Source organism: Crassostrea angulata, chromosome 2 (genome assembly GCF_025612915.1).
Source record: "Crassostrea angulata isolate pt1a10 chromosome 2, ASM2561291v2, whole genome shotgun sequence".
NCBI classification, from domain to species: Eukaryota; Metazoa; Mollusca; class Bivalvia; order Ostreida; family Ostreidae; genus Magallana; species Magallana angulata.
The window spans coordinates 32,464,640-32,536,728 of record NC_069112.1 but is presented as its reverse complement, the minus strand read 5'-3'; the positions used below and the strand labels follow the sequence as shown (position 1 = coordinate 32,536,728).

General features: G+C 32.4%; 2 protein-coding genes across 2 annotated transcripts; one reads left to right on the top strand and one right to left on the bottom strand.

Annotated features, from left to right (window-relative positions):
• Nucleotides 1-15,789: 15,789 nt before the first annotated feature.
• On the top strand, nt 15,790-24,832 carry LOC128170403 (uncharacterized). The gene is made up of 3 exons (XM_052836177.1): nt 15,790-16,432; nt 20,551-20,769; nt 24,056-24,832. The coding sequence occupies exons 1-3, from the start codon at nt 16,036-16,038 to the stop codon at nt 24,742-24,744; spliced, it is 1,305 nt and encodes a 434-aa protein (XP_052692137.1). The 5' UTR covers nt 15,790-16,035; the 3' UTR covers nt 24,745-24,832.
• A 13,704-nt stretch (nt 24,833-38,536) lies between these two features.
• On the bottom strand, nt 38,537-69,980 carry LOC128174206 (serine/threonine-protein phosphatase 6 regulatory ankyrin repeat subunit C-like; the record flags this gene model as incomplete). Its single annotated transcript, XM_052839817.1, has 4 exons — nt 38,537-38,838; nt 65,079-65,091; nt 66,522-66,598; nt 66,686-69,980. Coding segments are annotated over 4 exons (3,687 nt in total), but the record flags the coding sequence as incomplete, so codon positions are not given.
• Nucleotides 69,981-72,089: the final 2,109 nt, after the last annotated feature.

The following is a 72,089-nucleotide window of genomic DNA, read 5'->3' as shown; positions in this document are numbered from 1 at the left end:
CTCATCATTTGACTCCATCAATTCAACTGCAGATGATTTCTGTGCAATTTTGCAGTAACTTTTTGAATCTGTGACCTTGTCAGATGTTTCATTTTCAATCACCATGTTAGACTTTTCAATTTCTGTTACCAAGTTAGACTTCTCATTTTCTGTTACCCAGTTAGACTGTTTTGTTTTTGTTACCAAGTTAGACATTTGAGCATCTTTTTCCATAACCATACTATCTTGCATTGATAGAAATGGTTGCGTCTGATCTGCAAGGCATGGCGCTAAGCCACCACTGTGCCAAGGTACCCTCAGAGGAGTACAGACCGAATCAGAGACAGATACTTCCTCAGAAGTACTCAATGAAACGGAATCAGAGATCGGTGTCGTACACACGTAAACGGTACTCAGACTTCCCTGGGGAGATGCAACCCCCAGGGCATTTGAATGAATCTTTTTCTCTCTAAGAGAAGCCTGATTCTGGGCTAAGGATCTTTTATCCTTTCGTAATAATTCTGTAGTCAGACTCTCTACATCAGTAGTGCAGGATGCCTGATGAAGCCTAGACGTCAACCTCTTCTCTCGCTTTCTTTCTCTCTGTTTAAGCTTGATGGCTTTCAGGTTTGTTTTCTTTTTCTTCGGCATCTGGAAATACATTCATATCTAATAGAACAATGTATACAGCTTAAATTCAAAGTAGGAAAGGTTATACTTGTGGTACAGGTCTGACCCTCATTCTATTACATCAGCAAATGGATGCCACTTTTTATTCAATTAAATGAACCAATTGGATTATGTGTCCCATAAACCCCTACACGGTTACAATGGTACTGCTCTTTTGCAGGGCAAATTTATATATTTTGCCTTAGTTTTACTAGGTAGATAATTAAATGACAAATTTGACTATTGACTTTACTTAATATTTTGCCTAAGTCGTTTTGACCTGCAAAATAGCATTACCAGTCACCCTGAAGGTATCTATTTCATGTAACAGAATTAAAATTAAAGAACAAGAGGTCCACAGGCCACATCGCTCACCTGAGCAACAATAGGCATGATAAAATCAGCTTCGTGGAGTCATGAAACAAAACATCTGGACAATGTGGTATAATACATGTAGATCCTATACAAAAAAAATCTGTTTCCCCCTGGATATTCTTATATTTATAATGAAGTCCCTTTTCTAACAGGATGATTTTGTAGTCATATCACATTCAGCATTGCAGTTATCAGAAAGACCATTAACAATTGTCTATATACAGGATGTAAACCTACATCAAACTCTGAACCCCTTGTGAGGCCCAATGATCATCCAGGGGCCATAGTTTAAACAATTTAGGGTAATGTATACTTATAATTGTTATCCAATCCTTATCAAATTGAAACCTCAGAAATTACAGTGAAACCAGGGACATAAATATAAAAGTCTCCAGTAAAACAATCCATAAATGACAAATTCCCCAATAAATAGTTTACTGATTATCAGCTAATAATCTAATCGGAAACGAATTGTATTATATTTATAAGATAGGGTCACTTAATTTCATGCTATGGTTTAATTTAAAATGAAGAAATGCTATTTGCAATTACTTTGAAATTTATAAGAGGTATGCTGTATTGTTTCCATTAAGGAGGCACGATGGTAGACAAATTAACCATCAGATCTGTGTAAAATTTTATGGTATGATTTGTTTAGCTATTAGCTATTATTTTGTAACTTACCTTTTAATATTGGGTATTTTTCTAAATTTGTAAATAAACGACTGTCTAAAGATGTCTACAACCATCAAGTTGTCTTAGAGTGTTACATATCTTTTGAAATTAAAAAAAAACAACCACCAGTTTGCAACAGTTTTATTTCAGGTATTATCTAAAACAAACCACCCATCCCCCATCCCCAGGGGCAGACAGATACTCTCAGAGTTTCTGAAAACCAAAAAATTCTATCAGTCATGACTTAGCATGTTCTACCAGTTCGAAACAAATTTTATCAGTCCAAATAAAGCAGATATTAATGTTACAGTAGTTGTTCAGTGTTATGTAATTACTCTGTTTCTAAATAAATAGTGCCAATCTTTAACTTATTTCTGTTCTGTTTCTATTGATGACTCTTTACAATTTATTTTATTCTTTCCTTGTTTTTATTCTGCTCCATTTCAGATATTTGAGTAGTGTATGTGCCACAAAATCACGATTTTTAGCTACTGTACTGGACTGGTTAATTTTCATTAAATCTTAACAAACATATGATCTTATACAATCGAAAATTAATGGAATCAAAACTGAGAGTTGATTCATGAAACGCCAATGACTGACCCTTCTCTATAATATGAAACAAGTCATGCCATTAACCTCGCTACATTTCAACAATGTCGTGCCGTTGTGGATTAACCTATCTTCATACTTTTCTTTATTCTCAATCCTCACATAGCTTTTAGCCTCGTACAAACAGAAAAGTGATGGACAGCGACCACGACATGATTCTATATCAGTGTAAGATAAGCGCTCAGAAGAAACTTAAATTTAAACACTCCCTAAAGCGTTTTGAAGATTACGACTAAAAGACAAAAACGGAGCGTAGAAACATGCTTGTGAAAGTGGAACATACCGGTCACACGGACCAGTAATATATGAAATGCTATCGGACATTTTGATTTTCTATCAGTTTTGCCGGTAGGACCGGTAGTTTTCGGAAACTCTGAACTCTCCCTGTAGGCATTTAAGAAAAAAAAAACAACTATTGAAAGCTTCTCTTGTATTACACACTTCTCCTGTTCCATCTTTGAAGATGTTGTCAACATCTACATTTAAACCAAAATCATTTTACATGTACTGCTTATCAGTGATTTTGGTTGGCCAAATACTACATTAGGCCATTGCAAAGTTTTTTCTATGTTTAGCGTCCACCTAAAACTCAAAAACTTGTCTTTCTATCAGGAAAAAAAACCCCAAACATTAGAAAAAAAACCCACAACTTTAAAGGTTCAACAAAATAAAATTTGTTATACATTTAGAAGTATTTTCTTCATTTTGTAACAAAAATAACAAAGACCCACTATATGATTTTCATTTTGAATGTTGTTACGTTTGATTTCTGATCCGGATATGAAAATGCGATCCTGAGCCCGACATATGAAAAAGAGATCTAATTTTATGAACAACAGTCGTGTGTTTTTTGTTGTTTTTTTTACATTTCAAAACCAATCCGACCGCGGACGCTAAACATAGAAAAAACTTGGAATGGCCTTACTATTAACAAGCCTATTTGTTTATTTAGAAAGTTTAAAAACTTTTTTTGTTTCGAATGATAAATATAATTGCATAACTTTGATCATGCAACATCTTAATTTCATTATAATCAATGAATAATCACTAACTATGACAAACACAGATCACTCCATTAACTTTAATACTATATACTAAATATTTTTGAGAATGATCAAATTTATTATGTAAAAATTTGACCCCCCCCCCTATTTATAGTTTCATCCTTTTTTATTTGAATTTTAAAGATTTTTCTCTATATATATCACTATCTGAGAACGCTTTCACTCAAGTAACAGCTTTTCTGCTCAATTGATTTTCAAATCTAAGATATTTCTCTTTACATTCCTATGTAAAAACTTGACCCCCCAATTGTGGCCCCATTGTACACTACCTGAGGATGATTCCACGCAAGTTACAGCTTTTCTGGCCAATTGGTTCTAGAGAAGAAAATTTTTAAAGATATTTCTCTATACATTCCTTTGTAAAAATTCGACCCCAAATTGTGGCCCCACTGTACCCCCGGGTACCATGATTTGAACAAACTTGAATCTACACTACCTGAGGATGCTTCCACGCAAGTTACAGCTTTTCTGGCCAATTGGTTCTAGAGAAGAAGATTTTTAAAGATATTTATCTATTTATTCCTATGTAAAAATTCGACCCCCAATTGTGGCCCCACCGTACCTCCGGGGATCATGATTTGAACAAACTTGAATCTACACCACCTGAGGATGCTTCTAAGAAAGTTACAGCTTTTCTGGCCGATTGGTTCTAGAGAAGAAGATTTTTAAAATACACCATTACTTTTTCACTAATTCCTAATTATTTCCCCTTGAAAGAGGGCGTGGCTCTTCATTTGAACAAACCTGAATCCCCTTCACATAAGGATACTTTATGGCAAGTTTGGTTGAAATTGGCCCAAAGGTTTTTGAGAAGAAGATGAAAATGTGAAAAGTTTACAACAACGACAGCGACGACGACAGACAACGGACAAATTGTGATCAGAAAAGTTCACTTGAGCCTTTGGCTCAGGTGATCTAAAAAGTACCAAAGTACTGACGGGAGTTGATTTTATTGATTATTATTAATTCTAAAATCAACGATATGTTATTTTGCATGGCAGGTAGTTTCTAATATGTATTTGGATGACGCACATTTTCATAATATGAATTCTCGAACTTTTCTGACAAGAATTTAAAGAAAACCCAATATGATTAATTCCATCAAACTATGTATCATTAATCGAAATATTTCTAAAAATTGAACACATGTCTGGATCCGAGCAATATTGAACTCTAGTCTTGTTTAACCAGACGCTCGGCAGTTTCCGTTAATCTCCGACTACCAAGAAAGACTCTTTGTTTGTTGTAGATTTATGGATACAGCGAAGCGTCTGGTTGAACGAGACTAAATTGAACTCTGGCAAAGGAATTATACATACGACTGCAAAAATATCTAAATTGTTCGTAAAATCTGATTAATTTTAAGGTATATATAAATATGTTTCCCTGGAAATTAATGGTTCAACATACAATACAGCGAATTTATCTGTTATTTTCAAGATTTAAGTCTTGTCAGCGGTGATGATTGGTATGGGTCCAAACACTGTTTCACTTTGCCAGAGTAACTGCATAGGAGAGTTAATTAAAATAAACTCCTAAAAACCATTCAGGAATTAATCAGTATTAATGCTGCTTGGTGCAATTTTTTATCAAATTTTGTGTTAGCTCTTATACGATGGTTATGCTAAGTATGTGTATAATAATAGGCATTGCAGTATTTACTTCAGTCAATTTAGCTTTATTTCAATGAAAAAAATTATGTTCAAAATTATGTTTACAACAGAAACTACATAAAAGGGCATCGTGTTAATTCCCCCACATTAAATTTGCCCCTGACATCAAGGCAGATATGATTGTATTGTTGTTTTATGACTTTGACATTGCTATAAATAAAGATCATAAAGTTTAATTTTGGTCAATCAAAATTTTGTTAAAGACATGTATGTTTTGTTCACTAATATTTCTTCAGTTTGTTTTATTTACAATCTATGCATAACATGCAGATTGATTTCACCCAATTATTAGCGGGACAACACCCAACAGTTCACTTTTCTACACATTCCCATGCTACATTTTGGTTTCTTTTTGTGTAGCCATACAGAATTTTTTTTAATTTACTCTGAATATTTCTAACTTTGAAAGGAGAACAATTCTGCTAGTGTAAATGAATGAAAATCTACAACTTTCTAAGATAATTAGCTTGAAAAATTATTTGATACTGAAATGCAGCTTTAAAAATGTTGCTTTTTTAGGGCAAATGCAGTCAAAGTTCTAAATGTTTTGAGGCTATGTATAACTTTTTATGTGTTACCAAACAGCTACCTCTTAAATGGAATGTGCAAAGAAGAACAGATCTGGTCAACATGATGATTGATTGGTAATAATTCAGCACAATGTGAAGTAATCACAATTATACATGTCCCATTACACACAAGATGTCATACAGTTACTCAAACAATAGAAATGCATGTTCTCCTTAAAATTGCTAAAAAGCAGCAACTTGTTCTGCTCTGGTTGCTTCTATTAAAGCTGACATGAATTCATAAATGCCCATTATTTCCCTTTTATCTCAACTACCACCATATTATTTGTCAAACTCTTCTGTTCTGCTCATCACTACACAACCCCTATATAAGACCAAGTGCATTATTCATATTTACATGCTTTCAGGTATTTCATTGACCCGAACATGTTACAATGGAGGTAAAAATTTGAAGAAATGTTTTTTGAACATAAATAGACAACCAATGCACTGGTAAGGAATATCCAACAAAAGACGAAACAAAATAGAAAAAAAAACACAAGCATACATATTTCAAAAATCTTCGATCATCACTTTCCTGTGTCGTACCATTCATCGAACATGCGCAAACCACACACTGTAGAGGATCGTGCAGGGGCAGCATGGACTTTTGAAAATAAAGAGTTCATGTTGAAACTGATAAAATCAATGTTATGTTGTTACTCTCTTAAATTATATACTGTCTCTAGTGTACTGCAGCCAAGGTCTACGAAAAAAATGAAGACGTTATACTTATACATTCAGTAGGAACGACACACGCATTTGATGTGCATGAGAAGTTAAACAGCACTGCTCTATCTGTGCAAGATAATGTGAATACATTGGAAATTCTTTCACAGGAAAAAAACAATCATTTATGTTTTATTGATAGTAGTTAGTTCTTTTTTACAAACATATTAATATATAGTGTGTGTAGTCAATACATTAAGATGTCGGTGCAACATAAATGCCTTAATCGGAAAGCTATTGACTGTAACTTTCTTGGTCTGTATATTTACACCAGTAGCAGTTGAGGAGTAATTAAAACTTATATGGCAACCAAACTTTTTATAAATTCATGTCAGCTACAATACAGTACAAATATTATAAAGGTTGCCATGAAACTTTTTGTCTGTTTGACAAAAAAAGAAAAATTGCATAAAAGTACCTTAAAAAACCTACTTCAAGGCCATTACGCCAAAGGTTTTTAACCGGGTGGTTTACCTCAGGTAAGTTAATGTAAGGGTAGAGTCTATATCGATATAGATGTGAAGCCCCGAGGGAAACTCACTCGCTTGATTTTACATGTCTATATACACAGGGTGTTAAATGTTTTATGCAATGTTATCATCATACTGTACTCAAATACTAATGCAACATTAATACAATATACGTTTCTATTACCTCTCCGAACAGCTGCTAAAGTGCAGGATTCTACCTTCTGCGCATGTTCCAGAGTTGTCAGTACTTTTTCTTTTCCGGTTTCGGCTCGTGAAAATTCTCAAAGAAATATGATAACTAAAGTTATAACTCGTGGACCCAATATTTGATTTAATTTAAATCTGTATTCTCAATTATTCACAAACATCTTTATTAATAAAAGAAAGTTCTCATAAATGATCGGCACCATGTGATTTTGAAGACTGCAGGTGATCAGCGCGTTTTGTGTGGTACATAAACCAAGTACGAGTAATTTTTTAATTCATATCTTTCACAATTCTCAAGAGCAGAAAATTTAATTTAGTTTAATCGCTGTCCTCAGTAGTTTCTTTTGATTATAAAGACATTGCGATTTATGGTCACGGTATCCATCAAACGACAAAAGTTAATTGCACGATCGTCGCAAGCGCTAGACATGGTATACACAGGACAAGTAAACGAGTGTCAATCATTTTTTAACATCCAATCTGGGGCCCCTCAACTCATTTGATTGACAGGGGTACACTGACCAGGTAAATTTGAAGGCGTTGCTTATTTTCTCGGCTTTTAAGGTTGGAAACAAGAGCCATATAGGTAAATCAAGCTACTTAGCTAAATCTCGTGATTGCACAGGACCTGTTCACGTTTTCAAAAATGCATAGTTAGAATATATTCATTATATGTTATAAAATAACAGGATATATATATTAATCAATGTCAATAAACATCTTCAGTTTAAAAAAATGTATTGACACCCAGATTCAACCAGAACAAAATAAATTTTGCAGTATGTTATCCGAGTAATGGACGAGTTTATCGCTGAATAAAGGGTTACAACAGTTACAATGCCATTTTACAATTTTTCGGGGAAAACGGACAAAAAGTCAAAAGTTTAACTGCATCATTGTACAACGTGTAAACCTAATATTGTCGACCTAGTTTTCAAGATATGTGCCCGAGGAAAACACACAATCAACAATGCGTAACCGACAAAACAGAACGTGAAAACTCAAAACACTCAAAGCAACATTTTGTTCCAATATTTGCTACCCATTTACTCATAAAACACTTACAGCTGGTGATATTCAACTTCGCACAGATGATTCTCTCTATCTCCTTTCTTCGAATTAAGTATAGGCTACCACAGAGAAAGCATCAACATGTTCAAAGTAAATTACAAAACGAGTTCATAAGACTGGCAAAAGAAAGTCTGATCCTCTCAGTCTCACTAGATGGCGCTTTTTTAAAAACTGAGGTGTTGCTAGTAATGTGAATAACACGAAAACCTTATTTATATTAATTTCATTGATTACGAGGAGCGTTTTATTGAACGCTGTTCTAATTTACAGCATAGAACATATTAAATTATGTCAATACAATTTTAAGAATTATCTATAACATGTGGTTGGTTTACTGACCGATCATCGATCACTGCACTAAGTTCGGTGCAGTTCATAACATGGCATGTAAAGAAGTAACATACGGACTTATTATCATAAAAAAAACAACAACAAACAAACAAAAAATCGATTAAATGAATTTGTGATGACCACAAAATCTATTTCTTTAAAATTGCATAGCCATTGCCTGTCATTGCACACGTAAAAATGGTAGATAAAATGTAAAATATTTGTGTCATTAGCGGATCCACGCCCCTCCTCGACCACATGTAAGGGATGAGTTATGTAAACATACACACAAAGCTTACGGGAAGGATGGCTTTAGAATGCAATTGCATTTATGATATGACAATAGTTTTCATTTATACCATGTGCCCAAATATTAAAAGGGGTGGAGATGAAAAGATTAAATTAAATCCCACTTCATGCTTTTTAAAGTTTGTTTTCATATATGAACTTTTAAATTTGCAAATATCCATAAACGTGTTGGAAAAAAAAAACTTGGACACGTAAACGCATTCTTCTGATAATGTGTAGCATTCGCTAGTCAGAATCAACGTTTATACGTCTTGTTTTACTTTTTAAGCACAAGCAGGTGCCGTTTATTTGCCAGATTGCCATGAGTACTGGTCTACATGTATTACTTTTTACCCTCTTATTATGCAATACCTGGACACAAAAACAGTTTTATGAGATTAATAAGATCACAAACAACATTTTTCTTAGCGGTACCATTATTGAAAAATTTACCGTTTTAGAGTTATAAAGTAAAGAATTTTAAGGGATCTAGATACCTAATTTAAGGGGCCAGCCCCTTTTTCATAATACCGAATGAAAGCCCTTCGTATGTTGCACAACTTTTGTTCAATATGTATTTAGGAAATATTTAGGGCTAAAAAGTTATGGAGGAAAAACATGAGCAAAATTTAACATTTTTTAAAACATAAATTTCGATTTGATTTTGTAAGTAGTATACGTAGGTAATTAAAACAAAAAAAACTGAGAGAACAACGTTCAAGGTGTCTACTTTGAAGATTTGTAATTTAAAACTTCTTTCTACCGACCATCTCGGAGCCTTTGCAGGTACACGAGACCCATTAAAAACATATTTAAAGGGGAATAACTCAAAACCGGAAGTACCGATCACAAAATCTTTTTAGTCATAGTGAGTTATTGACATTTCCAATGTACCCTGAAAATTTGAATAAAATCGGATAATAAACAAGCGAGATATTAAGGTTTAAAGAAACGTCTAGAAGAAAAAGAAGAAGAAAAACTAGAGCAAAGCTCGTTGCAAAGCAACGATTGGGTCTTCCGGTAATGTCGAAAGTAAAGTTAGAAGTTCCTGTAAGAAGCAGGGTTCTTAAACCAACAAACGTAAGAAACTAAGACAAAAAAAAATCGAATTATTCTTGGTACGAATTAACAAAATCCGAATGATACCAAGTACGAATTAACAAACCTTACGGATTTCAAGAACGACTTAGCAAATACAAATCCGAATCTGTTAAAGTACGATTTAACAATTATTGAATAATTTTAGGTACGAGTTAATTTAACTCTGAACATAAAACTATTTTCTTAACCAAGAATGTGGAATCAAAATTTCCGGAAAAATCAAATTTTAAACCCCTTTATCTTTGTATTGCATCGGTCGATTTTAGAACGGATTTCAGTTTTAAATTATGAAAAGTAAGCTCTTATTTTCTGCTTTATGATTAATAACTAATTATCGCTAAAAAATAAGATATTATGAAAAGACTTTGTAGCACTTTTGACCCCTTATTTGAGGGACTGGCCCCTTTTTCTTGATATCAAATGAAAGGTCTTGTAAATATGAACATATTTTGTTACACAAGTATTCACGAATTGTTAACCGTTCTAGAGATATTCGAACAACTGTGTTTTAGGGGCCGACCCTTAAACTCCTTACCAGGGCCACCAAAAAAATATTTTAAGATCCCATATCGTTATTTTGAGCAACTTTTCTTCTGCAAGGCTTTTCAAAATATTTCTCCTTTTCTAGATATTAATGACCAAATTTTAAGACATCTAGCCCCTTGAAACCCCTAATTACGTATCATATGTCTTAGGTATGGTACCGTATTGATATACAGATGTACAATGAACATTTTTGGTTCTATAATTGATAACAAATTATTTTTCAGTAAAGAGCTATTATAAACAGACTTTAGAGCCCTTTTGGCCCCTTTTTTGAGGGGCCAGCCCTTATTCCTTGATATCAAATAAAAGGTCTTGTAAATATAAACACATTTTGCTCAACAAGTGTTCAGAAATTGTTGACCGTTCTAAAGATATCTGAACAATTGTGTTTCAGGGGCAGACCCTTAAAATCCTTACTGGGGCCACCAACAAAAATTATTAAGGTAGCATATTGTTAAGAACATTATTCTAAGCATTTTTTGTTCTATAATGCTTATCAAAATATTTCTCCTTTTCTAGATACTAAAGATCAAAGTTTTGAACTTCTGGCCCCTTGAAGCCCCTAATAACGTAACATATGACTTAGGCATGGTACTGTATAAATAAAAAGATATACAATGAACATTTTTGGTTCTATAATTGATAACAAATTATTTTTCAGTAATGAGTTATTGCAAAAAGACTTAAGAGCCATTTTGGCCCCTTATTTGAGGGGCCAGCCCCTTTTTCTTGAAATCAAACGCAAGTCCTAGTTAATCTGAACAACTTTTGCTTTACATGTCTTAACAAAATATTTACACATTAAAAGCTAGGGCCGAAAATGTGCGAAAATTTCGTGAAAAAATTGGTGCCTATTTTTGAGCTCGGGCGAGCTTCGCGGCCTTGCGCATTTTTCAAAATATCAAATAAATAGGATCATCTACAGACATTCATCTACTATCCCTGAAAGTTTCACGTTTCTATCGCAATTAGTTTTTGAGAAGTTACGTGGACAAAATGGTCCTTAAAAATTCACTAAATCCTCAAAATCTCGAACTGGAAGTGACGTCATCAACCAGACATTTTATAATATCAAGTATATTTGATGCTCAATGTGTCCTGTAAATTTCATGCAAATCGGTCATGTAGTTCACGAGAAATAGCGTTCGAAAAAAGTCAGAAAAAAAATAAAAAATAAAATAATAATATGGAAAAGAAACAATAGAATAACAAGAGGGTCTTCCGTCGGAAACGGAAGACCCTAATAATAATGAAGAATTTCCAACAGAATCAGTACAAGGTCTTCCGTTGGAAACGGAAGACCTTAAATATGAGCTTTGGTAGGATTGCTGGTCCTTGTGTTGTAATTCCTTTCCCCACGTTTAGAGTTTCACCTGTAAGTCTCATTCGTTTCGTACTGTGGTATTACTGCAACATAGGCAGCAATGAGGGGCATCCCCGATCAAATTATCAAACAATAGGGGCGCTGGAAGTCAGAGTCTATCACTTCAATTAAAAGGTTTTACTGTTACATATATGTTAGCTTGTTGCATTATTGTTACTGATTACTGATTACTTTTTTCTACTGTTCCAACATTAACAAATTCTAAGATTTACAGGAAGTAAGTGAGTTATATGGGTCATGTGATCGTCCATCGAGTACTGGGCCGCACACGAAGTGCCTGTATTCGGCCGGGAGGAAACTATACCACCCTAAAAGCGAGAACATCAACATTTTATAGTTTGGAGTTAGGGGAATAAGATGAAAGGAGCTTGACCCTCTTTTTGACAATTTGCTGAAGCCTACATGTAATTCACCACTAGATTACCTGAAAGTACACTACGTTTTAAATGACCTTGGCATTTTGCGTGGAGTTAAACTCATTCATACTATTACGGCATATCTTTTCTAAATGTTCTTGTATCAAGCATAGTTTAAAATACCAAGATATTGAGGGGTCAGTGTTTATCCCTCTAAACTATGGCCAATATAATTTGACCTTATTGCATCTCAAATGCAATTTCAGCCTAAAAAGGATTTGTTGTAAGTATCTTTCATTGATTAATAAGACTTCTTCAAATATTGTTTTTTATTATGCAAAATGGTCACACTAAACGGAGGACTTCCGAAATATGTTTGTACAAAACTGCATAAAATTTTGCGCAACCTTTAAGCACTTAAAACGACAATTTCTATGATAGTTACAATTTGATTTGGAATAAAAACTCTTTGAATATCAAAGTATTATAAGATTTATCCAGTTTGCCTAGATAAGTATTTAGTATCATTATGAAAAAATACAACAGTGAGTCAGTGATGTCAAATTTTTAATATGGACTCAAAGGTAAAATTCGCGCAAGATTTGGATTTCAAAATTCAGACATTTTCTATATCTTTGCATTATTTTATGCTATATGTCTATAACTCTCTCAAGATTTGATTTTGTACAAATCACACAAAATCTATAGAATATAATTCAAATTTATTAAATGTTAAAAGATATGAATAATAAATAAAGTTTGATAAAGGAAAAGTATGTTGAAAATTCATATTTTTCTTGTTTCTGTCATTTTTGTCTAAAAAAAAACAACTAATAATGCCTTTTAAACGCGTTACTCAATCTGTATGCAAACACCGCTGCAGTTATGAGTCATTAAAAAATAATGTTTTAAGGCTTAAAAAACACCTCTCATTTGATCTGGATATTTGTTGCAATAATACGGACCGAAAACTTCTGCAGTGCCTCCTTTGAAACATTGGGTCAATGTGGATAGGTAGCAGAAGGATTCATTTCATCTAAAAACAAAATGCAAACCGACGTTACTTACCGTTTACTTAATTACCATAGCCTATACAAAGACCTGTCGAGGAATTTCATATGTGCATTTAATTGAATTTCATTCTGGAGTAAAAACAAAATAACTGATGGCCATACCCTCCTTACCTTAAATCTTTCAAAAGGACTTTGAAACCCGTGGTTCTGGTTAAACAATATATGGTACAAGGCCTGATATTGAATAGGTGCCAAACGCTGATAAAAAATAATAATCCGGTAAATGTTTACTTTGAAGATACCTTTTAGTTGTGTGTGTATGTGTATACATTTATACGAGGCTAGTATTCATGTTTTATTTCAAACAGCTCCCATCCCCATACAAAATCTTCCTCCTGAGAATTCTAAAGGGACAAGAGGGAATTAGACCTTGTAGATCATTTTTGTACCAAAGCCCATACACAAACCTAGCTGTCAAGAGGAGTCTCATATATACATTTCATTTAGTTTCATTATAGAGTACAAACATTATCACTCCGCTCCCCATACACCCTTGGCAGATTTCATTACGAAAACTCGGTGGCAAGATTTGCTGCAGCTGCGAGTAGCTGATTCAATCGCAGCGTTAAAACAGGCGCTTGTAAAAAAAACATGTGTAACATATTTTTTTTTTTTTTTTGGTGAAACATTCGGTGCATTTAACAAGGCGAGACAGAAGTGCTCGAGCACAATGCCCCCTCAACGATAGTCTAACCAGATCACTTTAAATAAAATATATACTTCACAGCATGGGACGGAACATAAAGAATCTGGGCGCACAAGAAAGTGATTTTGCAGGAACCATCGACACGAACCAATTGGGGTTTAAATGTCTATACAGTATCCTCGAAATGCTATGAACAAAAATTGATACTCAAACTATATTATGTTGAGAGCTTAAGTACAAGTCTATTTTGGCTATTGAATAAAACTCACAAGCTTTCTGAAAAGGGAAATGAGGGGTAAACCGATAAAACTTTATTTTATTTTATTTAATACACATGCATATATATTTTAATTGAATTATACTGTATATCATAACAAACTAGTAATAAGAACAGAAAATAGTGTTCATATGGCAGAAATCAATAACGACTTATTAAAATATACCGGTATTATAGTATAATTCAACATAATGTTATACCAACATACATTTAAAAAGGAAAGGAAAAAAAAATAATTTGTGTCTCGAGCAGGACTTGAACCCAAAACACTGCGTGAATGTCTTCAAAATCCAGAACGAAACCAGTGAGCCATGCGAGACTTTGAAATTAGGTATAAAGTAAGTGTTCCAGACAATATTGTCATATCTCTGGACTTTGTTTTATTATCCTCCAAAAATATTTTTAAAAAGTATATAATTCTTCATCTCTGGGTCATCTCTCCATCTTTTTTTAAAAAGCGACGTCTTTATTGTTGAAATATGTCATCTTTACAAGTTTCAAATTTGTGGAGAGAAGACCCACAGACATCAGAATCATTTAAAAACAGCTGTAAATAAGTACGATTTTGCATCAATTCCGCCGTGTTGCTATATTTAGCCCCATATTATGACAAAACCTTTTGTATTTCAAACATTTTTCTACCCATTCTACGTCCAACAGAAACCAAATAACGGTAATAATTCGAAAAATGTGCAAAATTAATCAATGAAATTTTCACCCTTCTTGTGCGCCCAGATTCCTGCCGAATCTACATCTTAAGCGCCCACTTTCTTTATTTACTCGTCAAGGTTCGCGTTTACAATACTCTGGGATTCCCGGTATAGTAAACATGGCGAATGTAGAGGTTGTCTTTCCCGTTAATGTATACATATTTACTTATAGTTATTGCTTTTATATGTTCAATAAGCTGTATGTTTTTCAATTACTTTTGTCCGCAATATTCACGACGACTACCTGGCTGTATGGCATCATTGCCCTCATATATCGGCGTCATTCGGTGACTTTTTTACTCACAGTACAGGCCAACCTCCCTTTAAACAATATAAGGTAGCTATAAATAAAAACATTCCTAGCTTTCTTCATTCCTATTTAATAGCACCGTTAACTATGTTCCGATTTTCGCTTGTCAACATCTTTTCAAATTGCATTTAATGCCATGGCGTGTATATACTATCCGTTGTTTCATTCGATTAAAATGCAAATATTATTATATGCAAGGGGCATAACTCAATTTGCTGTCTAGATAATTTTCTCACTTCTCTTGTTACAGCTTTTATATATTCAACCTTCTCTGTCGTTTAAATACCATCTTGGATTTATACCGAAACCCTGCAAACAAAAGAAACCCAGACTATACACAAGGAAAACGTGACAGACTCTAAGGTCGGTGCACAAGATAACGAGGACACCATGAGGTCTGCCCCCGCTCCCCCTCCCTTCCCCCTTTAAAAAAGCGATGCTTCCTGCTTGGGATTAATTATCATTTAAATGATTATGATATGTAAGCATGCATATGAATTAGTTTCAAGCCTTGCTTAATATTTAAAATCAGAGTACTATATGAAACTGAAACAATAATGGATGTCATTTAAAAAAAAAAGAAGAAATTTTTATATAAAAATTCGAAAAAAAGAAAGATCGAAAAAAGAATCATGAAAAAGTTCGCAATAAAGCACTACGTGTATGCCGATACTGAACTGCTGAATGAAGTGACGCTTTGACCGGGTGTCGATTAACTTTATGTCGATTTGACATTCAATCGTGCAAGGAACGACAACTCGGAATCGAAATAACAAACTGTCTCTCAACTTCGTCTTTGTTTAAAACTGTTGTAATTTAATTTGCAAGGCCGACAATTGGATTTAAAGTGCATATAGATAATGATGTTTGCTGGAATTAATGATGCAAAGCCTTTCGATTCAGTATTGTAAGTAGTCAATCATGTTTTCGGTAAGAAGATTGTTGAGATCGGCCCAATGTTTACAACCAAACCATCCATCATTCAGACATGTGCACGTGGATTTAAAGAAAACTTTGCAGTCATCTTTAGAAAATTACACGGATTTAAAAGTATTTCCTCAGCGAATTTCGAATTGTGGTTTTGGAAGAAGTTTTACCAACACATTTGTAGATTATGAAGACTATGTGGGTCCAAATGAAAATGCTCTATTTCATGTGCAATTTTCTAGTGTTTTCAAAAGAGGATTTGACTGTTTGCAGCAATATCTGAAAAATGATGTTGGTCTCTTTGACAACTTTCACTTGGACGGTGTTTCTAATGATGATAGAGACCATTTCCATGCATTAACTGCTCTGAGAATTTTTCTGGAAAAGCTTGGTAAGTGAAAATTAATTGAACTCAGGATTACAACCTGTGTACTGTACTGGTAAACGACCAATTCTCGCCAAGGACCATTTCTTGCCAGCGCATTGTTATGTCAATTTATTGATACGTAAAATAATACACGAAAAATGATGTAATAATGCACTGGCCAGAAATGATACTTGGCAAGAAATGGTCGCATGCCAGTATACTGTTTTAATGTTATTGTGGGTTCAAACGCCGGCGCCAGACAGCCCAGTTGGTTGAGCACCAGACTAGAGATTATGGGGACCTTTGTTAAAATCCCAGTTTAGTTTGTTGTTGTTTCTCACATCCTGTTACTATTTGATGCCATGCCAAACTCTGTAGCTGATAGGTTACTAGTAACTCATGCCAGGTGTGTTGATCAGCGAGGGCGATGATCGTTTAAAGGGGGGGGGAGGAATGTGATGGTCAGACTGGTTTGAAAACCGGCTCCAGATACATGTAGCTCAAGGCATATTTTCAGTAACTTAATAATAAGAAGAGGGGAGGGATGGGGGTCCAGACCCAGAATTTAATAAAAAGTTCAAATTTACATTGTGGGAGGATTGGGGTCCAGAAATTCTAAATTCACATATTGCAATTTTTTTTTATAAGCATCTGTCACCAAGGGGGAAGGGCACCATAGGATAAGGGGGACTAACTTGTATAGGCCCAACCCAAAAGACAGGGGGTCAGCCTAAAGACCATAGTCTTAAATTGACTTCTAAGTCAGATATGCATAAAGCTATAACTCGAAGGCAGGTTTTACACAATTTATTGATTAAGTGATTTGAATTTAACTGAATTATCAAAAATAATCAAATAGAGCAAAGTAAAATAGAACAGGGTAAAAATAATTATTTCTTAAAATGCCAAATGAGTTAGATTTGAATTCGGTGCGATGTTGCTTAGTCTACTGACAGACTGGAGGACAGTCGACTAGATCGTTTTTCACTTGAAAGAATTCACAGAAACGAATACAGATTTTATACAGGGGAATGTTTACATCTTTTCTCTATTCAGAAGTATTTCGGAATACGTCGCACAATTTTTTAACATTATCATCTGGGTCCCTTCATAAAAAATCCTGTTGACTTTTAATTTTTAGATGTGTATTGAAACCTAACAAGCTAGAGGGGGTGTTTCAAAGGGGAAATCTTTGGATTTTTTATTCTCTTGAATGAACACCATTTGAACCCAGAGGTATTTATAAATATAGAACAATTAAAGAAAATGTTTGGCTTAAATATCTTGGGACAGACTACTGTATGGATTTTTTCAAAAACTGAGAATACTAATTGACATTATGAAAATTAGCCTAGCTAGTCTAGACACAAAGAATAGAAAAAGCAAATTTTTTAATATCACTGCATACAATTAAAATATGAAATATATGTGAAAACAATGTATAGTTATATGTACATTGTCAATTCATATTAGAAAACATAATGAAGTAGTGCATTTTTGTTCAGAACAGCACTTTGTTGTATCACATAAATTTTGTAACAAAAATTGCTTAAATCAGCAAGAGTTATCTTTCTTTGCCTAAAAATACTGATTCAAAGTTTTTCAATCAGCACATTATACTTTGTCATAGTTTCTAAATTTCCTAAGGATAAAAATGCTTTTTCTTTTAAATTAGGCTGGATGAGATCATTGTAAAATTGATCCATGTGTCTTAGAAATGCTATAATAAATGTAAACCAGAACCTGTTATCTGTTTTTTTCAGAAGTTTGAGAGGAGTAGTGTATCAGAACAGCAGATTTTAATCAGATTAAGGGAAGTCAAGCTAGTCTTGACCAGACTAAAATGATTTATGAGCGGGCCCTATGATATAGCGGAAGTTAAATCATTTTGTTGAAAAATCTATTAATACGGAAATATTTCCAGAACTAATGTCATTGTGAGTTTTCTCTATTATATACCCCACTAATGTTCAGCGTGCCTCTGTTTACTATGTCTAAAAATATCCCGACGTTAAATGTCAATTTAAGGGCGTCCTACTGTACATAAACAGAAATTATTGCGATACCATAGAACCCGCGATTTCATAGGAAACAAGTATATTTATTATTTATGTATTTTTTTTTTTTCCATATCTGCTCTCTCATGATAGAAAACCCTTATTAAATTTTACACATTTAGAATATGTTATTGATATCAAATTATGAAAACTACATGTAAGCCTACAGTTTGCAATAGTCTCAGTCATGGTTTTTTTTCCTCCAGTAACAATTACAGTACATTTACTCCTGTGAACTTACTACAAAGAGAGAAATGAAAAATTTCCATCCAAAGATTCTAAACCTTAAAACATTAGAAATGTACAATAATTGTTCATGTGCTCTGCTAGTGCATTGAAATTCAAAGAAGTTATATTAAATATAAATATTTTGAATTTCAATGTGTTTTGAAAAAAAAAAACTCAATACATGTGAGGGGAGGGCAGAGTTGCTACCTCATTGTTCAATCTTGAAATGTGTTTAGTTTCCCAGTAATTTTAAAAGTTTTCTATAATTGTTTCCACTCTGACAAAAGTGGGAGATCAGTTCATTCAAAAGTAATTTTTCAGTATGTGAATTTAAATGTCACTTTCCAAAACAAATTGGGGCCAAGCACCGCCCCCTTGATGCCCGTAATAATAGTGAGTGAAGAGAAACAAAAAGAGATAATTTCGTACAGAAGTTATCTCTCTTATCAGAGGATCATTCAACCTTAAGAAAGACCTAGTAATTAAAATGTGCAAGTTACAGAGGATACCTCCCTCCCTTTAACCATGTAAAATAACAACTCTGTTTTAAAAATATGTATTTCAATGCCATATTATAACAGTCCTGACCCAATTACTAAGATGTGTTGTGTGAGTCTGGATTATAATTCTTTTGACAAACTTTTGCAAGATAGATGACAGTAAAACATGATTATGAAAAAAACTGTTTTAGTTGTGCCCCTTGAAAATGTTTTCAGTTCCATCGAACTTTGTTGTTTTTTATTTTCACTGCCCCAACAGTTAAGGTGGTATGGGACACTTCCATGTTGTGACGTATTGTTTATCAAAATAAACAATAAAATAAAGTGTAATTATATTATTACTTATTAGGTTAGTTACTGACTCACTACGGAAATATATTGGGTTGATCAATCTCATAGATGGCGAGGCGAAGCCGAGCCTTCTATGAGATTGATCAACCCAATATATTTCCGTAGTGAGTCAGTAACTAACCTAATAAGTGTTTTGTTTTCTCGAGGACTATCAAGCGACATATTTATTCACAAATAGCGATGATCTACGCAAAGCCATGTACAAGATGCCTTACATCTCTTCCAATGTAACTCATTTAAACTCATCAAAATTTTCATCTCACCTTTCAAATACTCTTTCAAAATCTTTGCTTTACCCATGTTTACTTACAATGTTTTGTTGCTATTCAATTTCAAATGTTTTCTCCCTTTCCTCTGCAGAGATTTGAGCAAATTTCGACGCTGCCATTTTGTTCTGCTCCAGACAAAACAATGTGACGTCAATATTCTAAGGGCAACTACTCAAATTTTAAAGAATTTCAAAGGGCAACAACTCCAAATACTTTAAGAACTTACAGCATGCAGTTTATGTATAAAATACTATGAAATGTCGAAATGAGTAAGCGAAGCGTCGACCAATGACGGCCATATTGCCCAATATTATTTCTCACAGAACAAATAATTAGAGATATATGAGGCAATCACGTGCTATGTTTAAACCAATGAAAATGTGACGTTTCAGTCCAAGGGAAAACAAAAGTAGTTTCTATCCAAAAATGGTCACCAAACTCTGTAGCGCAGTGGGTTAGAGGGTTTACTACGAACCTGTAAGTCATGAGTTCAAATCCCGCTGGGGGTTTTACAATTTTTACCTTTTCAAATATTTTTAAAAGCTATTTTTTGGTGAAATATTGTAAAATTTGAAAATTCTAAAACAGTGAAAATTTTTCAATTATATAGTACTTTAATCCACATTAATATCGACAGATGTCCCATACCATCTTAAATATACTATGGCCTCTATCTTCAGACATCATATATTTTGTGGTCACTGTTTTTCTTATAAATGTATCCTGTTTACTTCCAGCATTCCATGAAAGTAGCTTGAAAAGCTCACAGAGAAATGCATTTGATGGTAAAAAGGAAGGAGAAATAGCAGCACTGTTGAGCACCCATCTGTTGTCATGCTTAGTGTATGGAAATAAATACCTCATCAGCAATACCTACCAAAAGCAACCATCACAATGTCCATGTCTAAATCCAATCCAGTGTATGGAACATATTCCATATGGAGAGACAGGTTTAGGTAAGTTAAGTTTGTAACATTTGAATAATATTATGTGAGATAACCTTAAGATAAAAGGTACATGGGTGATCTCAAAACATTTAAACCATTTCCAATTAATGAAGCTGATAGGTAATATATAGAGTAAATCCTTGAAAATCTTTTTCTCAGAAACCAATCAGCCAGGACAGCTGAAACTTGTGTGGTGACACCCTCAATTAGTGTAGATTCAAAGTTGTGAAAATGATGACTCCCAGGGGTAGGGCAGGCCCACAATTTGGGGTCAAATTTTACAATGGAATGTATAGAAGAAATCCTTAAAAATCTTTTTTCACAGAAACAAATCAGCCATGAAGCTGAAACTTATGTGGAGACAACCCTAAGTAGTGTAGATTTAAAGTTGTTAAAAATTGTGCCTCCCGGGGGTAGTGTGAGGCCACAAGGGGGGGTGGGGGGTGGAATTTTTACATAGGTAGATATAGAGTAAATCTTTAAAAATCTTCTTCTCAGAAACTAATCAACCAGGATAGCTGAACCTTATGTGGAAGCATCCTCAGGTAGTTTAGATTCAAAGTTGTGTAAGACTCTCGGGGGTAGGGTGGGGCCACAATTGGGGGTCAAATTTAACATAGGAATATATAGAGTAAATCTTTAAAAATCTTCTTCTTCCTCTTCCTTTTCTTCCTTCTTCTTCCTTAAAAATCTTTTTCTCAGAAACCAATCAGTCAGGAAAGCTGACCCATGTGTGGAAGCATCCACAGGTAGTGTAGATGCAAAGTTGTGAAAATCATGACTCCAAGGGGTAGGATCTTCTAAAAAAAACATTTGCCTAGAAAAGCTGTAACTTAAGTGAAAGCAACTTCAGATAGCTTGGATTCTAATTCGCTAAAATCAAAAGTTTGAGGAGTAGGGTGGGGCCACATTGGGGATTTAGTTGTACAAAGTAAAACCTTTTAATCATTCACAAAAAGTGAAATGTTTTCATGTATGGTTTTACTTATATGCAAGCATTTTGACATATTGCTGGTTCTTTAAAATTGTTTAGACTTTAGCCCCTGGACGCCTCTTGGGCCTCACAAGGGGTTCAGAGTTTGATGTACGTTTATATCCCATATATAAACAATTGTTTAGGATCTGCTTGAGAACTGCAATACTCAACATGTGATATGACTATAAAATCATCTGGGACTGGATCATACTGTAACTATACCACATTGTCCACATATTTTTGAGCGATGTGGCCCATGGGCCTTTTGTTTATACATTTTGATAGCACGCAGCATCCCGACGCTAAAATACGGCTGGAAAACGATATTATTTGAATCATCGCAAAAATACTTTGACCGGGGGTATTTCTTAAAATTTATGTTAATACATTTATTGACATCGATGTTAAACATTTTATTTGATGCATTTTTATGACGTCATATGTACTTTGTAATCACGTAACGGGCGAATCCTATATTGCAAATGATCTATTTAAATCGCATCGGCGCAGGTGATTAATGACATTAAATTATACATATTTTTAAGAAAAATCCTTTGTTAAGTCATATACTTTGAAGTTATTGCTTGGGAAAGAAATACATGTATATATTTTGTTTATGGAAGATCTTGTTAAAACATTCCACATTTTTACTAAACATGCAAAAGCTATTTACAAAAAAATGGGGTAAATCCGTAGGTTTCCCAAGCACGATTCACATTGGTACCTATATTCTCTACCAATTTTACGTAATATATTTTAAAACTGTGTTGATCTTTCACCTGCGCCAAGCTGGTTTTTACATGCATTAAAATTTCTTCATTCAGTTGTTTACATGTAGCAGGGAAAATCTCCAAACCACTAGTTTATAAATAGTCTTTTTCTTAAAACGAAGCTTTCAAACTGCAGATTATTTGATACTGGTTTTTAATATGAATGAATTCTGTACGTATATCATTAACGGCAGCATCTATGTAATGGAAACTTGTGGTATTATACTGGTTTGATATAATTCACTTTTAACGTTAAGATACATTCCCTGAGAACTATCGACAGGAATGCAGATTGTGACGTCAAAGTTAATTATGACGTCATATTGTGTGAAGTACAGGCAAGTGACTTTCTACATATCGCTGACAAATCCATCGGGAAGCCTTAACATGCCCGCGCAGGGACACCCCCTGCCATTTATGAAAAAAAAATCATTGTTGGAAGTTTTCAATTCGGTTTATTTTTGTTCTTCTTAACTAATGAAGTGGAAACAAGGCACGTTGACAGTCCTATGAGTTTTAATAAGATTCAGTTATGAACAACTAGCTGGTTTCTATGTTCATTTTACTGATCACAGCCTCCAAATTCCTTACATGAAATTCTGTAAGATTTGTTGAACCATTTTGCTCAGCCACCAGGTCTTTCTAGTTTGGCATCTAATATGTTTCATAGCCCCCTTCCCACCCCTTTAATCACTTTTTTTTCTTGAGTTTATGATCTTGATAAATGCATGTACTAAGCTGTACAAACAATATTCATAATGAAATGCATGTAAACATAGGAAAATAAATCTTTTTTTAAGCTTTAAGGTAGCTCCCTACTCGTAAAATTCTCTGAGGAAAGTTGAAAAACCGAACTGATTTCGACTTAATAGACTTAAATGTCATCAATTGTTTGAAAAAATATACATGTCATCACACTTTTTTAGATGCCAGATAAACATAAACTGAAGCATATTTTAGCATTAGAAAACCGTATTTTTTTTTGTTAAAAGTAAAATCTTGTAGGCAGAAATTTGTTTTTCTTGTTTAATTTTAACGTCAACATTATCAGAAAACTAAAATTACAAAAACTTTTTAAAATTAATCGTTGAAATAAGAAAAAAAATAGCATTTAGACATACAACTGAGAGAAAAGTCAGAAAAAGAGTTATTTCCCCTTTGCATAGATAAGATATATAAAAATCTGGAAATTTAGGATAAAATTAAGTGCAAAAATATCTTGAACCTACCAGTAATTCTAATTACATCCATGTGATAAAATTCACATAAAATAAATAAAACTATCTTGCACAATTTTTAAAGAATTCGAAGTTTTACAAAAAAGTGTGACATCACAGAACACTGGATCTACTTTAAGCTACAGTTTGCCTAGTTCAGTATTTCAATGCACCAATATCATTACCCTAAAAGTGTGTTTCCTTTCTACATAAGGCATTACCTGAATGGTCTGGACAGGTGTAATTAAGTTACCATTCAGTAACATTTAAGTCACATTTCAGTTGACAGAGTGGCAATGTTTTATCCTGTGGATCTTTTAATTCAATTGTAGGACATGAGGAGCTATGGTATGGACACCCAGGCATAGTTTTGATCCCAGAGGACCCACCAGACTACATACCCATTATGGTTTATGGAGAATTCCCAAATGATGATGATGATGGTCTTGGTCAAGAAAGAAATGTTAAGCAGAACAATGAAAACTCAACAGAAAAGTGTGACTTTGAATCTGAAGACATGCATTTTGACAAGTGTGCTGAACAGATCTTTAGCCAAGCCATTACCTTTGCATTTCATCGAGGGAATGCTATGAATGATAGTTGTGTTCAACCTGTGTCAACTTTAATTCCATCTTTGGTACTGACTCCTTCTAAGTATTACATAGTGATGTACGATTACATGAATGACATTTTGCTTAGCAGTAGTCACCAATGTTGTTCATGGTGGGATGACAGCGATTTGAAGTTCAATATGTCAGCTGTTCTTCAGATGTGGATGGTGCTAAATTATGTAGACTTCGTTCCTGGATTTAGCCAAAAAGCAGAACATGTTTTAGCTGGTAGTGGTAATTTTCACAACATATTAAAAAACAAGCATTTGTTTCAAAAGACTACACACATTTCTCGCAAATCAACATTCAAATCTTCTCGGAAATGTAGAAGACTCTTAAATAAGGAAGATAATATTGATTTGGATGAGGAGGTACAATATAATAAGAAGTTTCCTAGTATAACTACTTGACACCTTATTTGACTACTATAACCTATGGAGGCATACAATTGTATGCTGTATGTTCTCGCGTGTGTTCGAAATTAAAAACAAAATATATACTGGCGATGTTTTTTTTTATGTCTTCTGTTTTTAGCTTGCATGTTACAAAAGCATTATCATATGTTACACTGTAGATCCTCAACAACTGTATACACAGATTTCGTTAAACAATTGTGGGGACGTTTTTTAACTACAATGAATCGCAAGGAACCACAACGAACCCCAATGATACCACAATGAACTAATATTAAGTGAATACATTCATGACTATTTAAAAGTGTCACATATACAATTTACAGGTATTTGACAATGCATTAATATGCATCTACAGTGCTGGCAAATTCAAAGTTGTCATTATATAAATAGTGCCAGATGAGTTTGGGAGGGTAACAGTTGAAATTGACACACAGAGGAAACCATTAGGTTGACAATGGTTTTCGAGGGGTGTCAATTTCAACCGTTATCCTCCCAAACAGGCACTATTAATATTACGGTATTATACTGAATGTCTTAACATGAGATACTTTTTTACTACTTAGAAATGACATGGATTCTACCAATTACGCGCTAATTTACGCGCACATAATAATTCGTTGTGTTACCCCTTGCTAAGTGTGTTGCTAACGCTGAGGGTAATACAACGGATTGTCAACTGTGTCTCAACCAATCAGATTTCAGTATTTAACATAAAGTATAATAATATAATAGATAAATATAAGCGGTATAATTATTAATAATTATTATTAATTTATATTGGAATGTTTTAGCATTTCTACATTGACCAGCGCTATACGTATATCCACATAAAATTATAACTTTTTCAAAAAAAAAAAGTGTTACTATTCTGCAAATATTCAAGCTTCCGCGAATATTGTAGCATGACAAATCCGAAAATATCACTCCTGAACTATATTAAAATAGTGGTATAAGTGCAAAAAAGCGTATACTGATTAAATATTACACCGTTTATAGCTTTTTTTTGTAAAAGTATATCACGATCTTCGCTGCTGGTACATCAGCTCGTTTGATTTATGAATGATACACATAGGTTTTGAATAAAAACACGATTCTTTAGTTGGAAAAAAAATCTACATTCTATGATATAATGGTATTCTTTACCAAAAAATTGCACTAGTCTAGCACCTCTTTGTAAATATTATTCCAGCAACCTGTTTATACATAAAATCGTTGAATACAGATTCGTATCTTAAAAAATAAAACTCACAAAAAATCATTTTAAAAAATCATGAAAGCAAGTTTTTGAATTTTTTCCAAAACCGTGTCCATGATCCTTTAATCCCTAGATGAGTTATGAAAATATTTTCTTGAAGAAAAGACATTTATTTTAACTATGAACCATAGTGATGAAATTTAGGTACTAAATAATTGTAGTAAGGGAAAATGTTTATATCACAAAAACGGTGTCTGCGTTTAAAAAAACATTTTTAGTCAGTAATAAACATCTTTAAAAAAAAACAAAAAAAAACACCTTTTTGATAATTATTAGAGCGAAAAATCAAATGCATACGTCGTCTTGTCATCCCAAGACAGAGTGCAGCAGTGTTTCTAGGAGACACAGTCAAGTTAGATTCGCATTCTTAATCTTAATGCACGACACACGTTTTAATTTTCAATATTGTTCGTTTGATTCATATTTATATAACTCTCATAAATGAATTAATTTTCTGAAGGTTCTTATGCATCTTTCAATGACAAACTATGCTTATTATTGTAAACATTTACTCTTAATTTTTTTTTTAGAATATACTCATTTTTATCAAACAAAGAAAGGTATTTTATGTATTTAGATATCAAAATGCAATTTATAGTAACATTGAAATAAAAAAAAATTTCATCAAACAACCAAATTAAAGAACTTTTATTAAGATATTAAAATAACATTACAGTTATTTTGAATAAAGGTTCATTTTCACCAAAACAAACTAAGATCTTTTGCGTATTTAGATATCAAAATACCAATAGTAACTGGCAGCTATAGCTGAGTCATTAGGTTTTACCACATACATGACGGAACCAAATCCCTCTAATGTAATGTTATCTGCCTCCATCGCAGGATAATTCAAAACGGCATAGTACATGCCCTTTTCGCTCCTCGTATAGTAAGGGTCGACGTACTTAAAATATTTGCGAATGGTTGGGCTTCCAGGGACGTTCAGATCACATGACTCCACTGAACCGAGCCAATTGATTGGTTGCTTAGTAAACAATTAAAGTACATTGCCAATTTGTCCTGTACCCTTATCATATTTTTACACACCGACTTCGCAGCTGTCGCAAGGAAATCTGTTTGGGAACGAATGTTGTAGTGTCCATTAGAGAACAAGTCGATGGTTTCGCGTGTTGATGTTGTATCTGTACTTCTTGATTGTGAAAATTGCTACATGTACAGACTATTGTTTTCACCTGAAATAAATATAGCTGTTTCAACAACAACTAGGTCCTTCATAAAAATGTATGGGAAATTCATGTACATTAGATAAGATTGCAATATATATGGCAAGTATATGTACATAAGCATACGTTTGCCATAATACACGTACATTAATATAAGTTGGACAAATAAATCCCCATGATATGTTCAATGGAAAAATAACAGTATTTCAAGATTGGATTCGTTGCCAATTTCAGTCTTATGAAGAAATTGCAATTCACTTAATTTTTTTTTTTACATAGAAAAAATATAATAAACCTGCGAATAAATAGTTGAAACAAATTGGGTTTTCAGAAACATTTTTAATTATAAAAACCCAATTCACGGGTCGCTTTTCGAAATTAGGATAGAAGAACTCACATGTATCACCTTACAACAAGTTGAAGAGATCCTTTTTAAATATCCAACGTCATATCAATTGATATCAATACCAAATCTTAGTTTATGGAAGGTGGAATGATATCAAACATTTTTTATTATATAAAATATACAAGATAAAAATGTCTTCTGAAAAGGAGCCCCTATCTTGCTATCCCTTCAACAATGATATTGAGTATGTGGTACTTAAAATGAATGTGAGATATATCTTGAGTTGGAAGATCCCTCTAATGAGAGGTTAAGCATTTCAACGTGTTCATGTACGAGTACGTGTAATTAAGGGAATCCCCTAATTTTATGTGTATTACGTCACATTTTCCGTATATCGCGTAATTCTACAAGTTGTACAAAACGTATAGGACAAAAAGTACACGTAGATGAAAACTTCTAGCATTTTTTGATAAGAATATAGACTAAGTGTACATAAGATGTTGTGTAATGTAAAGCAGACGATAAATTTAGGACAACTATGCTTTTGGTTTCATCAAAGTCATAGAATTATTTCATAAACAATAAGAGTTAACTGAACATGTTCAAAACGATGAATCTAATTATTTTACACGTACGCGTACACCTACATATAACCAAATTTTAGTATGTGTACGTGTAAACAGACTTGTAGCTTCACACGTACCCGTAGACGTACACGCTTAAATGCTTAAAGGTCATATGAAACGATATCCTGACCATATTGAGTTATATACGGGAATGAGTTCATAAGTGCCTATTTAATAAGACTGACATTATTTTTTGGATATTTTATGCAAAATGTGAGCGCCACAGTCGATCAAAATTGCTTAATCGGGAAAAGGAACATTGACTTACGCGGCTTACCTCCCTTGCTTATGACGTCAGTAAGACCCAATCGCCTTATAAAGCTATGTTGTGAATACAAATATCCATGTCATTTTGCAGCATTTTAAAAGAAAAAAAAATACTATTTCATATAAAAACTTGTATAATTATACAATAATCAACCACGTCAGTATTTTTTCTCTCAAGAAATGAAATCGTGTGCGTTTTTATTTACATGTAATAGCGTGTACATAATGATATTCAGTTTCGAGACTGCACGGAGAATAAATGATTTTCTTCATAGATCCACATGCAAGTATAATATAATTTTGATATAAGCATATTTATATGTTTTATTTTGATCTTTTTAATGAAATTGACAAATTCAAAAATAAGTCTGATCGTTTTTTCCCATTTGCACGTTCATGCAATTCATTAAGATTTTTTTTCTAAACAACTTGTAGGACTCATTGTGCCTCATTCGCTTCACGATTATATTGTTTGTTTCACTTTCAAATTCACAAATATGTTACCACTTAATTATTTTTAGTCTAAGAGAAATTTCTTCAAATGTTTTGCTTTTTAAACGTGTACTTGAATGTGCGGTGTTTTGATTTTAAAACGTGTATGTGCGGTGTTTACTCACAGATCCCTTTTATCTCACTTTCTTCCGCAATGTTTTCTTTCTTTTTTTTTTATCATTATTGATGCTTGTTCTTAATAAAATCTGTTGATTATCTTCACATTCGTTCACAACTATTTTTATCAAACAACCGATTTATTTTACCGATACATTTCTAAATCCTTAAATGCCATATTTCCGCGATCTAATTTAATAAAACGTTAATACACGTGTACACAAAGTATTTTCTAAAGATATTGCTACATGTATATATCAATAAGTCAGAAATTTATATAATTCGAAATAAAATTTAAGAATAATTTTGCGGCATTTTATAGCAGCTCTTAAATACAAACTATGTACACAATGCCTCAAACATTTTCATTGGCCTGCCTTATATACTTTTTTATGTGACAAATTAAATCAAATCAATTTAAATGCTTTAATTCCCTTTAAATGTAGCTCAATCATTATACGTACCGAAGAAGAAAATGATGTTTTTATTTCAAAAGGATAAGGATAATTCATTAATCAGCTGTAAATGTTGGAGCATTTCTTTCGTTAAATTTCCACTCTTTTACTCTTGTGAGAAGCTGATATTAGATTTATTCATTAACGACCAATTAAAACTAAGTCATATGTAGGCTACTACGAAATCTAATGATCTCATTTGAAAAGAAAGACACGTTCATATATGCAAAAATTACTAAAATTTAATCGATAAACTACTGTAAAATTACACTAGTTTTAATGCATTGTTTACATCGGTGGGTCTTTGTGACGTCATAAATCCACAAAATCAAGAACGATAAGCGGGCAAGAATTTTTTCAGGTTCTCAGTTTTCACGGTTATTTCTCAGAAATGCAAAGGCAAACAAATCTTACATCATGTATTTTAACATTTGTTTATACCAAGCTTTATATTCATGAAAGAAAATCATAGTGTTAAAAATCGTTTCATATGACCTTTAAAGGTGGCTTAAAGGTAGCTTAAAGGTTGCTTAAAGAAGTTTGGACATTAAGGACCTATAAGTTGTCCTTAAAGGTGGCTTAAAGGTAGCTTAAAGATAGTCTTTAAGCTGCCTTTAAGCCATCTTTACGCTTTCTTTAAGCCATCTTTAAGCAACACATATAGCTTAAAGGTTGCTTAAAGATCGTCTTTAAGCTACCTTTAAGCATCTTTAAGCTACCTTTAAGGAGAACTTAAAGATGGTCATCCATCCTATATCATATAATTTTTTATCTTCCGTAGGAAACTGGGGGGATGGGGGATTGCGTATGCGTTAAACATGTGTTTCTTTCTTTAAATACCAGATTAAATAGGTTGAACCACATAGTAGTAGCCCCTTGTTTATATAATAGTGTTGTGTTGTGCATGTACTATGCCTAAATAGTAGTCAGGATTTGACACAGTGCACGAGCCGGAGGCGAGTGCACTATGTATCAAACCCTGACTACTGATTAGGCATAGTACATGCACAACACAACACAATTGTATTATGCCAACTGTTTAATATACTGACGTGCTTTGCTAAAAGTAGCTTTGACGTATGAGTGTTGACAAGTCGCTAAAAATAATCACCGGAAAAGTAATTTTTTTTTTCTTCAAATTAATCAATTGTTGGATAGTTTATTTAATCAACAAGCTGTTGTACAATAAAAAGTCAACAAAGGTTTATGTTCTTTTCAAGAACTGTGAGACGTTTGACCTTACCGAGAAAACTCGAAATGATTAGCAGACGAAATCTCATTGAATTTTTTTCTTGTACAATCTTTATCAAGCGTCATTTAAAAAAGCGTTTTTGTGATTCTTATGCAGAATTTCTTTAAAAAATGTTCAATAAATTCGTTCAAAAGTTTATTAGAAACTTTAACTTTAAAATTACTGTCGATAATGAAGTGTTTTTGGAAAGATTAATAATTTTAATTGCTTGATGTCAATTTGTTTAATTTGAATTTTAGGTATGATTGTTTTAAACGATATGTAACAAAAATATTTAAAATATTTGAACGGACTTACCTTTAATGACGACCAAAAATAAAGCGACGAAAACAAAAATCTTCCACATATTGCTGTTTGCTAAACATATATAATATAAGGGCTAAATCAGCTATATTTATAGAAAAAATCTAATCAGTCATGATCATTAACACATTACAGGCATTTCGGATTAAAAACGGATTTTCAAATTAATCAAAATACATCACATTCATGATAATTAACCGGGTTTGTTTTTTTAAATTTGATTAATTTGCAGTTCGTTCTACCTTAAAGTGTAACACGTTTCATTACTTGAAATAAAATGAAGTTGAAGGATGAGATCCTGTAACATATGTCAGCGACTTCCTTTTAAAGTGTGAGTTCTAAAAAAAAATACCAGGATTTTTACTTAATTTTAAACAAGAGTGGCACGACTTGACATTTTCTGATTAGTCAACAATTTAAATCGTTTGTTATTGTAATTATTGAGGCATTTCCAACAGAAACTTTCGACTGAATAACAGCGAAATTTGTTCTACTTTGTAAACATTATCTTCTAATGAATAAAAAGAAATGGGTGAGTCTTAATATTGGCACGTACAATAGACTATATCCCCATACATCAAAGAATAGTTACTGTAGTTAAGTTATTTAAATACAGTTGTACATGTATATATAACAATTAAACAGATGGGCCACATCGCTCACCTGAGCAACAATAGGTACGATAAAATCAGCGTCAGAGACTTGACGTTACAATTCAAATAAATTTAAACGCATATGTTTAAACGAAACGCAATGTCGAAAATCAAAATTATAATCATAAGAGATCGATTTTTGTAAGTTTTAAAACATATATTTTTAACATACTGAGTAGCTAATCATGTGTGTAAACCATTCAAATATAACAAATTATTCAAATTTATACCTATGTCGTTCATTATTCATAATACTTCCAATTGTAATTGTTTGGGAAACAAATGTAAGTGCATATAATTTAGAAAGATACAAACTGATATAAATAAGCGAAAAAAATATGATATAGCGCTAACAAACTATCTTACATCAGATATGAATTATATAGAAATGTGTGTGTTTGGTGTTAATTGTCCCCCGCCGCAACGCGGAGCGGGGACATAGAAATGCCGGGCGTCCGTCCGTCCGTGTGTCCGTGGGTCCGTGTGTCCGTGCGTCCGTGCGTCCGTCCGTCACACTTTTTTGTAAGCGCTCTCATGCCTACAAATTTTGACGGATTTTCATTAAATTTATACCAAATGTTTATACCACTATTACCTTGGTCAAGTTCGAAAATCAGCTTTGGTCGATACTTTTTCTTGGAGTTATGGGACTTTGACTGCAATAATGACTTCGTTTTATCCAAAAATTGACCTTGTAAGCGCTCTCATGCCTACAAATTTTGACAGATTTTCATTAAATTTATACCAAATGTTTATACCACTATTACCTTGGTCAAGTTCGAAAATCAGCTTTAGTCGATACTTTTTGTTGGCGTTATGGGACTTTGACCACAATCATGACTCCATTTTATCCAAAAATTGACCTTGTTAGCGCTCTCATGCCTACAAATTTTGACGGATTTTCATTAAATTTATACCAAATGTTTATACCACTATTACCTTGGTCAAGTTCGAAAATCAACGTTAGTCGTTACTTTTTTGTGGGGTTATGGGACTTTGACCACAATCATGACTCCGTTTTATCCAAAAAAAATTGACCTTGTAAGCGCTCTCATGCCTACAAATTTTGACGGATTTTCATCAAATTTATACCAAATGTTTATACCACTAATACCTTGGTCAAGTTCCTAAATCAGCCTTGGTCGATAGACTCGATACTAGTATACTGCTTGACCGGCGGGGGACCCTGGAATTCTATTCTTGTGAATTTTTGTTGCGTCAGTGATACATGTATATACGGCCTAACAATTTACCTTTGAATTGAATCATCTAAAACAAAAAAAAAATACTCATGTAATTTGTTTTGCTACAAGTTTGATTTGATATATTTATGTTCTTCATGAATATTCGAAAGAAAGAAAAATCGGATCAGTAAGCCAAGCAGTAGTACTTGTTTACTTGATTATATATGCGTTTCCCTATATAAAGCATATTAGTATCCGGGTACGATTTATTTAAAAAGTCCTACTAAAGAACTCGTACCGTTCCATATATGCCTTTTTTAGAGGCTTCCAAATCTTAAGGGACGGGGAAAATGGTAAGTGGTCTCTTTAACTTAAACCGTAAGTGTTTCTCTGTTTCTAATACTGACAGACAATCAAACTTACCTGTCAAGGCGTCCTGTCTCGAAAAACATTTGTACACTCTCATATTGTTGTTGATGATTGATCCGTCTAATATACCATCAGTGTTATTATTATAACTCCGTATACAATGTGTACTTCTTAATTGTGTTATAAAAGGTGAGACAGAAACTGACTATCTCCCTTTAACAGATACACAGTTTTGGTTAATCCATCACAGTCCAAGATGTGTGACATTTCATTCGTGTATATTCTATGTTGTTCTATGCAATGTTTTTGTTTAATGCCTTATATAGTGTTTTCCACCACACCAGGTCACAACTAAACCAGTTTAGCAGGGTATTGCTGGCAACAGAGAGAGAGAGAGAGAGAGAGAGAGAGAGAGAGAGAGAGAGAGAGAGAGAGAGAGAGAGAGAGATATTATTATTTTGTAGTTGTATGTGTGAACAAATTCTATTATCTATTGAAATATGTAATTTTATTAAGTTTTTTAATGAGAAATTGATAAACATGTATTTACATGTATTAGACAAAGGATAGGGGATACTACTGTACTTAAATGAGTAATAAAGAGTATTGGGAGTACATGTATTTACATTGTATATTACAAGTGTGATAAACAAATTATTTTATTTTTATTTTTAGGAACTGTCTTCGTTTATGTGTATATATATGCTGATACCAATTATTGGAAATAAAGAACCTCAACACAATATTGTTAGTGTTACATTTGGCGTTGCCGTTAAGATTCCGTTCGGTTTCCCTAGGAAGACTTCCAGAAGGAAGACAGCTAAGATACAAGTTAACCATGCACATTGTAAACAGTGAGTTAATAGTGATATCAGTTCAGTGTGAGTAGTGTTCTCAACAATATAAAGTTCAACAGACAGAGTTTTATCATCTCTGGACAACTTTAACGAGTCATAATGGAGGAAGAGATAAAGAAGTTACAGAATCAAATCAAGAACAAAGAGCCTAAAGGATCCCAAGTGCTAGTTGTATATGCAAAATCAGACCGGAAATTTACCTGTCAAAGATGGAGACTCAGATGTCTACAATTGGATTTCCGATATGAGAGAACACATACAGTCAACTAAATCGAAAGATGATTTTGTAGATTTCATCATGGACCATCTGACTGTATCAAGGAAATAAGAAGTTAAAAACTGACCTGTAGAGGAGAGAAAACGGGAAACAAATATTGGATATTCTAAAGACTTTGTTTGAAATCAAAGAAACAAGTACCCAACGTTTCCAAACATTTTATCAACAAAACCAAAGACAGGATGATCAAGATAAATTGAATGACCCGAAATTGAAGCCTTCTCAGTGAGAAGTCGATCTGTTAAGGAATAGGACCAAGACTCATCTGAACGGTTTGATGGTCGAAAGTTCCTCAAGGAATTTTTTGTAAGCCGACATGGTGTGTTTGTCACCTAATGCTTTTGTCTATTTCAAACACCTGTGTTTTAAATCAAAGCCTTATAATGCATTGTCAATAAGATCTTTCGCTCTGACATTTCTAACAATTCTGGTTCATACATAAAAAATTCGCTTTGACAAGTTTTGACATTTGTTTTGACTTTCATCAGAAGAGATTGTCTGTTTTAAAGCGCATGGTTTTTTTATAGAAGGAATGACGCTTCTGTATTTTCTCTACAGTTTTACCTACTGTTTTTAAAGATTGCTTTTCGTGCATACAGAAATTTGTTCAGTGTTTACAGAAAACGCGATTACAAGTAAAACAAAACGTTTAATAAGCCCTTCTACTATAGATCCCCGAAGACTTATGGTTTGGTTTTTCGCGATCAATATATCATATATCCTTTATGCTTTAGTGCCTTAAAATGGCTTATATGGACTTCTTTACAATTGTAACAACAATAACAAAAGTACTATGTGTCCCTAAAATTCTTAGCAAATATGCACTCAATATTTGGCGCAAACTTTATCCATGATTAAGGAGGTCTTGGTAAAAAAAAAATTAAAACGTTTTCCTTTTTATATTCAAAAGACTACAGTTATGTTTATTTCTTCTAAATTCAATGTAGAAAATTCTCTACAACGACGCACTTGTAATCAGTTCCTTTCTATGCCAGGAATGATTAGATTAATTAACATGATTTTTTTTTTAAGAAAGAGGAAATAAAACTGCAGCATTCTAATGAGTGTAAATAACAAATATTTATTATTTGTGGAAATAATCGAATAAATTTAGAAATCGACAATGTAACGATGATATTTGTATCGGTTTTGTTCAATAATTAAACATATGCAGGAGTGAAGGGACTTATTATGTATACAAAGCAAAAAAAAAAAGATTCTATTAGAAACGAACATCTGTCACTTGTCAATGCTCATCAGTTGTATGACAGTAATAAAATAATGTGCATGTACTTTATAATGCACATATTCATTCTCCAAAGATAAACAAAAGTAATGAAATCATTTCGCGATAGAAAAAAATATTTCCATCTTATGTAAATAAAACAAAATTGATAATTGACTTATTTCCTGTTTATTTTCATAAAATTGTAGTCATCACAAAACCACATAGTGGCTTAGAACCTAACGACAGATTGCGACTGCAAGGCTAGTTACTTTGGTGTTTAAATTATGTACATGTACAGAATATTTAATTGTAAACTTTTTTTAATAAAATGCGTAGCTGCTGCGCATAACTCAATCAGATTTAAATGCGCCTACAAAGGTTGAGTAACAGATTTGTCTGTATCTGATTTCACAGAGCGTTAAGTGTATATATATTTTTTTTATCATGATGTAAGGGACATGAAATAAAATGTATGCTTCTTCATCGAACATTGTTTAAATCAGGAACGATATTCAAACTTTAAATTTTACATTATACCAACCATGCATTACATCAAATTATGATGTTTCATATAATCATGAGGTAGATGAATTATCTAGTTATTTCTAAAGATGAATACATTTTTGAATGTCATTTGTCAATTTTTTAAGCTGGATACAAAGCTCAAATTCTTTTTTTCCCTTCATTTTGTTAACATAATAATATGAAAAGAAAATGCTTTTAGCATAGTAAATGTAAGCTCGAGATCATTAGATTTACGGACAGTTGTTTTTTTTATGCCAAAGAAATACACTTTCTTACATATAAAAAAAATTGCAATTCATTGCAATCAGAAACAAGCAATACGTTTTAACTGATTCACTCAAATTCCCTAATTCCCTACACAATTATGCAAATAATTGATACCAAAATGATTAATATATATTCTATTAATGTTTCCAACTAGCTTACAAAATCTTTTGAATACGTCTACAATCCCTTTTAAGTGAATAAGTGTGGATTTTCTTGTAAAAGAAACGACTCTGTACCTGCAAGTTTAGAGTAGAATCATCCTTAATATTTGGTTGATATATGCGTAGTTTAAGCGAACTTAAAATTTCTTAATATATAAAAACATTTGCATAGTTTCAATAATACATTTGATATACATGACGTTTACCAACAGTTTTGAAAACCTTGCATTTGAGTTCATTTAACTTTCCTATATATATATGGTATCAACGCAAAGCTATTGAATGTATGAAATAAAAAGTCATGCACGCAGTGGTTTCTTTTTAAATAAATAATAATACAGTATTTAAAAATAATACATAATAAAAAGACATTATAAACACTGAACAGGGATTTTTTCTGAGGAAAGAAAAATCGCTTTGTATGTTTGCTTTAACACGACGCCTAACATTCAAAGAGAAGGTCCGTACTTAAACATCGACAACATAATTTATTTTTTTTAAAGTAATCTTTTTGCTCGAATGACTGTATGCTATTAACACCTGTGATTAGAATAAAAAAATTCAATTTAATTTTTACTGGTAACACATTTAAGAAATATTATTTTGGTATTGCTAATCCTTTTTATACTGTGAAGATCAGATATCATTCGATGGTGTGTTTGTTAACAATATCATATAAAATCGCATACAACTAAACATGATATCGTAAATGAAGTATTTACGGTCAAATCCACTTAATTTTCTTCAGCTTTTTGTGGAATATTTTTTGTAACTAATTGGATCTAACAGCTTTGCGAGACCACGGCGTATGTTTTTGCAAGTTCTATGATGGGGAGAATACGTTTAAGTGGGCATAATTGCTGGGGTTTGTTACAGCATATGGACACATCAATCAGCACCCAACCCCCACCCCTGCCCCTCATAAAAAGAAAACCCTTCTGTCTCTGTCGTATAAAACTAATCTGTTTTTAGCAATGGTTGTATCTTTATATGTCTGTGTAATTAAAATGTCCTATAAGACAAAACTTGATGCCTGTCTCCTACAATGTACGTTTATAAGCAGGCATGACCAATCATCGCCAACCAGAACTAAAGAAAACAACTATACTGAGTGTATTTGTCATTTCAGTGGGAAAATCGCTACATTTATTTTGTTTTATTTTTTTTTCATCTTTGATATAGTCCTCTTTTCCTAATGTTCAATATTATTTTGGCATCGGACAGTTATATTTTAATGGCAACAGCAAAATCTTGAATTAAAATGATACCTGCATACTTTTGCCATAAGTATACCGATAGTTTTATAAACGCTTTATTTTACCTCCCATTATAATGCCATGTTTATATCTGGTAGAAACATTGATTTGGATAAGTAAGATTATAATGACCAATTTCAAAGGTTAACCAACAGGCAATGCTTTTTTAAGTCTTCAAAGAGATTCACAATGTATAAGTAACCAATTATATCAAAGATCACTACAGGAAACGGCATCATCAAACCGACATTGCTTGATAACAATAATAGAGAAAAGAAAAACATTATTATAATGATATGCGAAGAAGTTTGCGTGGTTTTAAAAATTTGATTTTTTTGATGGTACATGATACTGGAAATGAACAAAAGAAAACTAAACCATTATTATTTGGATGATTTCTTAGTTTATTGTCAAAGCGTTAACAGCATGATAAACTCTGATCAGATATACATTCCTTGTGTATTGGCATTTCGAATAATAAAATGGCACTGCAGTTATCGCTCATGTTTTCTAATTCTGTTTTATAAAATCAATCCTAGCGTGTTCCATCTGAAAGGAAAAAATGATTTGAATTTAACAATAAAGAAGCAACTTGTCTTAACGATAAATAGCAAAGGCAGGAATAGCTGATATTCTGTGTATGAAGATCCAGGGTAGTAACAAATTCAAAACGACACTCAAATTTAGAAATTTGAACTTAATTTAACACTTACTACTTCACAGAACGTTTTCGTTTTCCCGCTAGTGAAGCTCCCACGCCTCCAAATTCAGCTTTAGCACCCTTTATCTCAGCTCTTGCACCTCCGAATTCGGCGCTTGCACCTCCAAATTCAGCTTTAGCACCCTTTATCTCAGCTCTTGCACCTCCGAATTCGGCCCTTGCACCTCCAAATTCGGCTCTTGCACCTCCTATTCCAGCTTTAGCACCACTTGGAGGAACTTTACCACCATTTACAATACGCGCAATTCCAGCAAAAATATCTCCAATTCCATCGAAAATATTTTTAAGGGGATCTGAAAAAACATCAACAATACCTAAGTTGAAAATCAGAAAACAACCCAACAGAAAAGTAAGTGCAGCCGATTTCATCTGAAAAAAAAACATTGACATGGATTAGTGGAATTATTACATGTAGACATATGACTTAAAATAATAAGAATTTGTAGTGTAATTATTTTCTTGCTTCCTTTATAATGGTAAAACTTCATATTTTATCATCAAGTGGAAAACCACATATCGATTAATTTTTAGTACATCTTACAGGAATAACATTCTTGAAATATACCTTATATTATGCCTAGCACAGGAAAAACAATGCCATTGAATCAAGTTAACTTTGACTGAAAGGTAAGATATAGATAAAAGCTCTGTCATTCAGTTGTTGATCAAAGCCTTTCGGTTTACATTAAGTTGGCTGAATGGTATAGTTTCATCTTGTGTTGTTTCTTTTTTTTAACTTTTCAGTAATGACCTTTTACATAATATTCTAAACATGTTTACTTATTCAAAACAATAAATTTTGTACATAAGAGACCAAACAATAGAAATGTTACGTTAAACTTTTCATTTATTTATACATTTCAGTAAATGCTATAGAATTTAACTCCTTTGCTATCAATTTTTATATTCTTCAATTTGCCTGTACATTTATTGTTGTATAACTATTGACTTGACCATACATCGGCATGTTTAGAACAGTATGCTACATGTGTAACTGATTGTTGTAGATGTTTACATTACTTTCGTAATGCTAATTTTGTATGAAAATGGTTCATTCATTTTTTTTTCACCAAGGGAACATATGTTCAATATTTTTTTATTATTTGATATCTTTCGGTTGTATTGTTTTCTACAATATGGAAAGTTTTGTAGGGTTGGATTAAGATAGCTCTATACGTCAACATTTATAATTTTCAAGAAACTACGTAACAAGATGGCGATTTCACTGTTTTGATAAATTTTTTGTATCAATATTATGCATAGTTTTCGCCAATTTAACTCTATACTTTTTAACTGAATGTGTAACTACTATGATTAATATACTGTTTTTGTAAATGTTCAATATACACGCAAGTACTAACATGTACAAGGGTTGATCCAAAAGTAATGTCACACCATGCGCCACGTTTTACGCTGGCGCTGTATTGTATATAATGATACATCTAAACTTTCCTTATCAAAAATTTGATTTAAAGTACAATTTTGAATATATTTCGTTGAACACTTAACAAGATATTGATGTTTGTAGGATGATATATACGTGACATCGCCGCGTCATGAATTTACGTCTTTTTATAGATTTGTATTTATGCGTAAACTACAAGCTTCCAAAATTTAAAAAAGACCAAACCAACACAATATTTTGAAACAGATATACCATATACTTTTTCTAACTGTTTTAAAAATTTAGGGACCGTTACCGTCCATTTCGGACATATACACAATGCCCTTTATCTCTAAATCAAGGAATAAAATACTGGACTTGCGAACAGAGATACAAGGCATTTTTTGCTTCGATGGATAGAAATCATTAGAAAATGTGCTGGAACTGACATATCAATCTTAAATTGAGAGCGAATGAAAAAGGTTCCCTTAACATGGTTCCAATATGTAATAAAAGCATATGTCTCGTTAATAGATAAATTAAATAGACGGAAGGTATTCGCTCTGAAGGAATGTTAAAACTAGGTTCTTACGTCATGAGCTGTATCATAAAGCTACGTTAAATTCAGAACTTCTTGAAGAGACCTCGACAAACTGATCGCAAATTAAATAATATCCATCATATTACCCCATCGATTACAAAAAGAGTAATTAGTTACTTTATGAATAAAAATGGATAAAAAATTCAAATAGAGCCTCGTGGCCAATTTTTATAGAGTACCAAATTGCGAAATTATACAAGAACGCGAGAGATCTAGAAATGGCGTCGCTAGCGTGCAGCGACTATCCTTGCTTCACGCTCTAAAAAAATACATTATCTTCAGATATATTTATCATAATGCATTAGAATTTATATATCTGAACTGATTTAGTTAAATATCTCGAAGCACAAGTTTTTTGTCACTTAACGCGGATTTTTCACTATTTTATTGCATCTGTGTCATTACGTCTGGATCAACTCTCGTATCATGTTCCTATATTATTAATATGTAAACTTATGAGACGATTGTCTTACTGAAATAAAAGAACTATATTAATCGAGTAGTTATCTGCTGAATTGATTTATTCTAAGGTTAAGTGAGCCACCTTAATCGCAATGTTTACAAAATACAACAATTGCTTACCTTTTAAAAGACAGTCCTATAATTATGACAATATATTGTAATAAATTTTCCATTTATACCCTACTGATAAAAAAAACCCCGGTAAAGCCGGTGTGGGGGTTGCTGCTATGAAAACAACTCATGAATATTTATATAACTGTTTCAAAATAACACAATTAAGTGACCACAAAAGAGTAACATAAAAAGCCATGACAAACAATAACTCTTGTTAGTTGTCAGCTTTAAATGTGACTGTAAAGTCTAAAAAGTTGACAGTCCTATAATTATGACAATTTATTGTAATAAATTTTCCATTCATATTTTTCTGTAAAAAAAAAAACATTCCCATACCTTTTATGTCCCCATCATTATCATCATCATCATCACCATCATCATTATAATCATCATCATCATCATCATCATCATCATCATCATATCTCTATCTCTATCTCTCTTTATTTCTATGTCTCCCCTAAACTTGCGTATATATTTTGCTATGTGATGTCGCTGATAAGTTTTAAGGCATCTCTCTCTCTCTCTCTCTCTCTCTCTCTCTCTCTCATTCTCTCTATATCTCTAAACGTCTGAATATCATTTAATGAAACAAATTAGAAACATTGAAACGTATAGGAATGTACATCAGTTATTTACATAATTATATAATTTTTCCAAATTTCGGATAATCGGCTCCAAAATTTACAGCGGCAATCTGAAACATACATGTAGTTATATTTTATGGTTCAAAAATTTATTTCACTGAATTTATTTTCACTTTTATGTAGTCAAAATTGATATTAGTTTTGTTTAAATTCCGTTTCGTTTCGTTTCGATTTTTGGTTTCGTTTCGTTTGGTTTCGATTCGTTTTGTTTCGTTTCGATTGGTTTTGTTTCGTTTCGTTCGATTTTGTTTCGTTTCTATTTCGTTTCGCACTTTACAGGCGCCTTTTTATTTCAGTAAGACAATCGTCTCATAAGTTTACATATTATTAATATAGGAACATGATACGAGAGTTGATCCAAACGTAATGTCACAGATGCAATAAAATAGTGAAAAATCCGCGTAAAGTGTCAACAAACTTGTGATTCGAGATATCTACCTAATTCAGTTCAGATTTATAAATTTTAATGCATTATGATAAATATATCTGGAGATAATGTATTTTTAGAGCGTGAAGCAAGGATAGTCGCTGCACGCTAGCGACGTCATTTCTAGATCTTTGGCGTTCTTGTAGAATTTCGTAATTTGGTACTCTATAAAAATTGGCCACGAGGCTATATTTGAATTTTTTATCCATTTTTATTCTTAAAGTAACTAATTACTCTTTTTGTAATCGATGGGGTTATATGATGGATATTATTTAATGTGCGATCAGTTTGTCGAGGTCTCTTCAAGAAGCCATGAAGTTAACGTGGCTTTATGATACAGCTCATGACGTAAGAACTTAGTTTTAACATTCCTTCAGAGCGAATACCTTCCGTCAACAACTCATGAATATTTATATGACTTTCAAAATAACACAATCAAGTGACGACAACAGATTAAAAGGTTTTATCCGTTTCGTGTTTAAATCACTGTAAAAAGAAAAGCGAAATGCACTTAAAATTTGTTTTTGTTTACCCCATCTAATGCGGTCTGAGCTAGACAATGGTCAAATTGTAAGTGTAAGTTGCCCACCTACACAACATTTTTTAATTGAAGCATGCATTCATGTAATATCTAAACACTTACAATTTGTCCATTGTCTAGCTCAGAACGCATTAGATGGGGTAAACAAAAACAAATTTTAAGTGCATTTTGCTTATTTTTTTGTAGTGATTTAAATACGAAACGGATAAAACCTTTTAATCTGTTGTCGTCACTTGATTGTGTTATTTTGAAAGACATATAATATTCATGAGTTGTTTTTCGGCAGCAACCCCCAAAAAGTTGTTGTTTTTTTTTCTACAGAAAAATATGAATGGAAAATTTATTTCAATTAATTGTCATAATTATAGGACTGTCAACTTTTTAGACTTTACAGTCACATTTAAAGCTGACAACTAACAAGAGTTATTGTTTGTCATGGCTTTTTATGTTACTCTTTTGTGGTCACTTAATTGTGTTATTTTGAAACAATTATATAAATATTCATGAGTTGTTTTTATAGCAGCAACCCCCACACCGGATTTACCGTTTTTTTTAACAGTAGGGTATAAATGGAAAATTTATTACAATAAATTGTCATGATTATAGGACTGTCTTTTAAAAGGTAAGCAATTGTTGTATTTTGTAAATATTGCAATTAAGGTGGCTCACTTAACCTTAGAATAAATCAAATCAGCAAATAACTACTCGATTAATATAATTCTTTAATTTCAGTAAGACAATCGTCTCATAAGTTTACATATTAATAATATAGGAACATGATACGAGGGTTGATCCAAACGTAATATCACAGATGCAATAAAATAGTGAAAAATCCGCGTAAAGTGTCAAAAAACTTGTACTTCGAGATATCTACCTAATTCAGTTCAGATTTATAAATTTTAATGCATTATGTTAAATATATCTGAAGATAATGTATTTTTTAGAGCGTGAAGCAAGGATAGTCGCTGCACGCTAGCGACGTCATTTCTAGATCTTTGGCGTTCTTGTAGAATTTCGCAATTTGGTACTCTATAAAAATTGGCCACGAGGCTCTATTTGAATTTTTTATCCATTTTTATTCATAAAGTAACTAATTACTCTTTTTGTAATCGATGGGGTAATATTATGGATATTATTTAATGTGCGATCAGTTTGTCGAGGTCTCTTCAAGAAGTCTTGAAGTTAACGTAGCTTTATGATACAGCTCATGACGTAATAACCTAGTTTTAACATTCCTTCAGAGCGAATACCTTCCGTCTACAACTCATGAATATTTATTTGACTTTCAAAATAACACAATCAAGTGACGACAACAGATTCATAGGTTTTATCCGTTTCGTGTTTAAATCACTGTAAAAAGAAAAGCGAAATGCACTTAAAATTTGTTTTTGTTTACCCCATCTAATGCGTTCTGAGCTAGACAATGGACAAATTGTAAGTGTAAGTTGCCCACGTACACAACATTTTTTAATTGAAGCATGTATTCATGTAATATCTTAACACTTACAATTTGTCCATTGTCTAGCTCAGAATGCATTAGATGGGGTAAACAAAAACAAATTTTAAGTGCATTTTGCTTTTTTTTTTACAGTGATTTAAATACGAAACGGATAAAACCTTTAAATCTGTTGTCGTCACTTGATTGTGTTATTTTGAAAGACATATAAATATTCATGAGTTGTATTTCGGCAGCAATACCCAAAAAAGTTGGGTTTTTTTTACAGAAAAATATGAATGGAAAATTTATTACAATTAATTGTCATAATTATAGGACTGTCAACTTTTTAGACTTTACAGTCACATTTAAAGCTGACAACTAACAAGAGTTATTATTTGTCATGGTTTTTTATGTTACTCTTTTGTGGTCACTTAATTGTGTTATTTTGAAACAGTTATATAAATATTCATGAGTTGTTTTTATAGCAGCAACCCCCACACCGGCTTTACCGGGGTTTTTTTAACAGTAGGGTATAAATGGAAAATTTATTACAATATATTGTCATAATTATAGGACTGTCTTTTAAAAGGCAAGCAATTGTTGTATTTTGTAAACATTGCAATTAAGGTGGCTCACTTAACCTTAGAATAGATCAAATCAGCAGATAACTACTCGATTAATATAGTTCTTTTATTTCAGTTAGACAATCGTCTCATAACTTTACATATTAATAATATAGGAACATGATACGAGAGTTGATCCAAACGTAATGTCACAGATGCAATAAAATAGTGAAAAATCCGCGTTAAGTGACAAAAAACTTGTGCTTTGAGATGTTTACCTAATTTAGTTCAGATATATAAATTATTAGAATTATGATAAATATATCTGAAGATAATGTATTTTTTAGAGCGTGAAGCAAGGATAGTCGCTGCACGCTAGCGACGCCATTTCTAGATCTTTGGCGTTCTTGTAGAATTTCGCAATTTGGTACTCTATAAAAATTGGCCACGAGGCTTTATTTAAATTTTTTATCCATCTTTATTAATAAAGTAACTAATTACTCTTTTTGTAATCGATGGGGTAATATGATGGATATTATTTAATGTGCGATCAGTTTGTCGAGGTCTCTTCAAGAAGTTATGAATTTAACGTAGCTTTATGATACAGCTCATGACGTAAGAACCTAGTTTTAACATTCCTTCAGAGCGAATACCTTCCGTCTATTTAATTCATTTATTAACGAGACATATGCTTTTATTACATATTGGAACCATGTTAAGGGAACCTTTTTCATTCGCTCTCAATTTTAGATTAATACGTCAGTTCCAGCACATTTTCTAATGATTTCGATCCATCGAAGCAAAAAATGCTTCGTATCTCTGTTCGCAAGTCCAGTATTTTTATTCCTTGATTTAGAGACAAAGGGCATTGTGTATATGTCCGAAATGGACGGTAACGGTCCCTAAATTTTTAAAACAGTTAGAAAAAGTATATGGTTTATCTGTTTCAAAATATTGTGTTGGTTTGGTCTTTTTTTAAATTTTGGAAGCTTGTAGTTTACGCATAAATACAAACCTATAAAAAGACGTAAATTCATGACGCGGCGATGTCACGTATATATCATCCTACAAACATCAATATCTTGTTAAGTGTTCAACGAAATTTATTCAAAATTGTACTTTAAATCAGAATTTTCATAAGGAAAGTTTTGATGTATCATTCTATACAATACAGCGCCAGGATGAAATGTGTCGCATGGTGTGACATTACTTTTGGATCAACCCTTGTACATGTTAGTACATGCGTGTATATTGAACATTTACAAGAACAGTATATTAATCATAGTAGTTACACATTCAGTTAAAAAGTATAGAGTTAAAATTAGCGAAAACTATGCATAATATTGATACAAAAAAATTATCAAAACAGTGAAATCGCCATCTTGTTACGTAGTTTCTTGAAAATTATAAATGTTGACGTATAGAGCTATCTTAATCCAACCCTACAAAACTTTCCATATTGTAGAAAACAATACAACTGAAAGATATCAAATAATAAAAAAAATATTGAACATACGTTCCTTGTGGAAAAAAAATGAATGAACCATTTTCATACAAAATTAGCATTACGAAAGTAATGTATACATCTACAACAATCAGTTACACATGTAGTATACTGTTCTAAACATACCGATGTATGGTCAAGGCAATAGTTATACAACAATAAATGTACAGGCAAATTGAAGAATATAGAAATTGATAGCAAAGGGGTGATTAAATTCTATAGCATTTACTGAAATGTATAAATAAATTAAAAGTTTAACGTAACATTTCTATTGTTTGGTCTCTTATGTACAAAATTTATTGTTTTGAATAAGTAAACATGTTTAGAATATTATGTAAAGGGTCTTTACTGAAAAGTTAAAAAAAAGAAAAAACACAAGATGAAACTATACCATTCAGCCAACTTAATGTAAACCGAAAGGCTTTGATCAACAACTGAATGACAGAGCTGTTATCTATATCTTACCTTTCGGTCAAGGTTAACTTGATTCAATGGCATTGTTTTTTCCTGTGCTAGGCATAATATAAGGTATATTTCAAGAATGTTATTCCTGTAAGATGTACTAAAAATTAATCGATATGTGGTTTTCCACTTGATAATAAAATATCAAATCTTAGCATTTTAAAGGAAGCAAGAAAATAATTACACTACAAATCCTTATAATTTTAAGTAATATGTCTACATATAATAATTCCACTAATCCTTACTTTTCTGTTGGGTTGTTTTCTGATTTTCAACTTAGGTATTGTTGATGTTTTTTCAGATCCCCTTAAAAATATTTTCGGTGGAATTGGAGATATTTTTGCTGGAATTGCGCGTATTGTAAATGGTGGTAAAGTTCCACCAAGTGGTGCAAAAGCTGGAATAGGAGGTGCAAGAGCCGAGTTTGGAGGTGCAAGGGCCGAATTCGGAGGTGCAAGAGCTGAGATAAAAGGTGCTAATGCAGAATTTGGAGGTGCAAGCGCCGAATTCGGAGGTGCAAGAGCTGAGATAAAGGGTGCTAAAGCTGAATTTGGAGGCGTGGGAGCTTCACTAGCGGGAAAACGAAAACGTTCTGTGAAGAAGTAAGTGTTAAATTAAGTTCAAGTTCAAATTCCTAAATTTGAGTGTCGTTTTGAATTTGTTACTACCCTAAATCTTCATACACAGAATATCAGCTATTCCTGCCTTTGCTATTTATCGCTAGGACATGTTGCTTCTTTATTGTTAAATTCAAATCATTTTTTCCTTTCAGATGGAACACGCTAGGATTGATTTTATAAAACAGAATTAGAAAACATGAGCATTAACTGCAGTGCCATGTTATTATTCGAAATGCCAATACACAAGGAATGTATATCTGATCAGAGTTTATCATGCTGTTAACGCTTTGACAATAAACTAAGAAATCATGCAAATAATAATGGTTTAGTTTTCTTTGGTTCATTTCAAGTATCATGTACCATCACAAAATCAAATTTTTAAAACCACGCAATCTTCTTCGCATATCATTATTATAATGTTTTTCCTTTCTCTATTATTGTTATCAAGCAATGTCAGTTTGATGATGCCTTTTTCTGTAGTGATCTTTGATATATTTGGTTACTAATACATTGTAAATCTCTTTGAAGACTTATAAAAGCATTGTTTGTTGATTAACATTTGAAATTAGTCATTATAATCCTACTTATCAGAATCAATGTTTCTACCAGATATAAACATGGCATTATAATGGGAGGTAAAATAAAGCGTTTATAAGACTATCGGTATACTACTGGCAACAGTATTCAGGTATCATTTTAATTCAGGATTTTGCCGTTGCCATTAAAATATGACTTTCTGATGCCAAACAAATATTGAACATTAGGAAAAGAGTACAATATCAAAGATGAAAAAAAATAAAACAAAATAAATGTAGCGATTTTCCCATTGAAATGACAAATACACTCAGTATAGTTTTTTTCTTCAGTTTTAGTTGGCGATGATTGGTCATGCCTGCTTATAAACGTAGGGTATAGGCATCAAGTTTTGTCTAATAGGACATTTTAATTACACAGACATACAAAGACACAACCATTGCTAAAGACAGATTAGTTTTAAACGACAGAGACAGAAGGGTTTTCATTTTATGGGGGGCAGGGGTGGGGGTTGGGTGCTGATTGATGTGTCCATATGCTGTAATAAACCCCAGCAATTATGCCCACTTAAACGTATTCTCAATCATAGAACTTGCAAAAACATACGCCGTGGTCTCGCAAAGCTGTTAGATCCAATTAGTTACAAAAAAATATTAAACAAAAAGCTTTAGAAAAATTTAGTGGTTTTGACCATGAATCCTTCATTTACGATATCCTGTTTAGTTGTATGCGATTTTATATGATATTGTTAACAAACACACTATTGAATGATATCTGATCTTCACAGTATAAAAAGGATTATCAATACCAAAGTAATATTTCTCAAATGTGTTACCAGTAAAAATTAAATTGAATGTTTTTATTCTAATCACAGGTGTTAATAGCATACAGTCATTCGAGCAAAAAGATTTTTTTTTTATGTTGTCGATGTTTAAGTACGGTCCTTCTCTTTGAATGTAAAGCGTCGTGATAAAGCAAACATACAAAGCGATTTTTCTTTCTTTAGAAAAAAACCCCGTTCAGTGTTTATAATGTCTTTATATTATGTATTATTTCTAAATTTGGTATTATTATTTACTTTAAAAAAACCCACTGCGTGCCTGAAATTTTATTCCATACATTCAATAGCTTTGCGCTGATACCATATACATGTATCTAGGAAAGTTAAATGAACTCAAATGCAAGGTTTTCAAAACTGTTGGTAAACGTCATGTATATCAAATGTATTATTGAAACTATGCAAATGTTTTTATATAAGACATTTTAAGTTTATTTTAAACTACGCATATATCAACCAAATATAAAGGTTGATTGTATTGCATGTACAGAGTCGTTTCTTTTACAAGTAAGAAAATCCACACTTATTCACTTAAAAGGGATTGTAGACGTATTCAAAAGATTTTGTAAGCTAGTTGGAAACATTAATAAAATATATATTAGTCATTTTGGTATCAATTATTTGCATAATTGTGTAGGGAATCAGGGAATTTGAGTGAATCAGTTAAAACGTATTGCTTATTTCTGATTGCAATGAATTGCGAATTTTTTTATATGTAAAAAAATGTATTTCTTTAGCATAAAAACAACAACTGTCCGTAAATCTAAAGATCTCGAGCTTACATTTACTATGCTAAAAGCATTTTCTTTTCATATTATTATGCTAACAAAATGAAGGGAAAAAAAGAATTTGAGCTTTGTATCCAGCTTGAAAATTGACAAATGACATTCAAAAATGTATTCATCTTTAGAAATAACTAGATAACTCCTCTACCTCATGATTATATGAAACATCATAATTTGATGTAATGCATGGTTGGTATAATGTAAAATTTAAAGTTTGAATATCGTTCCTGATTTAAACAATGTTCGATGAAGAAGCATAGATTTTATTTCATGTCCCTTACATGATAAAAAAAAAATATACAAACCCTTAACGCTCTGTGAAATCAGATACAGACAAATCTGTTACTCAACCTTTATTGGCCCATTTAAATCTGATTGAGTTATGCGCAGCAGCTATGCATTTTACTAAAAAAAGTTTACAATTAAATATTCTGTACATGTACATAATTTAAACACCAAAGTAACTAGCCTTGCAGTCGCAATCTGTCGTTAGGTTCTAAGCCACTATGTGGTTTTGTGTAACTACAATTTTATAAAAATAAACAGGAAATAAGTCAATTATCAATTTTGTTTTATTTACATAAGATTGAAATATTTTTTCTATTGCAAATTGATTTCATTACTTTTGTTTATCTTTGGAGAATGAAAATGTACATTATAAAGTACATGCATATTATTTTATTACTGTCATACAACTGATGAGCATTGACAAGTGACATATGTTCGTGTCTTATAGGATCTTCTCCTGCATATGTTTAATTATAGAACAAAAACCAATACAAATATCATCGTTACAGTGTAGATTTCTAAATTTATTCGATTATTTCCACAAAAGATAAATATTATTAACACTCATTAGAATGCTGCGGTTTTATTCCCTCTTTTTAAAATAAAATCATGTTAATTAATCTAATCATTCCTGGTATAGAAAGGAACTGTTTACAAGAGCGTTGTTGTAGAGAATTTTCTACATTGAATTTAGAAGAAATACACATAACTGTAGTCTTTTCAATATAAAAAGGAAAACTTTTTTTATATATTTTTTTTTACCAAGACCACCTAAATCATGGATGAAGTTTGCGCCAAATATTGAGTGCATATTTGCTAAAAGTTTCAGGGACACAGAGTACTTTTGTTATTGTTGTTACAATTGTAAAGAAGTCCATATAAGCCCTTTAAAGGCACTAAAGCATAAAGGATATATGATATATTGATCGCGAAAAACTAAACCATAAGTCTTGTGGGATCTATAGTAGAAGGGCTTCTTAAACGTTTTGTTTTACTTGTAATCGCGTTTTCTGTAAACACTGAACAAATTTCTGTATGCACAAAAAGCAATCTTTAAAAACAGTAGGTAAAAACTGTAGAGAAAATATAGAAGCGTCATTCCTTCTATGAAAAAAACATGCGCTTTTAAACAGACAATTTCTTCTGATGAAAGTCAAAACAAATGTCAAAACTTGTCAAAGCGAATTTTTTATGTATGAACCAGAAATGTTAGAAATGTCAGAGCGAAAGATCTTATTGACAATGCGTTATATGGCTTTGATTTAAAACACCGTTGTTTGAAATAGACAAAAGCAATAGGTGTACAAACACACTATGTCGGCTTACAAAAAAATCCTTGAGGAACTTTCGACCATCAAACCGTTCAGCTTGAGTATTGGTCCTATTCCTTAACAGATCGACTTCTCACTGAGAAGGCTCTAATTTTTGGTCATTTAATTGATCGTCATCATCCTGTCTTTGGTTTCGTTGATAAAATGTTTGGAAACGTTGTGTACTTATTTCTTTGATTTCAAACAAAGTCTTCAGAATATCTAATATTTGTTTCCCGTTTTCTCTCCTCTAAAGGTAAGTGTTTAACTTCTGATTTCCTAGATACAGTCAGATGGTCCATGATGAAAACTACAAAATCATCTTTCGATTTAGTTGACTGTATGTGTTCTCTCATATCGGAAATCCTATTGTAGACATCTGAGTCTCCATCTTTGACAGGTAAATTTCCGGTCTGATTTTGCATATACAACTAGCACTTGGGATCCTTTAGGCTCATTGTTCTTGATTTGATTCTGTAACTTCTTTACCTCTTCCTCCATTATGACTCGTTAAAGTTGTCCAGAGATGGTACAACTCTGTCTGATGAACTTTATATTGTTGTGAACACTACTCACACTGAACTGATATCACTATTAACTCACTGTTTACAATGTGCATGGCCAACTTGTATCTTAGCTGTCTTCCTTCTGGAAGTCTTCCTAGGGAAACCGAACGGAATCTTAACGGCAACGCCAAATGTAACACTAACAATATTGTGTTGAGGTTCTTTATTTCCAATAATTGGTATCAGCATATATATACACACATAAACGATGACAGTTCCTAAAAATAAAAATAAAATAAACCCAATACTCATTATTACTCATTTGAGTATAGTAGTATCCCCTATCCTTTGTATAATACATGTAAATTCAGGTTTGTCAATTTCTCATTCAAAAACTTAATAAAATTACATATTTCAATATCAATAGATAATAGAATTTGTTTACACATACAACTACTATTATAAATACCAAAATAATGAACAAATACACATACCTTAGTAAGGGCACACCGTGCTTGTTAATTCTTCTTTACAGAGGAGTTAACACATCTTCCCTTTTTGCCTTTCTCCAGAAAAAATGAAAGTAAGCTCAGCAAGAATTACCCCGAAGGCTAGTTTATGACATCATAAAATAATCAACCAAAAACCTAAATGTATTTTTTATAATAAACATAAAATGTTACAAACAAAATAATAATCTCTTTCTCTCTCTCTCTCTCTCTCTCTCTCTCTCTCTCTCTCTCTCTCTCTCTCTCTCTCTCTCTCTCTCTCTGTTGACAGCAAAACCCTGCTAAAATGGTTCAGTTGTGACCTGGGGTGGTGGAGAACACATCACAAGGCATCAAACAAAAACATTGCAAAGGACAACATAGAATATACACGAATGAAATGTCACACATCTTGGACTGTGATGGATTAACCAAAACTGTACATCTGTTAAAGTGAGACGGTCAGTTTCTGTCCCACCTTTTTATAACACAATTAAGAAGTACACACTGTATACTGAGTAATAATAATAAAATTGATGGTATATTGGTCGGATCAAGCATCAACAACGATATGGGTGTTTACAAATGTTTTTCGAGACAGGACGCCTTGACAGGTAAGTTTGATTATCAGTCAGTATTAGAAACAGAAACACGTACGGGTTAACTTAAAGTTATGTATCACTGACGCACCAAAAATTCATGAACACCAAATGCACACATTTCTACATAATTCATATTTGATATAAGATAGTTAGTTAGCGCTATATCATATTTTTTTCGCTTATTTATATATGTTTGTATCATATATTTCTAAATTATATGCACTTACATTTTTTTTTCAAACAATTACAAATGGAAGTATTTTAAATAATGAACGACATAGGTATAATAGAATAATTTGTTATATAATTGTGTTATATATTTGAATGGTTTACACACATGATAAGTAACTCAGTTTGTTAAAATATATGTTTTAAAACTTACAAAAATCGATCTCTTATGATTATAATTTTGATTTTCGACAATGCATTTAGTTTAAACATATGCGTTTAAATTTATTTGGATTGTAACATCAAGATAGCAAAAGGTGTTATTGTTGATTGTGACGCATTAAAGTCTTTTTTAAGTAAACAAAGATTTATAAAAAGCGAGTAGAAGTTACGTTAATTCAACTACATTCACCTTTGACATTAATTTAAAATAGTTTAATGGAATCTTCGAGTTCTGGATGTCAAAAGCTTCCATAAAACTATTTTAATTTAAAAGTAATTGCAAATGGTAACTACTCTAAATATTTCAAGAACTTATGCAGTTTGTTAAGGAATATTATAAAATATCAAGATAAGTAGATGTGTCACGGAATACTACTGTAACTTGGGTCTACTTGTAGGGGTGGTTCTCAGTATAGGTCTAGTTGTAGTCATGTCTCGCTGTATACTAAATAGGGCTAGTTGTAGTCGTGCAATCAGTTCAAACATTTCCTTTTACAACATACCATTGCATAGCAAAACAATTGTAAAAGATATGCATCATTCTTTTACTCCGGTAAGATATTCTAAACATCCTATTGGAAAATTGTTTTTTTTATTGGGAAAAATTGTTTTCACGGAGAATTTTATCTTTTAAAGGTAAATATCTCACCTGACTGACAGCACCGGCACAGGGTTTTACATCGGGTTTATTATTAAACTACATATGATTGGCTGTAGTCGTACTCCTTTGTATTCTACAAAGTTAAAGCAATTGGCATCGGTGCCAATGTCGTTGGCTGATTTAGAATGTTTTGTATGCTTCCGATATTCAACGTTGGATTTTTTTTAATCACGATATGTCTTAGGATCCATCATCGTTCAGAACATCTGCTTGTACGTGTATTGATGAAATACCTTTAAAAACATCATTTATTATATACTTAATTGAGGAGGTTAAACTGTACAAAATTTGATTGTTCCCTCTGAATTAAATGACACTCAGAATGAATACGAGTAAGTTGAATGTAGAGAAAAACACATGTTTCCGGCTTTGTTAAGAAACAGATTATTATATCATCAGACTTTACAGAGAGTTATTGATTTTTAGTACCTGATTTCAAGCGATGTGAATGTTCATCGAATGCGAAAAAAAAGGTAAGAAATTTACAGTTTTTCATGTAGAAGACAAAACTGTTCCTATAAAACTACAGGTAATAGTCAAAGCAATTACTATTATTATTATAATTATTATTTTCTTACTCAGTTGAAACTGTCTTCGATAATTACTAGTAAATATGTGACGTAGTGTTTCACTGTATGTAGACATGTTCCCCATGGGATACAACATCTAACATAATTAAAGCAGTGTTCCTGATCATGAGTTTTGTTGTAGTTTTGGTGTTTCTTGAGAGGTCTTATATACTGTTTTAAAAGAAAAAAAATATTCAACCAACTTAAAAAAAATGCAATACATTGCAAAGTCAAGTCAAAACTACGACTGTTTGAAAGGTGACCGAGGTTCTACAATAGTTCTTTGTGTTTTTAAGAGACATTAATACCAAAGATAGAACTATTTTATTGATAACTTTGTCCCTTAAAGAATAGTAAGGCTTCAGTCACTCAAAGGCACAAAAAAAGCAACAACAAAAAAGAAAATAATAAAAGAAAATAGAAAAAATATAGGCTTACCGTTTGTAAATAGTGTGAAGTCTAAAGCAGACTAAATATTATGAATATGTTTCGACCTCTGAAACTTGATTGTTTTATATGAATCAAGGTTTTTGATATTTTAAGTTCTCTGAAAACACTTAACGAGGCCGGGTCTAACTTTTTCTGCCCTAGATTTTTTAATGATATTTTAACATGAATTTCTACTGATAAAATTATCATCTTAAGATAAAAAAAACCAAGACATTTACTACAACGTTTGTTTAAGGGGTCATCTCAAAGTTTGTTAATCTTTAACATAGGACCCTATGGGATTTTGCTTGAAATGTATCAATTTTGTACATTTTGTTTTACATTTTTTTTTAAACTTCTGCCCTAGGGATTTCCTTTTCTGTTCTACATATTAAAGTTATTGCTTAAAGGCATCAAATGGTCAAATAAAAAAAAAACTTATACCTCCTGGGTTGTTCCAGGGGTCTTATCAAAGTTGTTTTTTAATTTTGTATGCCCAATTTCCCAGTTTGCCAGATAATGGCTATTTTTTATTTGCCAAAGACGGAAATTGTGATCTTTATAGTATTATTAAAACATTCAGACACATTTAAGTAATACATAAATATGAAACATATTAAGGGTTATTAATATAAAATACATGGTTACTGTCTTGAAATACATGAATTAAGCTATATTTACACTACTGGCTCTAAAAAGTACTGAAAGTGCCATTTTTTACCGATAATTTCTGATATTTACTGATATTGTACTGTTAGTGCTGAGAATTGCTGATATTTACTGATAATTTTACTGCTGTTACTGATAATTGCTGTTGGTTCTGATATTTACTGATATTTACTGATGCTTTTGCTGTGAGCTCTGATAATTACTGATATTTACTGAGATTTACTGTTGGTACTGAGAATTGCTGATAATTACTGAGAATATTTTAAGGCCCAAAACATTGTCTTTCAATTATTAAATAACACATATTTCAGATTTAACACAATTTATTTAATTATATATTCTTAAGTTTTATTTATTTGATATTTAGCTTCTTTTGAACTTCGGAAACTCACAGATCACATTTTTGACAATATTAGAAAGCCGGTCAAAAATTTAAATTTATAATTATAAATATTTAACACGGTTCAATTAAAGAGTTGATCGCTCAAAATTTAGAATCATTAAATAGATGTTTATCAATTACATAAAGTGGTTAAAATCTTTATATTTTTTTTTGACTATGGATTGTTTTATATATACAATGTAACACTGTAGTATCGAGTGGATTGGCGCACGGGGGTGGGATATATAGCAATTCTGCAATTTCTACATTCATTTATTTATGTGCTGAATTGTGTTAATCAGCTAAAATAAAACTTAGAACAAGAAGAAACAGAAAAAATATGCATTGAAATAAATAAGCAGATTATAAGAAGAATAATCAAATCTAATTTGTGTGGTTGTAAAAAAGAAGTTACTGTTGATAAAACTTTAGTTAGATCATACATATTTCTTTTAAAAAAATGCCCGGTATTTGTTTACCGATAATTTTAAATAAATATAATTTGCATGTTACAGTAATTAGAATTAATCTCTTAAAAATCCCCTGCCTGTAATTCTCAGTAATTATCAGCAATTCTCAGTACCAACAGTCAATCTCAGTAAATATCAGTAATTATCAGAGCTCACAGCAAAAGCATCAGTAAATATCAGTAAATATCAGAACGAACAGCAATTATCAGTAACAGCAGTAAAATTATCAGTAAATATCAGCAATTCTCAGCACTAACAGTACAATATCAGTAAATATCAGAAACTATCAGTAAAAAATGGCACTTTCAGTACTTTTTAGAGCCAGTAGTGTTAGGCGGGTTCAGAAAACGTGACAGAGGGCTATGCTTGCTAAACCCTTTTCACGTTCTCGACCCGAGCCCAAATATAGCTTATACTTCGAGACAATTATGTTTATTACACAATATAATATCAATTTTACGCACCAAACGTGCTATTTTCAACAAATTTTGCTAAATATCTGCAGTTGAAACTATCACTCCATGGCGTCAACAAAGCAAAAATATGACGTCACAATACAAATGAAACGCTGCGCGAAAGCGTGCGTACTCGTTCTGTACTCGGCCTCGTTAACTCCGAAACGGTTTATCCCCGTCTGTATAAAATACAAGTTTTATTTTTTTCACAGTCTATATTAAACACAAGTATCATTTCTTTCACTGCCTTTATACTTAGTATCAGTTTTTTCATTTATCTTTTGTACAGATTATGTAGTTTTACTTTATTTTACTCGCTTTGGAATGGAGAATGTGTTTAAGCTACACATTTTCTGTTTTTAATGCATACACATTGTACTATGTTTATCGATTTAACGATTTTTGTTTTATCTTGGATTGAAAAGAACATGGTGTGAAACTTTGCAATTACGAGCTGATAGTGTTTCACATGAATTTATATTACTTGTCGTTTACGACAAAGCTAACTAAACATTAAAGTGGACTAAGTATCATTTTAAAGGTTAGGTTTTAAAATATACTGATAAAAAAGTCGAATTAAATTTTCGTCTGGTTGAAATTAAACGCGTGTCTTTCTCTTTTGACTGTCGGCTTGAACTCAGTGGTTTTTTTTTGGGGGGGGGGCATAAAGGATAAATAACAATTGCAAAAAAAAAATATAAGCAAAACTCTGCACACTTTGGTTAAAACATACAGTGGTTTAGATTATTCTAAATACCTGCATGATCATCCCGTTCTTAGTTTAAATTAGAAAAAAAATCTGAAGATGAAAGTGAAAGCGCTTATATGACTGGTCTTGGGTTCTTTTAGCAGATATTTTTGGGGGAGGCTTTGGCGGCATAACAGGTGCTGGCTTGCTTCAGTTTATTACTTTCGACAGCCTTCCAACTCCTCATTTCTAAAACAAAACAAATATTTGCTTTCTTACCTTTACAGAGCCTACATCCAACAAAATATCGAGTTGTTGATCTGAAATTTTTACTATTTAAAAAATCAGAAGTCGTTTGAAGACCCTTCTTTTTTGCCACTCTTTCTGAATTATAAAGGTGTACTTACTCGATATTTTGTATTTTGTTTATCCCAACTTTTTCTGTAAAAATTGTGATTGTGAGCCACACAACACATTATTTACAACACGTCAACAACGTTACGCATGGGAAAAAAAAGTTCCTTGAAGTTTAACAAACAGACATTTATTTTCGAACCTTTTTTTTATGAATTCATGACAAATAACTGAAACAACATTACATGTTTCAAATTCATATCTCAACACCCCTCAACTGAATTAATTATTTACTTTTTCATTCTACGTCAATCAACCATCTAAACCTACGTAATGCTTAACTATGACGTCACGTGGCGTAAGAGCACAAAGTGGAATATCAAAAATTTATCCCATGAGTGATATCCACCGTATAAAATAAAATGTCACAGTGTCTGGTAATACATTTTTAAATATAAAAAAAAAACACTAATCGCAAAACGTAAGCGCTTTCATTTCTTCCTCAGACGTTTCACAATACATTTAAAAAAGAAGTGACGTTTAAATCAATAACGTTATACAAACAATACTATGACGTCACAATATAGTATAAGGAAACAGTTTATAACGTTCATGTTATTGCATAGTAAAGCAAAGTAAATACAGATACATTTTAATTTTTGGCTAATTCACTGTTCAAAGATGGTTTGAGAGTTTGTATATAATGTTTTATACCTGTCTGCCTTTACCGCATAAACAATAACACTCTTTCAAGAGAAGAATAGGTCATTTATTACAATAAATAATAAATGACAATAAACAAACACAATCTAAATGTTCACAAATTGTAAAAGTCAGATACATGTAATAATACAGACAATGATTATACAAATTGCCAAATCACATTTTTTGCACCTGAGAACAATAGGTGTGTAATCTACATGTAACATATTATTCTAGTAAAACATTACATAGTTGGCATATAAAAAGAAGCCCAAATCATTTGGCAAACTTGGGAAAATCTGGAAAAGGGGGGGAGGGGGCGTTAAAAGCCATGCTGAATAAGGGAAGATAATAAAATTAAGAATGCATTACATGTATGGCATATATAGGTTGAGGATTTGCTTTGAGCTAATAATTATATTTGGATGAGAGAATGCTGGAAGAGAATGTTAAATTTATGAATTAGTATGCATCAGTTTAAGACATGTGTCCAATGATATTATTATCACTGTATAATATTTCAATAATGTTGGTCTTTAACTATAACCATAATACACTAAGTTTGTAGGTATTTTTCACAATGTGGTATGCAGTTTTCAATCTAACAGTACATCAAGCAGATTTGTTAATTAAATGCTTAAATTTTAGTAAGAAGCCCCTGACTTCTAACCTAAAATAACAGCTGTTGACAGTGGTTTGCCCGATGATGTGAAAGGAGAATTCCTCTTAATTGTCTGAGGAGTTTATAATATCCATAATGATTCAGATGGACACCATCACACAGAATCTGTTGTTTGCTATCAAAGAATCCTGTCAACTTTTAAAAAAAATGGCTGATAATTTTTGCAGAACAATTCCTTCAATAACTCTCAATTTGTAGAAATCCGGAGAAATGGAGACATTTTACAGTTTACCGCCGAAATTTCTACTATCATTACTGAACATATAGAGAGAGAAAGTACAGAATTATCTTTTCTTGGGCGAAGAGATTGGGTTTCTGCAGCAGACAGCGGTTTTAATGGGATAAAAACGCTTTTTACCGAGTTTATTAGGAATATTTGAGTGTGAACGTGTTTTTTGACAACATTCGCAACAATGTGTGCGAGGATTTGCGTAACTTTTGTGAAGTAAGTTGTTTTTTGACATTGTTTACATTTCGTGTCCTACTTTCGATTCTTCCCTTGTGTATTATTTTATATATGTCATAGAGTGTAGAGCGGATACAATGCCCCTGTGGTCAGGGTCTAAATTATTTAAAAGAGATAAATGGAACCCTAATTTTCAGTTATCATATATCATTTGACAACTGTATCTGTATTCTAAGCACTAAAAAAATATAACTGCAACCTTAGCATTTTAGTCCAGAGTTCAAGACGACTCAATATTGCGTAGTCAGTACATATATATATTCATTTCACTTATTTTTTAATTACCACTCAAAGTTACTAAATTATCAAATTTCCTACATTAAACACATAAGAGTACATTAAAAAAATTCTGTTAACATTTACCTCAAGGCTGAAGAAATATCTGATACATCTGGTGGGGGAAGGTATTTCAGTTTGTTTACAGGTGTCAAGCCCTTTTTCTGCACTGAATATGGAGCTGAATCAGACTCTGTTTCACCGTCTGTTGAAAATCTAATAAATACATAAAATTAATTGTTAATACATGTGCAGTTAATTGTGACCTTCCCTGCAAGACCAACTCACAAGTCATAGAAAATTCTACATGTACATGAATTATCATACAATGCATCATGTTAAATTTTAATAAACACTAATTAAAAATCTGAACAATGAGCTATATATCTGCATACAACAGAATCAACATTAGTTTATGTTTGAAGACTGCATTTTGTAAACACGTAAGTTTTAACATCAATTCTCTGTAACTACCAAAAATACGTGGCCACGCACTATCATAGAATTGAATTTTATCTCCCTGACTTGAAAGAGTGTTCCATATGAAGACTCTCTGTGGGTATATTTTTGACAGTTCATAGTCAGTTTCCATAGCAACGACATTGAAACATTTTGCTTCTGGTCAAAATGACATATAGAGTACCATTATATAAATAACTCGTATGCTCCCTAATTGCATGTAGGTTTGATAATGACATTGGTTCAATTTTATAAGCAAGTAATCAATGTACTTGTACACATTAATTGTTTTCAGTGAAATGTACAGATAACAATACAATCGGTTTGTGTTTCATAGATTTAGCTTATAAAATAGTGAAAAACAGGCACATTAAATAATATCAATTTAATTTTAAGCAGGCAATTGAAAGCGGGAATAAACATTTTTTTAATAAGATAAGACCTTGGTCTAATAAATACAACCAAAATTGGCTTGGGTATATTCACTGGCTTTAACATACAACTATTTGAAGTTACCCCTTTTCCACAAAATCTGACTTAAAGTTACTTCCCTTTGTTGACTCTTCTGTATTGAAGTACAATAAAAGACGTCACAACATGGCAAAAGCAGACGTTTGAAAAACATAGATCAAATGGGGTGGAGAAAGCATGTGATTTAAGTTTTAGTGTATTTAGAGTTAGTCTCTAATCAATAGGTGAATATGAAATGAACCATGCTCTATTGGGATTTAGCTTAATTACCGATCTGTGCTGTATTAAAACCTTTTGTAAACACTTCACTGTCTTGTACAAAATGATCAAGTGAAACGGACAGAGATTTCCTCTACATAAGTTTCGGTAATCTGACATACGAATCCAGCACTCAACCAAGGAAGCGAATGAGCTACCAACCCGCAACACTTATATAGAAGTGCAATACTATTAAACACCCCCACCCTGGACTGATGGTGTGGTCCAAGATGGAAAGAATCGCAGGTTGTACTCTTCTAGAGTGTCAACCCATGATGAGCATAGTTCTGAGGTACCCACAGCGATTACAGAAATCCATCATTGCCATGCATTTTATGTGAAAGTCAGATCTGGTGTCATTGATGTGGTTTGATTAAATTAACCCCAAATCTCTGGAATATATATGTTTAAAACCTCATGAACAAGCGAATAAATAGGATCATAAAAAGGCAGTCCATTGATATTAGATGCAGTTAATAGCAGTCCTTATTCCAACTGGTCAAGGTATGTATATTCACATCCAAATCAAATAATTTTGAACCAATCTTATAGTCTGTTCAAGCTTCCATCGCTTGTTGATTTTCTCAATGAATACACCTCGGGTCTAAATGTACAGAGTACATTTTAAAAATCAGGCATCAGAGTCCCCTGGCAAACAAAATTACCCCCCCCCCCCAAACACTCTCTCCAATCATTAACAGTATCACCCAGGTTCTTCATGTTATTCGCAATGTGAAATTTCAGTGGTTATTATTTTTTTTTAAATTGATAATTTTAGGTTGTCTGTATATTGATACTTAAAGTAATAGAAAATACAAATATTCCCCCCCCCCTCCAAAAAAAATGTTTTTTACCTTTTTGATTTATATTCTTCTTTCGCATCATGTTATATTTCATACCTAAGTTGTTTTTGGGCTGGGTTTTTTTTTTGCTGATTTGAGCCATCTTAATTAAGAAAACAGTGATGGAAATGCAATTTGGAACAGACTACTTAATTTAGATTAATAATATACATGTAAAGTTAACAGCATGAAAGTAAATGTAAAGGTAAATGTAATTTGGGAATTTGTTTAAAATGATTCATTTTGTTATAAATTTGCTGTAAATATATTAAAATGCAATTGTAGGATTAAGTGTATGATGCAGAAATAAATGAATTTGGCTCTTGTCATCACAACAGCGAGAGTCTGTCAAAAGGGAGACAAAGAACAGCTAGAAAATGTGAGTTGATGATTTTAAACAAAATTAATCAAAAAGTGATGTCACATGTAGATATTCAAATCAGCTGATAGTATATATCTATCATGCAGGGATCAGTTACACTTGTCCAGTTTCTGTGTCCAGCTGATTTTTGTATTTGGACAAGTCAATCTACACAAACACTTGTCTGGTTTACAGTTCATTTTTCTTGAACAATTATGATATGATGAAAGACCTCAAAAAATGTCATGAAAAATTAAAACATTTTTTTTTCTTTGTAATGGAACAGATTAAACTTTAAGTATAAAAAAAGAAATATGAAAATTAAGTGAAGGTTGAAAACCTATATCCAAACTATATAGTAGCTTAGTTAATACTAAATTAAAAGTTCTAAATCTACTTGTCATTGCCATATCACTAGAACACACCAGCAGATTGAATAGAATATTCTTCTCTTGAGTGATAACTGATAAGATATGTTTTAAACCTTAATAATTTATTTTAAATATTAAGAAGATTTTTTTTATACTGACCCAGTACTGCGATACACTGCATTTGATAACAACAACAATAAGGATAATTTTTAATGACATATTTTGTGACAGTAAATAATATGGAGACCAACCATACCAATACCATACCTTACCTCTTATCAATTTCTATCATTTATTTTATATGCTATTCACATTTTTCCATACTTTTCAATGAAAAATTACAATTTAAAATAGCATTTACACAAGTAAGCAACTTGCCCAAAGAACAGTTTAATATTTTAGTTAATGGCGGGCCCTGTTATGCTATATCTAATTCAGTTGCAGCTATTAATTAGTGCAGGCAGCTATAGACTAATATTCCAAGTGAAAATAACATTAATCAATATAACTTGAGATAATAATTAAAAGCCATTTCCTCTTTTTCACTTTTGAAATTTTGTACATGTAAACATAAACACATCAGGATTTTCTTCTTATTTGAAAAAAAAAACCATTCAGTCAAATTTGAACGTGTCTGTTGTGGTATTTTATGCGAAATACATACATGTAAATGATTTTATTAAATGATCCATACATGTAATATTTTACTTTTTCAACATTGCAGAGTGTTGAGGAAAATGATCAGAACAGTCCAGTGAATACCCAGACCAGCAAGACAGTCAGCAATACAATGCTAGATGAACAAATAATAAACAAACTAGCTGAACTCCCTAAAATATTGAGCAATTCAACATTAATTTATTGTCACTGTGTAGTGTATTTTTATATTATTTTCATGATATGGAATATATTTTGAATATTAATTTGAAAAATTATTTATTAGTTTTTAAGTAAGTGCTGATTTTTACTTCTGGAGTTGCATTGAAAAGATATATCATTTTCCCCTTGTGCTGATATTTGGAGTTATCTGCCCTTTATCATACAAAAAAATCAATTTAAGCCTTCTTAAAGTGGTAAAAATCATAAATATTGTTATCTTTTCAAGCAGTTAACCTATTTCATCAATGGAAATTATCTAAAAACAGAATTTCATTCTATTATTATTATTTGTTAAGACTCATTTAATAAGGTTTTCTTGCTTGGAGTTATCTGCCCTTTGCAAAAAATATATAGAAACAATTCTTATAAAGCCAAATTTAATTATCCTGATACATTGAATTTAAAATATTTTTGAAATATTTAATCAGTTTCTCATTGATTTAAGCAGAAAAAGTATTTGAAAGGAGTTTTATGATCAACTTATTGTTTAAAAAATATTTGATAAAAATTTTTAGGGGGTTGGGAAGGTGACAAATTAACAAATTTTGGAAGTAAAATAAACAAAAACGAAAAAGATACCCGCTCTAGTTTTTATAAATAATATTTTATATAAATGTGATGTTTTAAAATTTGCAATTTATTTATTTTTTCTGTGCCTGAAATTTTTGAGAGACTTTCAAAAAACAGGGTGAAAATTGAAATATCAAAATTTAGAAATTGTTGCCATCTTTGAGCCACCAGCTTTAAAATGAACAAGGACGTTGAGATTTTTTTTCTCTTGCATCATGTACATCTATGTTTGTACTATGTATATTATGTGTGAGATATCTTGAAAATTTATAAATAAGCCTGTCCTGTGACTTTGAGTTTACCTTATTTTCCAACTCAAAAACTGTGTATTTGGGCCCAAAATGAATGAAATTGGTTACCATGGCAACCAAGGTAATAGGCATTATTTAGATGGTGGATAATGTCATACCTTATGAGTATCAATCATCTGAGAAAGTTTCATATAAATCTGAGATCATGCGTGCCATGACCCTATAGTAAAACTTTGGTTTTTACAGAGAATTGATGTTAAAAATGAAGGCACAAAACTTAAAGAATTTCTTGGGTGTGTAAAACCAATGGGTTTTCTTTAATAAGTATCATGTTTGTAGCTTTGTTACTGCTTATTGTGTTTAAAATAATTGTAAGCTTGACAATAAACATACTTAAAAACTTGTTTAGTAGAAAAAAAAACAAGAATTAAAACAAGCAAACCTGTCGAGCAATATTTTATCAAGTCCAGCATGTGTTAGCCTTAATTCTTTTTTTTTTTTTTGAAAAGCCATCTTTCGTGCTGGTCGCCTTTGTTTTGAATATTCCGGTTTTGTTCTGCTCTCTTCTTAATCTTTTCTTTGCTGAATCAATCAAAGTTCTTGCAACTGGTGGCCCAACATTTGGACCTGACGCCATGATTTTTTTTTATGTTTTCTGGGCATGCGTACAATGTCAGAAAAAGGAGCGAGCAATATTTTGGAATTGGGCTCATCGATAATTATTTTATTAACCGTAGGACCAGATTTTTTTAGGGTATTAATCTTGCAATATTTTGAAACCTAACGTTTGAGAAGAACAAAATTTTTATGAGCCACGCAAAAAGTATTTTCCCCTAATGTATCCATTTTTGAGTCACCGTTTCTCTTTAATACCGCAATCCTACTGCTTTGGATCAAATCGCGAGCGCCAAATTGTTTATCATAGTCTTATTTAGTTTACATTTGCCAGGCAATTAAAAGCGAGAATTTAAAATCCACGAGATGAGCTTCTCGTGATTTTACGCAGATATTATTTCCTCATGTTAAAATAGGAATCTACAATAATCAAAAATTAAGCAAACATTATGCGGTAGGAATACATGTAACTTCAACTTTCAGAGTCATATTTCACTTACCGCATAAATGTGCAGAGAAGCACGTCTCCCTCAAATACATTTTATACTTAAATCAAAATGTTTTTTATTATAAGGTACTCTATAAAACAACTTAATCAAAACCTTGAGCAAATGTGCGACAGGACTAGCTTTAGCATTCACAGTCCGTTATTGGTTACCGCATATATTTGCAGAGGCACAGACCCCCTCTAATTCAATACATAGTACTTAATATAATAACATTTAAAATATTTCAGTTATCATATATCATTTGACAACTTTTCAAAAGAATGCTTGAGTTTAAATTTATACATTTTTACTTGTTTACAGCATGATACAATTGCATTAATGCATTTTTTTTTTAAACAGAGCATATTTTCATATGAAACATATTCATTTAAGTTTCTACATTTCATTTCATATTTCAAAATTTTACATGCAATAAATAATAAAGTGTTTTCTAGGGTAGGGGATTTTTGTCACTGTTGAAAATAAAGCCAATCACAAACATTTTCCATGTTACATCAATTTCTGGTATTAGTGACATTTTCCGCCAAGATGGCATTATCAATTCACATTCAAAGATCGTATGTTTTATATTTGTTTGGCATGTTGCAATTATTACAATCAATAATCACTTCAATTACTGTACTTGAAAGTATTTAAACACGAAATCCGAGGATTTTCAAATGTTTGTTTTCAGCGTAAAGTCTGCTGTGATATCCTATATTGCAGATATCCGTATTGGTCTGTTTTATTAAATAGTTTGAATATTATAGATTTATGTAAGCACTTACATTGGTTTTTAAACAGCATTCTTTCTACCCTTTCCACCTGACATGATACAAACAAAGAAAAATACGAGTCCGGGTCGTACAAATTATTCTCAATGTTGTCTTTCTGCATTACAAATTCAACGGTACTGTCATATTTATCAAAGCAATCTACCAAAGCGGGATTGACTTCCCATCCACAAGCCAGGCTAGTGTCTACGTCATTGTTTAGTAAAATATTTACAGTTTTGTATTGTTTGTAAACAAAAGCAATATAAAGAGGACTGATTCCATCGTTCATACATAAATTAATGTCTGCTCCATTACTCAGTAAAAGTTGTACAGTGCTATCATGTCCCTGTCCACAAGCTATATAGAGAGGACTGGCTCCGAATCCGTTCTCATCACATAAATTAATGTCTGCTCCATTCCTAAGTAAAAGTTGTGCAGTGCTATCATGTCCGTTTTGACAAGCCATATGGAGAGGACTGGCTCCCTTCGCATTACATATATTAATTTGTGCTCCATTACTTAGTAAAAGTTGTAAAGTTCTATCATGTCCGTTTTGACAAGCTATACAAAGAGGACTGGTTCCGTACTCATTACATAAATTAATGTCTGCTCCATTGCTCAGTAAAATTTGTACAGTGCTATCATGTCCGCTTTGACAAGCGACATAGAGAGGACTGTCTCCGTCCTCATCACATAAATTAATGACTGCTCCATTACTCAGTAAAATATGTACAGTGCTATCATGTCCGTTTTGAGAAGCAAAATGGAGAGGACTGGTTCTGTCCTTATCACACAAATTGATGTTTGCTCCATTATTCAGTAAAAGTTGTACAGTGCTATCATGTCCGAATTGAGAAGCAATATCGAGAGGACTGGTTCCGTCCTCATCACATAAATTAATGTCTGCTCCATTATTCAGTAAAAGTTGTGCAGTGCTATCTTCTTCGTTTAAACAAGCCATATGGAGAGGACTAGATCCGTCCTTATCACATAAATTAATGTTTGCTCCATTTCTTAGTAAAAGTTGTACAGTGTTATCATGTCCGTTTTGACAAGCTACATAGAGAGGACTGGATCCGTCTTTCATGCGTAAATTAATGTCTGCTCCATTACTCAGTAAAGGTTGTACAGTGCTATCATGTCCTTTAAAACAAGCCATATGGAGAGGACTGGATCCGTCTTTTTTGCATAATTTAATGTCTGCTCCATTACTTAGTAAAAGTTTTACAGTGCTATCATGTCCGTATGGACAAGCCGTATAGAGAGGACTGGTTCCGTCCTTATCACACAAATTGATGTTTGCTCCATTATTCAGTAAAAGTTGTAGTGTGCTATCATGTCCGTTAAAACAAGCCATATGGAGAGGACTGAATCCGTCTTCCTTGCATAATTTAATGTCTGCTCCATTACTTAGTAAAAGTTGTAGAGTGCTATCATGTCCGTTTTCACAAGCTACATAGAGAGGACTGGATCCGTTTTTCATACGTAAATTAATGTCTGCTCCATTCCTCAGTAAAAGTTGTACAGTGCTATCATGTCCGTTAAAACAAGCCATATGGAGAGGACTGGTTCCGTCCTTATCACACAAATTGATGTTTGCTCCATTATTCAGTAAAAGTTGTAGAGTGCTATCATGTCCGTTTTCACAAGCTTCATAGAGAGGACTGGCGCCGTCCTTATCACATAAATTTATGTCTGCTCCATTACTCAGTAAAAGTTGTACAGTGCTATCATGTCCGTTAAAACAAGCCATATGGAGAGGACTGGATCCGTCTTCCTTGCATAATTTAATGTCTGATCCATTACTTAGTAAAAGTTTTACAGTGCTATCATGTCCGTATTGACAAGCCATATAGAGAGGACTGGTTCCGTCCTTATCACACAAATTGATGTTTGCTCCATTATTCAGTAAAAGTTGTAGAGTGCTATCATGTCCGTTTTCACAAGCTCCATGGAGAGGACTGGCGCCGTCCTTATCACATAAATTTATGTCTGCTCCATTACTCAGTAAAACTTTTACAGTTTCGTCTCTATGGTTTGCACCTTCCTCTCCATGTTTGTAGTATTCGTATCCCTGGGTATCGTTAAAAGCAGCTAGTATAAGGGGAGTCATACAAATTTGATCGCTTGTCTTTTGATTGACATCTAAACCTTTCTTAATCAGCGTTTGAAGTAAATCATGATTATGGAACACAGATAAAATGTGTATAGGGTAGAGATCTCCCCATTTCCTTTTGAAAGATTCTTCTGCATGGTCTTTTAAAACATTATTAAATAACTCTACTGACCCATTGCAACACATTGCAGAAATCAGGTTAACTCTGGTAAAATCGATTTGGTTTTGTTGTAGAATATTTACACAGCATTGTGATAGTTTAGAATGACAAAATACAATAAGAGCAAAAAGTGGCGATACTTCATTTTCCAAACTTGTATCTGGTTTCAAAAAGTTAAGTTTAGAAAAATAGAAATCTTTAGATGTTTGATCGAATTCCTGTTCATCAAACTTTAATTTCTTTGCTTCTAGTAACATTTGAAGATTTTCGGGATGATTTGCCGTCTTTTTTTCAAGTACTTCAATTACTTTTTCATTCCTTAAACAAGGATTGAGTACAACATCTACAAGACGTTCTCCAAACAGTTCAGTATACAGCCTTTCTCCAAGATCTTCAATGTATTCGTCACTCAGATAAATAGTGAACGATTCGTCGTGTTCGTTACAATTTCCTAACTTTACTCTTCTTCTGAGAAAGCCGATGTCGGCGTATTTTATTGTTACAGTGGGATAATCTGTTCCAAACATATAAGTTGTAACTTCCATCACAAAATCATGATAAAAATGGTACGTATCCTCAATCTTTTTGACATAAAAGTCTTTCATAGAGTTAAGAATGTCTCCAATATCTAAAGGTGGCGTGTTCTCTGGTAATCCACAAAGTTTTAACGTATGCTTAAATTTGTTTTCCATGTCTTTATCTATCTTTAAAAGATCATCTACACGAAGATCATCGTTAAAAAGAACAAGGAGCGCCAACGCACAATATTTACCCTTGTCTCTTTTTCTGAAGCATAGTATTTCCTCTTTCAGCACTGCTACGGGTTCTGTAAAAAAGTCTATACCCTTATTTTCGTATTCCTCTTTCTGAGAATACAATTTACACAATAACGGGAAATACTTTTCTTTTTTAACAATCTCATCACACTCTTTTTTGGATAAGTTCTTATCGGATGTATATTTGTTTAAAATGTGCCTCTTTTCCTCAAGGGATAACTTATTTTTGTTATCATCAATGTTTACGATATGTGATTGATTCGTGAGATAACCTGTCACTCTAGCATCACAAATAATGTGATTTCTACACGACATCACACATTTTGCTGTTTTTAGGTATGCATTTACTTCTTCTTTATATCTTTGCCATGAATTATACAACACTTCATCAAAAAATTCTGTTCCTAATGGATCATTAAAAACACAAATGGTTTTATTTTTTTTAAATCGACTTGAAGAATATTCATCCACGATGTCTTCTACCTTTTTTACTCGTCTTACGGTCCAGCCCTGTTCTCTGTATTCGAGTGCAATGTGTTGAATAATGGCTGACTTTCCGGATCCAGAGTGACCAGCAACAATAACCAGGTTCCTGTTTTTGATTAGTTTTTCTACTTCTTTGCACGCCTTTGTTGAAATAAAAAAAGAAGAGTCGTCCTGTTTCCAAAGATCGAATATAAGTGAATCTACAATTGGAAAATATGTGTTTACGTTTAAAAAAGATACAATTCTTGAGTTCAGACTTTAAAAAAATAATCAATAAAGTTTAAAATAACCATAATTCCACTTATTAACACGCTCTGGTTCCAATATAATCGAGTAAGATGAAAGGAACTAAAAAAAGTTAATTAAACACTTTCCAAACAATTTTCTAAAAGCTTGCCCATTTCACCCTTTCTCTCTTATATACTTTACATATGGAGAACGGAAGAAAACAGTGCTCTTCTACTGGGTTACATGGATTTCATATCCCCCCTCGATTTTCTTTGAAAATGGTTTAAAATGATTTTATGCTGTGTACGTGAAATGTTTTCTTCTTTTTCGACCTCATCGAGTCATATTAAAAAAACGACGTTAATTTGTCAGGTGTGCCCCCTCCCCCCAAAATAATAAATAAAAAAATAAACATTTTTCAGATGTGTAACTACGACACTGCAAAAAGTCTTATACAGAAAGAATGAGGTTTGAAGTATTTAATTGTTGTGTTCCAAATGCATATTTCCTTATTTCGTTTTAAGGAAGCCGACTTCAATTTTCTTTGCGCATGTTTTTGCGCATTTTAGTATAATACAGTTGATTTATACTTTTTATTAATTTTTTTAGATCATTATAAAATTGAACACAATAAATAAAAAAAACAGATATAAATATTTATATTTTTAAGGATTTTTTAAAAAACTTTTAAACGATTTTTCAATTTTGCGGTAGGGAAGCGTTGCCAATACGCTTTTATGACGCTATGATAAAATAAACCTTTGTAGGAGTACGTTATAAGAAATAACAGAAAAGCAAAAGTAAAAAATGTACGCCGTTTAAATTTTATATACAGAATGATGCTATCCTCGATGACATTATAAAGACTTTTGATATTGTAGTTCTGCACAAAAAAAAAAAAAAAAAAAATCAGGAACAGGGGGCTGCAGTGTAAAATTATCTGTCAATGATTTTTTTTATTTTTTTTATTTTTTGAACACATTTACATTAAGATGTCTAATACAATATACATCATTTTCATGACTACTTTTTAACCTTGAAAGGGAGATATTTTGATAGGAATTGTCCCCCTTGTCTGGTATTATGAATTATCTACAATTTCAATTCTCTGCAATAATTATTTATTTGATTAAATTTATTTACAAATCAAATTCGTTAATTTTGAGAGCGAAAACAAATTTCGAAATTCTTTACAACATTTGCTATTTTATATAGCAATATCATAATTATATCAATATATTGCTGAAATCAGCACTTGATTCTAAATTCGAACAATATGTGATGGCACATAAAACTTGTCAATAAATAGTATATAAGGGTGTGGAGTCTACATTGAACCTTATTGGAAGAATTGTAGACTATATTGTAAATGGTAACTTAAAAACGGACAAGGATAATAATTTAGGGTTTCCATAATCATATATTGACTGTTTCTGGCAATATATAGGGTTTATTATGTCTGACCCGTGGGGTCATCCCCAACCCTCAGGAATTGGAAATTTGAGGACGGACATTATATCATTTACTTCAAATCTAAAACTGTTACAATGCCTAACAACATAAAACAAGCAGAACAGAGACTGATTTCATTATACCGAAAATTTGAAAACAACATTGAATTTTGTGACAGATATAAAGCATTGATGGACAAAATTATTAGTGAAGGTTACGCACAACAAGTTCCTACTGAGAACTTACAACAAAATGATAGACGTGTGTGGTATTTGCAGCACCATGGTGTATTTCATCCCAAGAAGAATAAACTGCGCGTTGTGTTTGATTGTGCAGCAAAGTTTAAGGGAACTTCACTAAATGATCAGTTGTTGCAAGACCGTAACTTGACAAACACAGTTATTGGAACTCTGATCAGATTTCGAGGGAGAAATAGCTGTAATGGGTGATATTGACAGCATGTTCTACGAAGTGCGTGTTCCTCTCCAAGATGCTGCCTTTCTTCGATTCATATGGTGGACAGATTGAGATTCTTCGAAAAGTGTAACAAAATACCAAATGGTTGTGCATTTGTTTGGTGCAACATCTTCACCTGGTTGTGCCAACTTTCGGCTTCGATAAACAGCCCAGGATAGGAAAGGATAATTCAGTGAAGCGACTGTTAACACCGTTCTCAAACAC

Coding starts and splice junctions, on each gene's coding strand:
- LOC128170403 (XM_052836177.1), top strand. CDS start 16,036: ATGTTTTCGGTAAGAAGATTGTTGAGATCGGCCCAATGTTTACAACCA. Junction 16,433..20,550: donor AATTTTTCTGGAAAAGCTTG/GTAAGTGAAAAT, acceptor GTTTACTTCCAG/CATTCCATGAAAGTAGCTTG. Junction 20,770..24,055: donor ATATGGAGAGACAGGTTTAG/GTAAGTTAAGTT, acceptor ATTCAATTGTAG/GACATGAGGAGCTATGGTAT.